Source organism: Protopterus annectens, chromosome 9.part0, assembly GCF_019279795.1.
Source record: "Protopterus annectens isolate FY-2018-M chromosome 9.part0, PAN1.0, whole genome shotgun sequence".
Lineage (NCBI taxonomy): Eukaryota > Metazoa > Chordata > Ceratodontiformes > Protopteridae > Protopterus > Protopterus annectens.
The window spans coordinates 996,383,723-996,455,811 of NC_056743.1; the positions used below are offsets into that span (position 1 = coordinate 996,383,723).

The 72,089-nt window shown below is 42.1% G+C and overlaps 1 protein-coding gene across 1 annotated transcript; it reads right to left on the reverse strand.

Moving 5' to 3' along the window:
• Nucleotides 1-9,431: 9,431 nt before the first annotated feature.
• LOC122811732 (tubulin alpha-1C chain) lies at nt 9,432-39,792 on the reverse strand. The gene is made up of 4 exons (XM_044083776.1): nt 39,653-39,792; nt 34,887-35,109; nt 34,660-34,808; nt 9,432-10,497 (listed from the first exon to the last, which is right to left on the reverse strand). Exons 1-4 carry the CDS (start codon nt 39,653-39,655, stop codon nt 9,523-9,525), a joined length of 1,350 nt encoding a protein of 449 aa, XP_043939711.1. The 5' UTR covers nt 39,656-39,792; the 3' UTR covers nt 9,432-9,522.
• Nucleotides 39,793-72,089: the final 32,297 nt, after the last annotated feature.

The window sequence follows — 72,089 nt, forward strand, 5'->3', positions numbered from 1 at the left end:
TCTCAGGCCAGACATAAGTGATGCTTGTTGGGTGCAGCAAAGAGCCAGTCGTCCAGGTATGGAAACATCTGAATACCCTGAAGCCTCAGGTGAGCCACTACAACTGCCATTACCTTAAACACCCTGGGGACTGTGGTGAGACCAGAGAGTAGGGCTCTGAACTGAATGACTGGCACCCAGTGCAGAAACCTCCTGGAGCTTCTGTATATTTTGACGTGGTAAGCAAGCATATTGGGAGGTCTAACGAGCACATCCAGTCACACTCTCGAAGATAAAGTAGAATGGACTGTAGGGCGACCATCCAGAATTGGTTTGGCTACAGACCGGTTTGTTGACAGGTCTAGAATGGGCCTGAGGTCCCCAGTCTTTGGCACCATAAAGAACCTTGCGTAGACACCTAATCCAGACTGATCGGGGGACCTATTTGATGGCGTTTGAGCAGCAGCTTTAAAACCTCTAGAGCTGCTGCCTCCCTGTGAGCAGGTGGAACATCCGGGAGGTGTTGTGTAATATTTGGAAGGGCAACAAATGGGACAGAGTAACCTCTTGATATCTGTAAAACCCAGTGATCTGTCAATGGACTTCCATGCCACTGGGAGTAAGGACAATCGTCCCAGACTGCCTCCAGAGTAGGGCAGTCAGGCAACCCCTCAAGGATGCTGACTGGGTCCATCAGAAAAGGGTTCCCTACACCCAAAATTCCTGGGACCCCCTCTACCTTTGGGGAATAGTTGTCCTGAGAATCCCAGGGGGAAAAAAAACACACATCTGCCCTCTGATTCCTAGAGGACAGCTGAGTCAAGAAACTGACTCCCAACGGCAGACAGTCTTCCAGTCCTTTTCGCTCTGCAAAAGTGTCACGTACTGTCTTCGCAAAAAAAGGGAAGACCTGTCATAGGGGGCATTAATAAACATCTTGAAAGGGTCTGCAAACTGACAACCTGAGCCAGGCATGATGCCTCATGGCTATGCCTGTCCCAGCTGCCCTACTACTTCCGTAGCATGGGAAAGGAGCCACATTGACATGTTTGACACTTGAGTACTCATTTTCACAGAGAACTCTGTCCTGCGGCGATAAAGACTCTGGGGGTGACTCAAATTCCGAAGCAAGGTCTCGCTGAAGCTCAAGTCTGCCAAAAAATTCAACGCAGGGATAGAAGTCACCGAGTAGACACTTGTCCCAAACCTATCCACTGACCTGGACTCCTTATCTGGAGGGTGGAACCATCGCCAGAAGGAGAGGTTAAGTCCTTCTGGGTGGGAGGTGGTACACTAGAGAAGCAAATTCCAGCAGGGAGAAGGCCTTTGGCAACTAGCTTGGCCTTGCAATCCCCAAGGGCTCTAGGGTTAAAGCCAGAGCAGACAGCACACTGAGTGGACAAGTGTGCCACTCCCAAACAAATTAGTGTGACCATCGGCTGGGGAGAGCTTATGGCCACTCAAAAAAGAAAATGTATAAAGACAGGCTTCGGCTGATCAGCCATAGTCCTGCACTCAAAAGTACAAACACTACCTCTCCAAAACCACACACACGAAGGGGAAGGGCAGGCCTAACTACTATGCACCAATATATATATATAATATATATATAAATATAAAACAGATGACCAAACAAGATACTATACAAAGGGAAAATTTTTTTTACTAAGCACACCTAATTAACAGAAAGACAACACTTACTATCCCTGAGCTTAGAGCAAGGGAGACCACCATGCATACTACTGGTGTGGCAAACGAGATCTGGGGAAGACTGATGGCAGGGCATGATGGGTAAGGGGAGGAGCTCAGAGAAGATGCTAGAAAGAAGTTGCCGGCTTGGATCCGTATACTCACAGGCTACAGATACAATGAAGTTAACTTCAGATTTTCTCTTCATTCTTCACTTGAGTCTCCAGCTACATTGACCACAGGTGGCATTCATGGAAGGATATACAGTATTACTGAACCAAAGAGGGTCTACTTCGACATATCCAATTTAACAAATTGAGACTTTGACCTTCTAGCTGTTGCACAAAGACATTGACCAAAAGGCAGAAGTAGCCATAGAGCTAACTGAATGATCTGACTTTGGTAGGGTCACACCTCAAGTGTAAATACAAGTCTAATCAATTTTTCTATGCCAACTTTAGAAACTAGCTGACTGGCAATTTTGGAATAAAAGGATATAAGCAGCTGGCCTGTCTTTCTAAATGTGCCCTGTGAAGAACAAAACATGTATGCTATCAAGCTGTAGCATGTATTCTCCTGTACTGGAAAGATTAAGAATACTGGTTTAGTGAATGGACTGCTTGACATTTTTAGAAGCCACTTTAGATATAAAAAGCTTGCCTGCAGGGAAACAATGCAAGGTTTGTTTTGCTGAAAGACCTTAGAGTTACAAACATTTTCAAAGTTAATATACCAAAGTCTTCAAAGACAAGTTTTAGATCAGATTTGTCCTGACAGTTCAAAGGTTTGTGTTAAGCCTCAAACCACCACAGTAAGATCCCTCCCTTACAAGGATCAGAACACCTTTCAAACAAGTGAAGGAAAGGCTTATTCTTGTGGAAATGTTGACATTTCTGCCAACTTGAGAAACTAGCTCCATCTTTTGAAAGACTTTAAAAAAAAACGACTAGTGCACAAAGGATTAGTCCTGCCTGATGCCAATACCCCCCCCCCCCCATTTACTTTGGTAGTATCCTTTTGAGGAGCCAAAATGTCTAACCATGGGAAGAGCTTGGACTGTGCCACTTACTGAAGTGGATAAACTATGCAGTCAACCCAAGGGACTAATCAGGGTGTAGAATCCCTGATGGGCAAGTTAAGGAGCAGGCTCCAGTATCTATATGCAGGATAAGATGAGACCAAAGGAGAACCAAGCTTGCCCAGGACAGACTGAGGCAGAGGATTAGAGCTCTGCAAAATTTTTTACAAAAAGCTGGAAGTGAATAATCAATGAGACCTTATGCCCACGTGTGAATAGCATATCCAACTCTTCCTGGGGGGGGGGGGGGGTGAGTGAAGTGGTTGCTGCAATTGAGGGGTTGCAAATGAGGCCAACCTCACTGCAACCCAACACCTAATCACTGACACTAAAACCATCAAAAGAGAGCTGCTTAATGTCCACAAGCATGTTGCCCTTACCAGGGAAGTCCCTCAAAAGCAGTCAGACAGCCCATGCCCCCCATAAAGTAGAGGGGTTTGAGACTCAAGTCAGAACTGTAGTGCAGAGTCTCAATACCTGCAAAGCCAAAAGGCCTGCTTTTTCTAGGACAGCAGTTTGGGGGACCACATGCCATGGACAGTTCCAAAAAATGTCTCCAACCCAGTTGACAAGTGTATGTTCCAATAAATCCAGTGGCTAGTGACCAAAGGGTTTTCCCAAATGTGTTGCTTGCAAATCAGGCACACTTACTTGAACAGGTTGATATTGAACCGCAGTACTAGTTAACTGGAGAACCCAATTGTAAGAATTATGGCAGCAGACACTGAACTAAGCACTTAAAGCACCACATTTGGAGGAGTTAAATGGGGAAGGATAGCTTGAACCCAGTTTGACAAATGTAGTGAGGAAGTAAATACTCCCATCTGTGTTTTATTCTAAATAGTCCTAATTCCAGGCTCTGAACTGGTGCAAGTTCAGATATGAGCAAGATTAATCTTGCTGCCTAAAGTGTTGCTAATCTGGAGCAAGTATCCCCTGCCATGCTGATGGCTTGGATATGGAAACTGCTGGACTACCTTCAGTCTCAAGGAGCTGTGACTGCCCTACATTCAGTAGCTACCCTGGGGGTAGTGGCAAGTCCAAAGGGTGAGCCCTTAAAGAATTATTGGCTCCCAGCTGAAAGTGGAGAGATCTACTGGACAGTCTTCCGACAAAACTTGAAACAGTAGAGAATAAGGAATGGTACTTTGAAAAAGGGACCACAGGTAGAAGCCACAAAAAGTAAGAGTAAATTATGGTATATTCCTACTGCTTCAGACTGAATACAGAAATTAATGCATACAATGATTAAAGTGCCAGTACATAAACCTACAACAATGTCAATGTTTCAAGGGTCTGGCTGTCAAAAAGATTGAGACCTCATTTAAACCAGGTGCTTTATCGGCATTTAGAATCCACTTCTGTTAAGCTGATTCAGTCTGGTTCCTAACGAGTCACCCACCCCAACACTCTGAAATTACCTCAAGCACTAAGAATCTAGATGTCCTGCATTCAGCACAAGTCTCCAATTTGAAACTCATACCAGGAAGTACATATTTTACAACCTGTATGAAAGAACTTGCATGTTGTACAATTTCTACACTTAGTCGCTTTCCTGATATATTCTCCTTAGAGGCATTATAGCACAAGTCTTTTCAATGACTTGTTAAAAAGATAGATCTAGACCATTTTATTTCTTCCATGGTGCCAAGTATAGCCCAATTCTCTTAATGTCAAGCACCCTGGACATCTGAAGAGTGAGGAAGTCTAATTGCCTCTTGTCCATCTTTAACCCCAGTGGCTCTGTAGTAGCTCACCTGCATAAGAGTCTACATTTACCTTCTCTTTAAAGGCTTCAATACACAGATTTGCTTCTTTATACCCTGTTAAACTCCATTTTTGGGGATTAATGCTGCTACCAGCCTCAGTTCTACATACTTGCCCCTTAGTGACAGGTCTCAGATGTTCTTCTATGCAGCAGGTTATTTTAACTAGATTACCTACAAATAGTTGACATTTCAAGAAATTCAATATCACATGAAAATTTATACATAAACCTTTTGGTTGTCCCTTTCCATATCAGAAAGTTCCCAAATCTAGAAATCATAAAAACAGAAGCGCCATCAGCTTTTAGTACATCCCTCTCCCACTATACTAGTACCAGGCTGGTGCAGCTGTTGGCACAAGATGTGCCCATAACCAAGTCAACCTTCTGTGCACAAATTGTTCAAATAGGAGCATCTGTTCTAATACAAGTTCCAATAGTACATGCAATTGGATTTTAGCAGTGGAAAAACAGCAATTTACACAAACTTCCTGATATGCCCCCATTGATCAATGTAGAGTGATTCTATGTCCAGTCACTGGGAGTGGCAGTATCCAGGTTTGAAGTAGCCACATACAACTTTTGCAAAAAGCTACTAGTGTCTCAAGACACTCAAGGGATGCAGGTTTTTTTTTTATTTGGGGGAAAAAAAAGTGGCCCCTCAGCCACAACCTTTCCCAGACACTATCCGGACACATGGGTGGGAGTTACTGCATCCTTGGGCAAGCCATAGATTAGTGTTTTAAGCAACACCTCCTAGCCAATGGGATTATAGGTGTAATTTGACTGGTGTGATCAAACTATGGGCTTGGTAATGCAAACATATGTAGTCTCATAATTTACCCATTTGTTCTACATACAAGTCCCTATCCAAGATCACTATTCCACCTTGGTCTGCTGGTCTAATCTGTAGAGATTATGTCTCAATTCAGTTAAGGCAATATGCTCTTTAGTAGTTATGAAACCTGCTTCAATTCTTACAAACTCCTCCCCAACTGCTTTTCATGCAACTCAAAACTATTCTTTCATTAGGTGGTGGAATAAATTTACTAGGTTTTAGACCTTTAAACACCAACATTGGTATATAGGTTTGTGTACTGGCACCAACCACTGTATGCTTAATTGGATGCACTGATTGGTGTTTAGTATTATGTCTGAAGCATAAGGAATACAAAGGGAAGCACTCAGTTTTGTGGATTTTACCTGCACCCCTGTTGGACTGGTACTTATTGCCTCTACATTTTCTACTGACATAGTACACACCCAATTGTTTTTGTGCAGAAGGCAGGATGGACTGAACTGTAACCCATTTGGAACCTGCTCTTTATATGCTAGTAAAGAATCTGCTTTGATTGAAAATGGGAGAGGCTCCCCATTTTCTTTGGAAATGGGCCAAAAGTTGGGTGGGATGTTCTGGATGACTTTTCTGGCAAGGGTTGCATCTTGTGCTGCAGCCTTCCTGACTGGGGGGGGGGGGGGGGGAAAGGCTGGGAAGTTTCTTCCTTTTTCAAGGAGAAAGGGAAAATGGTATGCAATAACCTCAGGACTAGCATCCCAAAATCTCATGTCCTGGTGTCAAGACAGCACTCTAGCAGCACAGATGGGGCTGGTTTGAAGGAACACACACAAGCCCTGGTACTGCAGGCCTCCTCTGCATCTTGGAACCATATTACCAACCTCTGGTTTCTAAAGAAACAGGCATAGAAAAAAAACTTGGCAGATGGGGGATTTCCTTGTTTGCTGTGGGTAAGCTTTACTGATGGCCCAAAGTGCCATCAAACGGGGCAAAGGAATGGACTCTACAAAGTTATAGCTGCATCCAGGTGCATCTCCATATGGCTGTGAACTGGCTGCATGAGGTCCCTTCAGCCATGTGGCCAGCTGAAAGGATTCCTTTTGAAATACTCAGCAGCCATGGACTATTTGGTAATTAGGCTAGAAAGAAATTTGACTGAAATGCACCAGATAGTGTCCTCAGGGAAAAAGGAGCAGAGATGAGCACTCCCCTTCCAAATCTGTCCAATGCTCTGGACCATCAGCTACATGGACAGAAGAGCTAAATGGTCACAGCCACCACCATAGCAGACTTCTGCTCTAGTGTGGTCTGCAGGTGGGGCCAAAAGTTAGTCAGGGTACTCAGGAATGAACTCAACAGTACCTGGCTCCCTCCCTGTCAGGCAAGAAACCCGATTAACTTGACCTGCCATGGCCCAAGACAGATTTACCAGAACTAAGACTCCAGATTCTTTGGAAGAGGGGTTTGAGACAACCCTTTTCCCTCAGACTGATTTCCCAATGACTGGTCATCCAGTGATGTGGGGGATCCCTGTCCATATACAGTCTTAATCCCTACACATCCTCTTCCATGGGATGTTCTGAAGTGTCAAAAGTTCCCTACTCCGAAAAAGGGGAGTAGGTTCTGCAACACAAGTTCTGAGAAACAGCCCTTTTCACCACCTCAAATGTAGAGGGACTGAGAAGCTCTGACCTGCTCCCTCAGAGCCAAAGCTTAAATGCTACATCAGCCCTGTAGCAGAGCCCAGAGGGGAGAATCAGATCAAACAGGATCTGCATTTGCTTCTGATCAACTTTCTGGAGGACCCAAAACACTGAAAGAGCCTGGAATGTTTCTTCGGAGTCAATTGTGCAGAGGACGGTGAAATAGATTTGACCATATAAATCTAGGTTACAGCTCTGAGGACTTAGGACCAAGTGTGGATGTCATTGAATGGGGAGATCAGTCTTCCGGCTTTTCCCCAGTTAGGGGTTGCCACAGCAGAACTCCAGTCCACTCATGATTGGCAGTTGATTGTTTTTACAATGCAGAGTTGCTAGCCCATCACCCAACCTTCAAGGAAGGCACTATTCACACACACCTACCTGCCTTTTTCATTGCTCAACCAAGGGGAGAGCATGCAGACTCCCCACAGGTGCTCCAGCTAAGAATCAAACTGGAGAACCTCTCGCTGTGAGGTGACAGCACTAACTGCTGCACCACCGCAGAACCTTTGATTAGGTGTTTGAGACAAGGGACTGATCTGCAGAGACCTACTCTTGTGCTCTAAAGAAACTGATTTACTAGTTTTTCTAAGGGTGTCGAACCTCAGAAAGTTAAGTAGCAGGAACCAAACCTTTCAGTATTAGTTGCCAGCCAAACTGTAGGAATGAGAGCATATTAAATACCATACTTAAGTGGTCAGGTCCAAGGAAACGTAAAGAAAAAAAGAAAGCAGCTGAACTAGAGTATACTTCATATTAGACAGTGTTACCAACTATGGCAATTACCCCACTTAAAAGGTGGAAGCTGCATTTGACAATTAGAAAGATCAGAGGCAATAGGATAGAGTAGGGCACTGTGGGTAGAGGGAGGAAACTGCATTGGAGACTGATCTGGAGCCCTTAAGTGAAGGATGCCAGATCATTCTGAAACTATTCTACAAGCAATCAAGACCAATCATACATGGTTCTACAATGTAGAAGGGCCAATTTACAACCTAGTGAGACTACTCATTTCACACTCATGTAGTCTTCTAGGGCTGAAGTTAATACTGCAGCTCAAAAATATATCAGAAGCAGCCTGGGCACAGCCATACCAAACTAACCCAGCACCCATTCTCAATGCAACATCTGCTTTGAACAATGGCAAAGCTACACCATGCAGAGATGTCCCAGTGCACTTGTCAGACTTGCATAGAAGACGGCATACTAGGTGCAAAAAAAAAAAAAAAAGCTACCACGCACCTAGAAGCAAACTCACATCAGGACTTGGCTAAGTCTCTATCAAGACTGGCAATGAAGCAGACCTTACTAGCACCTTAATATTCAGGCTGAAACAGGCTGTCTACAGTGCCATGGGCTATATACCAACCCTGATCAGCACTAAATGGCTGAATTAGTAAAGGCAGAGGACCCTAGTTGCCTAGACCAGCAAAGTTCCTATACTAGAGCAGAAAAGCCAAATCCTCAAAACTAGCATATGCTGGCATAACCACTAGACCTGAAGACACACAAGGCTTAAGAAAATAAGCCATCTAAATGACAGGGATACTCCTGGGTCAAAAAACACTGCTCAACTGCCATGTTTAAGAATGGAAGGTGGCACTGTCCCTGGCTGGGAAACAGGAAACTTGAGCTATACACCCTTGTCAGTTTCAGAAATCTGCCCCATTAGCAAGTATATAAAGCAGAAGCAGACATTAACTATCTTTCTTCAGGAATGTCCCCACCTGCAGAACAGCAACTTGTCTAGCAGGATCATTTTAGTCTAAAGTGATAACTCTATGCTATTCTTTAGGCAACGATCTAAGCTTATTCTTGTGAAATAAAACTGCTGTGTTGCCAGACAACCCATGCTAATCCTGCACGGGAGGAACATCTCTCAGGATTCACATTTTGAAACCAGTAATCTCATCCACTGCAGTTCAGTCAAGCCAAAGTCCATTCAAAAGACAAACCAAATGCAATAAATTTACCCCATAAGCTTGTCCAAGTGGAATCTTACCTGGCAAGTCCAGTTTAAGCACCACATGTATTCGCTGGAGAAAAATATTTTTCTCCCAGTCCTTAAGTTTTCATTCTGCTTGGCTTACATAATCCCAAAGACCTTTAAAACTTCAGGTGTACCACTAGGATAAACTGATCCTCAAAGAGCCAGTATTCCCTGTAAAATGTACCAAGACAAAGCAAATTCCTGTTCTGGATTCACATATTTCAATTCCTACAAGTGAAGCTTAGTGTTCTAAGCTAGTTAATGGGAATTTGTTAGGCATGCAGGGCAGCTAGTGTTAGACAATGGGGAAGATCAGCAAGTGTTTCTTGCATGTAAATCACTTCACTAATGAGAGTTGGTATTTCTAGGTTATGAGGGAATGAGACCAAGCTTGAAAGCATGTTATTAAACACGAGAGAATGAGACCAAGCTTGAAAGCATGTTTTTATTCACCACAACACTTACATGGACAGCAGTACAGTACAAACATAGAAAATTACACAAACAGGACAGCTGAACATATTAATATTCTTCACCCTCCTCCTCTCCTTCAACACTGTCTGCACCAACCTCTTCATAATCTTTCTCCAAAGCAGCCATATCTTCACGGGCCTCTGAGAATTCTCCCTCCTCCATACCTTCACCAACATACCAATGAACAAAGGCACGTTTAGCATACATCAAGTCAAACTTGTGGTCCAAGCGAGCCCAAGCTTCAGCAATTGCTGTTGTGTTGCTCAACATGCATACAGCACGCTGCACCTTAGCCAGGTCACCACCTGGTACCACAGTAGGAGGCTGGTAGTTTATTCCAACCTTAAAACCAGTTGGGCACCAGTCCACAAACTGGATAGTACGCTTAGTTTTGATGGTGGCAATAGCAGCATTTACATCTTTGGGTACCACATCACCACGGTACAACAGGCAACAAGCCATGTACTTTCCATGACGTGGGTCACATTTCACCATCTGGTTAGCTGGTTCAAAGCATGCATTAGTAATCTCTGCAACAGTCAGCTGCTCATGGTATGCTTTCTCAGCAGATATAACTGGAGCATAGGTAGCCAAAGGGAAGTGAATACGTGGGTAGGGCACCAAGTTGGTCTGGAACTCTGTCAAATCTACATTTAAGGCACCATCAAAACGAAGAGAGGCTGTAATGGAAGACACTATCTGACTAATTAGACGATTTAAGTTTGTGTAGGTTGGGCGCTCTATATCTAAATTTCTGCGGCAAATATCATAAATTGCTTCATTGTCTACCATGAATGCACAGTCTGAATGCTCCAATGTGGTATGAGTAGTCAAGATGGAATTGTATGGCTCTACCACAGCAGTAGAGACCTGAGGAGCTGGGTAAATTGAGAACTCCAATTTGGACTTCTTGCCATAATCAACAGAGAGTCGTTCCATTAGCAGGGAAGTAAAGCCAGAACCTGTACCACCACCAAAACTGTGGAAGACCAAGAATCCCTGTAGACCTGTGCACTGGTCAGCCTGAAAAGAAAAAGAAAAATGTTAGCACTACACAATCTCAAATCAAAATCTTTCCACTTAAGTAAACTGACGGACATGCAAAGATTCAAAAAATTGCATTTCTAGTTACAGTTGGCATTAAAATGGTAAAACTTGCACAGGGGCTGGAGGGAGTGACATCCCTATTCCCTTCCTACCCAAAGAAGCTACTTAAAACAAAACCAATTTATGCTCACCTGTACAAGGCAAGTCCTGCTGGAGACTGCTCCAAAAAGGTGGGAATGGCACTTGACAAAACCATACAAGCATTATCCCTTCAGACAGTAACCACCCACACACCGACTTAAGTGAAGACCATCCATAGAAAAAGGTTTTACTAAATTTTGCCAGTGGGATAGAGTAAGCCATAAGTATCCAAGTTTACAAAGTTACCCACTTTGTGTACAAATGATTAAAAACAAGCAGCTTTCAAGTTGGAATTTAGTCTCAAACTATACAGACCACCCTCAATTCTGCTCAAGGATTTCAGGACTGAAGGGAAAAATAAAGTTATGTACTCACCATAACATCGATGTTGGTAGTCCACCTCACCCTTCATTTTTTTACATATGGTTCTGAGCCAAACCTCTGCTCAGACTGCTGATTTACAAGCTGGAAGACTTCTGGTTAGCTCGTGGCCAAGCTGGAAGACCACGAGCCAACCAGAAGTCTTCCAGCTTGGCCACGAGCCAACCAGAAGTCTTCCAGCTTGGCCACGAGCCAACCACAAGTCTTCCAGCTTGGCCACGAGCTAACCAGAAGTCTTCCAGCTTGTAAATCAGCAGTCTGAGCAGAGGTTTGGCTCTGAACCATATGTAAAAAATGAAGGGTGAGGTGGACTACCGACATCGACATTATGGTGAGTACATAATGTTATTTTTCTCTTCAGTCCTGAAGCCAAGCTGGAAGACTTGTGGTTGGCTCGTGGCCAAGCAGGTATCCCATGGTGCACTAGTGCAATCCCCAGACCTTGTTTGCGGCGCGCTAGAAACAGAAAAAACCCTAACAAACCAATACCAAGGGTCACCAACTAAGACAATCCAATTACCTCCAGATCTTTCAGGATGGGGGCAGGAGGGCGGGTTGGTAAAAATAAAGGGCAAGATTTACCAACATGGAATATTATGCGAGTACATAACTATGTTAGGTGGTCCAATCCCACCTTCATTTTTACATATGGGACAGAGTCCCTAGTGCCTTATTCTTGGGTGGCTCATTGGAAAATACTCCAGAGCACTGTGGAGCTAAAGGATGCTCTACCCCTGGATGCAAAATCCAATTTGTGTAATACAGGTGAGTAGCAGCCCACGTAGCTGCTGCACAAATATGATAAAGTGGTACCCTGGCTTGAAAGGCTGCAGAGGTAGACAGACCTGGTAGAATGAGCCTTGATAGTGTGGTAAAGGTCTGCCCTCCCAATTGTAGATGAAGGCTATGCAACTAAAAATCCAGTTGACAAGGTCACCTTAAACTGGTAGTTAGACAAGGTCACAAACCGGTAAGCCCAAGCTGGAGTCTGAAATTAATAACTGGCCTGACTTCTGAAATTCTTTGGTCTGTTGCAAAATAAAAACAACCTTTGCCATTTACTGTCATACAGCCAGAGAAAGCGAATCATGAAGCCTGACTAGAGATGGAATGCAGCAGCCATGCAGTCAATTTGAGGGTGTGGACAGCAGGATGTAGCAAACCCATGTAGGACAATAGATCTGGAACTGGGTCCAGAATCCCAGTATTGTCCAAGAGAGGCTCAAGGAAGGGGAACCAGACCTGACTAGGCCAGAAAGGAGCAGTGAGGATCAACTTGCTTCCCAGCTGATTGGAGAAGAGGGAATGAAGGAAAGGCATACAGAAGTCCTGTGGGCCAATCATGGACCAGAGCGTTTCTGGGAGTTTCCCCTGGAGGGGGAAATAAAGGAAAACTAGCTGCTGCACTTGGCATTGACTGGGCTGGCAAAAAGGTCACAGCAAGGCTGTCCCATCTCCAGAAAATCTGTTACACTATTTCCCCAATTTCAAAGACCACTTGATGCAGTAAGTGCCTGGCTTAGCTTGTCCGCTATCACGCTGGCTGTCCCCAGAATGTGCATTGCTACCAGAAACAGCTGGGAAGAATCACCCATTCCCAAACTCGCATGGCCTCTCAGTGGGCAACATCTGGTATCGCAATAGTCTCTGGAGGAAGGTCCTGAAGTGCTTGCAATGTCAGATGCACTGCCCTCCTCTCCAGAACATTGATATGCAGATGAGCCTCGTGTTCTTGCCATATGCCGTGGACAGTCCTGCCAAGATACCCCCCACCTGATCTGGGAAGCAGCAGTGGTCAGTGGCAATGGGTTGGGCAGGAACAAAGGGAGCTCCTATGAAGTGGTTGGAGGCTTTTCCATCAGCAGGACAGGGTGACAGCAGTAGATATTGCATGACCACTGGGAAGACAGGAGCCATTGGAGGATTCTCATGTGTAACCTGGCTAAAGGTATTAACAGAATGGTTGAAGCCATTGTACAGAGAAGGTGAAGAACCCATTTTGCTTGGACTTTCCGAAGCAGAAGATGCTGAACTTGAGAAGGCTTTGTGCTCTTTCGGAAGGGAGATGAACTGTCATACCCCCTGCCGAAAAGAGACTGCGAGGGCAGTAATAGACGTTTCCCAGTTTGAGATCTAGTTCAAAGTTGAATGGTGGCATCCCTGTTTTGGATGAGTACATGCCTGGTGGTGGTCAGGAGCCAGTCCAAATATGGAAACACCTGGAATCCCTGACGTCTCAAGTGAGCAGTCACTACTGCCATGCATGTGAACACCCTGGGGGTCTGTGGTGAGACCTAAGGGCAGAGCACGAAACTGATTACAACTCGCAGCCGAAGTGCAGATCTCCTTCATGCCTTGTCCATTTTTATATGGTAGCAGGCATCTTTGAGATCCAGAGAGCACATCCAATAGTCTTTCCCCAACAATGGGAGTATAGACTGCAGTGTGACCATCCAAAACTTGTCCTTCAGATTTGTTTAATCTGCTGAGGTCCAAAATTGGCCTCCAGTCTCTGGTTTGTTTTGGGATCAAAGAAACTAGAGTAAGTTCTGGATCCTGTCTGGTCTGTTGGGATGGGCTGGATGACTAAGAGCAACCTGTCCCATCTCCACAGTTGCCGGATCCCTGTGATTGGGTGGAATGTGGGATCTTTTTGGGAACACTCTGGAAGGAAAGGGTATGATATAGCATCTGGTAACAACTTTGTACCCAGATATCTTGGGTGATATTTAGCCAGGCTTCCAAATACAAAGATGTGACCAACTGACCCCAGAGAAAGTCAGGCCCCACATCTTTAGATCTGATAAGGCTGCCCTTGAAGGAATCATGGCCTTGGTATTGTGGACCACCCCTGCCTTTAGGGCGACTACCATTTCCTCCTCCACAGCAGGAGGATTTAGTGTGTCCAGAAAGACCCTCTGGAACTTTTTGAACCACATTTTACCTCCTCTTTGAGATATGGCAGAGGGAGTGGTAAAAGAGTCACATGGCAGAGTTTCTTTCCTAGACATACGTTTTTCATCTTGGGACCAGAGGAACCATTAAATGGAGTTTGTGAAGGTGGATTCGGCTCGGCAAAATTACACAGGCTCATCCAGGAGTGGCACCCAAATGGCAACTACTGAACCCACTGCTCTGCTCACTCCCATCAGCTGCATGGGAGAGTCAACGGAACTTAGGGTGGACAAATGAGCAGAAATCCTATCAGGGACTACCTCAGGACAAGCACCCTGTATGGAATCCAACTCCTTTGAGGTCCCCCTGCAACCTCGTGAAGTGAGCAACTAAGTGTAAATGCCACTAAACTACACACACTTCCAAGTCCCCTTGTTTGGTGAATGAACAGAGGAAGTCTCCCAAATCTGCCCATCTGTTGAGACCCCTTGTTTGGTGGATGAACTGTGGCCACCACCATGGCATCTATGAACACCCTTGGACAACAACTTTTGGTCTCTGGGGGACTGGCTCCATGGCATTGGAGTATCCCACTCTAACCAGATCCATTAGTCGGTAGGTGGAGGCACCCAAGAGGCAAGAGCGTTGAGACCCGAAAGCCTTCAGGTGCAGACTTAGAAGGGTTGACAGTGGACCAGTCGCACCTCTGCTTAAGGAATGCCAGGATGTCCACAAGGGTGACATGATGACTTGGGGGACCCTTCAGACTCTAGGGATCATGTCTGACAAACTCCTGGGAGTCTATACGCTTCCTCTTGCATACCCTCTTCCAGGGGGCTTCTTGAAGGGAGGCCTTTGAAGAGTGGGGGCCACCAGCCAGTGGCCCCTGAGGCTGCAGGTCCATCTCTGGAGAGAGTAGGTGCAGAGACTGAAGTGCTTGTACCACTTGTACCACTAGCAGGGGCTGTAGTTTGAGACAGCATGCTCCTATCACCTTGAAAGGAGACTTCTGGCTCTGAAGAGAAAGAAAGGTTGGCACTGGAGCCACAGCCATCGGCTCAGATAGATACAGGGTCTGAGCTCACCCTGGTGGATGCACAGAGGAAGGCTTGGAACAGATTCCAACCCTCCCCATCGGCACTGACAGAAGAGCTTCGGTCCCTGGACACAGACGGAGCAGTGCGTCAGAGCTGAACTCTGCTCTGATGCAGCAGCAAGGGGAGGGGGAACAGAGTTCCTCTGCTGGTAAAGCACTGAAAAGGCCAACAAGGCTCAGAGAAGGAACAGACTAGGGCAAAACTGGATAGAGTGGCTCTGGGAACAGATTGGGGTCAGAGCCAACAAAAAATTAAGACGGAGCAGACTACTTCAGGAGTCTCAGTACTACCTTCTCCACATATTCCAGGAGCCTTTTGGAAGATGAAGTAGGGATCTCAACCTAGGAGGCACTGGAGACTTAGCAAGGAGACCAGTAGGGATTCTACAGACTGGCTCTGAGCAGTAGAGTCAGTCATTTCCAATGGTTCAAAAGTTTGCACCAAGCACCTGTGGCCAACTGATACAAAGATGCTCTCCTTCAGCTAAAGACAGAGGCAGATTTTGGTAATTTGGCAGGTGGCTCAGACACCATCCGGTGCCAGAGAAGACCTTTTTGAAGATTTTGATTTACTCTGATCTGATTTAGTGGACTTGGAAGCCCATGAACTAGATAAAGCTTCCTCAAAGGCTGGTTTCAAGAGACCCTCGAGTATCAGCTTGTTCTCCTGTAAAAGAACTCTAGGAGAGAAAGCATGACAGAACAAGCATGATTCTTAGGTTCATAGGTTCATACTAGGCTATCTGCCCAAGGGCATTTATAAGCCTAGCCCATAGTTATGTGGCTTTCGCCACCCCTTTAGTTTGAATAAAAACTATGCCTATCATTTTTCTGTGCCTCTGTCAAGCAGTGACACTGAAGTAATCCCTGGGGTATATCTGCAATCTCCCATCCATTGGTCAAGATTCCTCTTGAACAAGGCCAGTGAGGTGCTCTGCCTCACATGTACCGGGATTTTGTTCCACAGCATAGGGAGTCTCTGGGTGATGAATCTGTCCCTCCAGCACGTTCTATTTATAACAGTGTCAAGGTTTAAGTCTCCCGCCCTTGTGGTTCTGAGGGATCTAGATTTTTTGAGGTGAAGCATATTCATCAAATATGGGTTTGACGTGGCCTTATATGTCAGGCACAGGTCACCTCTGAGCAAGCAGTATGAGACTGAATAAAGCTGGAGTTCTTTCAGTCGGGCAGCATAAGACATATTTTTGAGACCCTTTATCCTTTTGGTGAGGAACTTTTGGGGCCTTTCAAGCTGCATCAGGTGTCTGGTCAGATACATTCCGAACGGGGCATTGTACTCAACCATAGGTCTAATGAGTGATGAGTACAGGGGGACGATGACCTCCCTTGATCTAGATGTGAATCCCTTCATGATCAGGTGGGAGATATAGAAGGTTTTCCTAACTACTTTAGCAACATGAGTGTCAAACGAAAGACTACTGTCAACTTGGGTCTTATGACTATGCATTTTTTGGCGTTTAACTTCAGGCCATGGCTCTGACACCAGTTATCCGTTTGTGAGGCCCTTCTGGAGGATATCAGTGTCAGATGTGTTTTCGACTATGGCGCCAGTTTGCAGTCATCTGCAAACTTTGTCAGCCATAACCCTCCTGTGTTTGCTTGTACTTCAGAAAAGTAGATGCCGAACAAGAGTGGACCCAGGACTGAGCCTGGTGGGACACCACTTGTGACAGGCTTTGAGTCTGACATGGCTCCAGCAACTCTGACCCTGTGGGTTCTGTCGCTTAGCCAGTTTGCAACCCATCTTGTGATGTATGGGTTTACATTCAAGCTGATGAGTTTTTCGATGATACCCGAGTGGGGTATTGTGTCGAAGGCCTTTGCCAGGTCGAGGTAGGCTGTATGGACTGCCTTTCCCTCATCAATGGCCTTGGTGACTGTCTCGAAAAAGTCAACCAAGTTTAAGAGGCAGGATCTGCCTTTGACAAAGCCAAACTGGGTTGGATCCAAAGTCTGCAAGTTCCCTATGTCTTTATTTATGAGTTCCATTATGATCCTCTCCATGGCTTTGCAGATAAGGCTCACAGCCAATGGGGCGGTAATTTCAGGGTCTGTGGAGGCCGCCCTTATGAAGTGGGACCACACGCACTCCTTGAGCGCCATCCTGAGGTGAGGCTAAGATTAGACAGCTCTCCTAACTGTGGAATTAGCTCCTCGTTGTGTTCATGAAGCACACAGCCGGGACACCATCTGGTCCCATGGATGTTGTGTTTTTTGCCTTAGTGAGGGCAGTTCTCACCTGGGCGTTGGAGATGTTTGGGGCTACAATCCTCTGGAATAGATATCTCTCCTTTTGGGGGGGAGAAGTTTGCACTGAACCTGTCAGCCAGTATGTTAGCAATATGTGTAGGTTCAGTAATTTTCACATCATTTTGAACTAATTCTGAGCATATCTGGGAGTTTCCTCCTAGGTTTCTAACATAGCTAAAGAAGGCCTTATGATTGTCTTTAGAGTCCTTGGCGATTTTTCTCTCAAAATTTGCCTTGGATGATTTTATGAGAGCTCTTAGTTTTTTACTTATAATGATCAAAGGTGTCTTACCTTTCAAGGATTTTGCTCTATATTGTAGTAGCTTCCTCCTTTTGTTGTAGAGCTTGTTTATGGCTGAAGTGAATGGCCCCCAAATAGCTACGGTGGCCATCAGTTATCTTCTGGGAGCATTTTGTGCAGAGGGTTTATGCTCCTTGCTATCCTTAGAACATTGACATGCAAAACCAGAGGGGAGAAAATAATAATTGACTAGGTCCTCAAACAGGCCTAGCCCTGCAGAAGTTACACAAGGACTAGGTCCTCCAAGTTACAGGCCTAGCCCAGTGTAACAAACTAGGTCCAACAGACCAAGTATTTAAACAGACAGGTTCAGTCACAGGAAAAAAATTGAGATGTCAAAAATACAAATTCTGTAACCTAAGGCAGAAACCAACAGCAATTCTATAAATATCACCTTAGCAGATACCCACCAGTCAAGATACCAAAATGGTCAAGAGCAGTACAAATAAGAGGAGCCCCTGTTAAGAGCAGAAGAAAATAGCCAAACTACCTAAAATTTGCAATGGCGCCCAACTGGGCACAGGATACCAATACTACTAGTCAAAAAGTTCACAAGGACAACTTGGACAAAAGCCTACAAGATGACACTTTTGGCTTTTCCTGGTTAGGGGTTGCCACAGCAGAACTCCAGTCCACTAATGATTGGCAGTAGATATTTTACATAGTTGCCAGCTCTGATGCACAGCCTTCAATGAAGGTATAGCCCATTCATGCATGTCTCCACATAGACACTTTAGCTGAGAAAGTAACAGGACAACATTGTACTGTGAGGCGACAATGCTACCGCAGCACCACCACTGCAGTATAGCCTATAAGATTACACTAAATATGCAATATCCACTATGAATGTAAAGAATGTGAAAAGGACTTTGCCAGAGCCAAGAGAAGCACATCCGAACTAGTCAACACGGCAAACTAGATTGGGGATCGCACTAGTGCACCATGAAATACCTGCTTAGCCACAAGTCAACCAGAAGTCTTCCAGCTTGTAAATCGGCCAAGTTGGGAGCAGATGTTTGGCTCCAAACCCACATGTAAAAATGAATATGTTAGGTAGTCCAAAGCACATTTCCTACAAATGGATGCCATAACACTGACTAGTACTAGTCGGTGACTAGTCAGGCTGCAAACCCTAGTCTGGCAGTCCTTGAGCTTGAAACTGGACAATGTAAACATGATCCAGAAGAGGAAAGTACCCAACCACAGCACCTTCAGAGCTACCACCACAAGCAAGTCTGCTATGAACATGAAGAAAGTTTCACATAGAAAAAGGTGAAACTGCTGTACCCTTAAAGCAAAGGTGAAACTGCTGTACCCTTAAAGCAAGGATTAAGTAAAGCCAATATTAACTTGGGAAAATCTTACATTTTCAGCAAGGTAGCTCCTAAAAAAAACCCCACATGTATTTCAACACAAATTAAATGCCTCAAGACACAAACCTTCACCTTGGTACACTGCTTCAGAGATAGCAAAAAGCAGTCTACTTAATGAAATTGACTGCAGCAACCACAAGAGTTGTGGCTTATGTCGCTTCCTTTAGAAACTACCAAAATTAACTATACCTACCTGGGCCAAGAGGACCCAAATTCGCTTTAGTTTCTGTGTGTGTGGTGTGTGTGTGTGTGTGTGGTGTGTGTGTGTGTGTGTGTGTGTGTGTGTGTGTGTGTGTGTGGTGTGTGTGTGGTGTGTGTGTGGGTGTAATATCTGCCTTCACTAGGCAGTGACCAGTCGTGAAACCACAATGTGCATTTCTGCACAAAGACTTAAAATATTCAGTTTTCAAATTTAAAAATTCAATTTCATACAACAAAAAAATACAAGATGCAAATTAACATGTACACGAGGATAAACTACAAAAAAAATATATGTACAAAGTGCTGCTTTGGGCTAAACCCGATATTTGAAAAGATTTTCTAGCTTTAGTGAATACAATTTCATAGTTTTAGATAAGCATTCTTCTGAGCCACACACAAAAAAGGGAGGGAAACAATTACCTAGAACACAATAGGAATGGTTCTTAGAAGCAACCACTGTACAGAAAAGAATTTTAAATCAGATAAGAGTATTCCAGAATAGGTGCATTTTTTGGGACAAAGTTTGTGAAGTTATGCATGTAACTGCCATGTTCCTGAAGCCACTCCATGACATTAGTACAGTCTACCTTAAGTTGAGTAATGTATAATTTGACTAGTTATTAGGATGTGAAATTTAAAGTGCAGTCTCCCATTTTATTCACATTGAAGGAGCACCAAATGGAGTGGGAGTATCTACAAAACCATAAAATATGCATGTCCGCTTGAATGTAGGAACAAGGGCATGCAGTTGAAATATTCGGGTTAAATGGACAGGTAAGACTGGTGATCATGAGTTGGGTGTACAAGTTTCGTGAAAGGGGAGAAAATAGATTTAGACAAGTTTGATCCTTGCTGGTTCCAATAGTCTGCAAATTGGAGTCTTGGTGGAGTGTTGCATAGCTGGGATAGCATGTTGACAAAGTTTCCATTAGTCTACTTAATTTATAATGTGAACATAAGGCACAGTTCCCTTAGTTGACGCAGAATTACACTTAAGACCACTTTAGGGTCTTTGTAATTGGGTGATAAATCCCTAAATTTAGATATCCCATTGGGTATAACCAAAGGGTAATTGGATAATTAATCCTATTTCTATTCAGAATGAGATTAGGGTTTAAATGAATAGGCTATAATAAGAGCCCTTTCCAATTAAATTAGTTCCTGAAAGGATTTTTTCCCCTTGTATCCCAAGAACTAATGGGTCTATAAAGGGAAGAGCTTTGGAGTTAAGGTGGTTTAAAATGTGGTTAAGCCACACCTTAACCCAGAGATGGTACCGCGATTGAGTGTCTTTAGGATTAGCAATTTTAGCCCATGTAAAATTCTGTAAATATGCAGGTCTGGCATACCAAGACCCCCTTTATTTTTTGGCAGTGCAAGTCTTTGGTAGGATGATTTTGGGTACCAATTATTTGAAAGCTTTTATTTAAGGATTTTGCTCTAATTGTAGTAGCTTCCTCCTTTGTTGTAGAGCTTGTTTATGGTTGAGTGAATGGCCCCAAAGCTGTGGCCATTGATATGTTTGACATTTTCATTAATGAAGAGTAGTGTAATACCTGCTATGTTGGGACATTACCTAGACCCAGGGGATTAGTAATGACTGGTCCTCAAACAGCCAGGCTGCAGAGTAACTGACTAGGCCTCCAATTACAGGCCAGAGTTACCTGGTCCAACAGAAAGTATTTAAACAGACAGGTTCAGTCACAGAAAACCTAGATGCAATCAAATCTAAACCTAAGCAGATCCAAGGAATTCTAATTACACCTTACAATCCAAGTAAATACCAAAATGTCAAGAGCAGGGTTCCAAAAAAGTGTTAAGAGCAGAAACAATAGCCAATCTATAAAATTTGCAATGGCACTTTCTGGAAGGATACCAAAAACTAACAGTCAAAAAAGTTTTACAAAGGAAACAATTGCAAAAGCCTACAAGATGGCTTTTCCTGGTTAGGGGTCGCCACAGCAGAACTCCAGTCCACTAATGATTGGCAGTAGATATTTTACATAGTTGCCAGCTCTGATGCACAGCCTTCAATGAAGGTATAGCCCATTCATGCATGTCTCCACATAGACACTTTAGCTGAGAAAGGGACATACTTATTGTACTGTGAGCTAAAAATGCTAGAGCACCACCACTGCAGTATAGCCTATAAGATTACACTAAATATGCAATATCCACTATGAATGTAAAGAATTTGAAAAGGACTCAGAGCCAAGAGAAGCACATCCGAACTAAACACGGCAAATGAGATTGGGGATCGCACTGGTGCATCATGAAATACCTGCTTAGCCACAAGTCAACCAGAAGTCTTCCAGCTTGTAAATCGGCCAAGTTGGGAGCAGATGTTTGGCTCCAAACCCACATGTAAAAATGAAGGCAAGATGAGAATAACCATATATGTTAGGTAGTCCAAAGCACGAGACATACCCATTTCCTACAAATGGATGCCATAACACTGACTAGTACTAGTCAGTGACTAGTCAGGCTGCAAACCCTACTCTGGCAGTCCTTGAGCTTGAAACTGGACAATGTAAACATGATCCAGAAGAGGAAAGTACCCAACCACAGCACCTTCAGAGCTACCACCACAAGCAAGTCTGCTATGAACATGAAGAAAGTTTCTTAGAAAAAGGTGAAACTGCTGTACCCTTACAGCAAAGGTGAAACTGCTGTACCCTTACAGCAAGGATTAAGTAAAGCCAATATTAACTTGGGAAAGTCTTACATTTTCAGCAAGGTAACCCCTAAAAAAAGCCACATGTATTTCAACACAAATTAAATGCCTCAAGACACAAACCTTCACCTTGGTACACTGCTTCAGAGGTAGCAAAAAGCAGTCTACTTAATGAAATTGACTGCAGCAACCACAAGAGTTGTGGCTTATGTCGCTTCCTTTAGAAACTACCAAAATTAACTATACCTGGGCCAAGAGGACCCAAATTCGCTTTAGTTTAAGTACTGTGTGTGTGTGTGTGTGTGTGTGTGTGTGTGTGTGTGTGTGTGTGTGTGTGTGTGTGTGTGTGTGTGTGTGTGTGTGTGTGGCAGTATCTGCCTTCACTAGGCAGAGACCAGTCGTGAAGCCACAATGTGCATTTCTGCACAGACTAAAATATTCAGTTTTCAAATTTAAAAATTCAATTTCATACAACAAAAAATACAAGATGCAGATTAACATGTACACGAGGATAAACTACAAAAAAATATATGTACAAAGTGCTGCTTTGGGCTAAACCCGATATTTGAATTTTCTAGCTTTAGTGAATACAATTTCATAGTTTTAGATTTCTGAGCCACACAAAAAAAGGGAGGGAAACACCTAGAACACAATAGGAATGGTTCTTAGAAGCAACCACTGTACAGAAAATTAAATCAGATAAGAGTATTCCAGAATAGGTGCATTTTTTGGGACAAAGTTTGTGAAGTTATGCATGTAACTGCCATGTTCCTGAAGCCACTCCATGACATTAGTACAGTCTACCTTAGGTTTAGTAATGTATAATTTGACTAGTTATTAGGATGTGAAATTTAAAGTGCAGTCTCCCATAAGAGAATTTATGGTCTCCCATTTTATTCACATTGAAGGAGCACCAAATGGAGTGGGAGTATCTACAAAACCATAAAATATGCATGTCTGCTTGAATGTAGGAACAAGGGCATGCAGTTGAAATATTCGGGTTAAATTTGTTTAAGTGGACAGGTAAGACTGGTGATCATGAATTGGGTGTAAAAGTTTCTTGAAAGGGGAGAAAATAGATTTAGACAAGTTTGATCCTTGCTGGTTCCAATAGTCTGCAAATTGGAGGGCATACAAAGACCCCCTTTATTTTTTGGCAGTGCAAGTCTTTGGTAGGATAGAGTGATTTTGGGTACCATATAAATTCTGCAAATGCCTTGTGTATTTAGAGAAAAGAATGGAGGAAAGATGCAACGAAGTATAGAATCTTTAGGATATTCGGCTTAATGGATTTTAGCTAGCATAGGGAGTTTCAGCTGTTGCCATCTTAGAATATGGTTTGACCATAATTTCATTAAATGAAGAGTGTAGTGCAGAATAACCTGCAGTGGTGGTGCTGTGGTAGTGTTGCCACCTCAGATGCTGTCCAGTTAGATTCTCAGCTAGAGCGTCTTCTACGTGGAGACATGCATGAATGGCCATACCTTTGAAGGCTGTGCATCAGGGCTGGTAACTCTGCATGTAAAAAATCAACTACCAATCACTAGCAGACCAGAGTTCCTGTGGTGACCCCTAACTAAAACCAGAGACAAGTCCGGGGCCAAAAAAGGGGTTACAGAATGTGGCATGGTCATAGCTAACCCCAGATAGCTATGTGAAAGTCTACAAAAACTATACTAAAGGATTCATTGGGAAGATGAAAGACTCGTCTTTAACCACCTTATAATCCAAAATAAGAAGTATTCAGGGGTTTCCAAAATATAGGTTAAAGTCACCCACAAATGCAGACTTATTTTGATATGTAACATTTTGGGTATTGAATGGTATGTTTTCTGTAGTAAGAGAAAATAACTGTTCAAGGGGACGACAGATATGTGCAAGTTTATTAAAAAATGTAAAGCTATATCAATGCACTACAACTGAATATAAATTCCCAGTTGACTTGTGCTTTGCAAGCATCCAAAATCATGGCACATCTTGGATTTTGTCTTTCTTGGTAATACCATGGTCTCCAAGGTTAATGTGTTATCCATTTATGTCTATCGAGCATGAAACCTGCTTGATTAGAACTGAGGGAGGGGATTACTTTAAAGCCTTTCAGCTAATACAGAAGATTGAGTCAGGGAAATCAGGGTCGGGGGGGGGGGGGGGGGGGGGGGGGGGGGGGGGGGGGGGGGGGGGCGGGGGCCTGGGGGGGGGGGCGGGGGGGGGGGGGGGGGGTGTGGGGGGGGCGGGGGGGGGGGGGGGGGGGGGGGGGGGGGGAGTGGGTGGGGGGGGGGGGGGGGGGGGGGGGGGGGGGGGGGGGGGGGGGGGGGGGGGGGGGGGGGGGGGGGGGGGGGGGGGGGGGGGGGGGGCGGGGGGGGGGGGGGGGGGTTTTTTTTTTTTTTTTTTTTTTTTTTTTTTTTTTTTTTTTTTTTTTTTTTTTTTTTTTTTTTTTTTTTTTTTTTTTTTTTTTTTTTTTTTTTTTTTTTTTTTTTTTTTTTTTTTTTTTTTTTTTTTTTTTTTTTTTTTTTTTTTTTTTTTTTTTTTTTTTTTTTTTTTTTTTTTTTTTTTTTTTTTTTTTTTTTTTTTTTTTTTTTTTTTTTTTTTTTTTTTTTTTTTTTTTTTTTTTTTTTTTTTTTTTTTTTTTTTTTTTTTTTTTTTTTTTTTTTTTTTTTTTTTTTTTTTTTTTTTTTTTTTTTTTTTTTTTTTTTTTTTTTTTTTTTTTTTTTTTTAGTCTGGGAGGTAAGGGTAGCTTATTCTGTTTGTAGATAAAGGTAATGGCTAAGCCAAACAGGTTTCCCCAATCTGGGTCCTGTAAAAGCCACAATTTATTTACTGAAAGATTTAATCCCATGCAAATAATGAAGTTGTGGGTGCACATTAAGGGTGTGCAAAAGGTACTCCCCTCTATTAGAATATTAATGGAAAAGCCAGAAATGATCTTTGGCAAAGAGGGATTAGTACAAAAGGAACACCCTGTCTGCGTGGAAGATGAGACTCTACACAAGGCCTGCAGCTTAGATACTCTTCTCGCAGAGTGTTATTAGAAGTACAGTTTTCCAAGACAAAAATTTTAAGTCACATGAATCAAAAGGCTCGAAGGGAAAGCCTGTAAGGGATTGAAGTACCATAGTAAAGTCTTGCATAGGCAGAATTTTCCAGACCATTATGAAAATTAGCGATACCGGTTAAATGTGCAGTGATTGTTGAAGCAGAGGCCCCTGCATGCAGGACAGTAGTCTGGTACTGCAGAATCTTTTGAATAGGCATAGAGAAAGTGTCTTAAGTTCTGATCTTTGGCCCAAATAGAAAACTTAGGCCATTTACTAGAATAAACCTTTAGTGGAAGGTTTGTAAGAGGCCACAATTTCATGAACAGGAGATGGGATGTCAGGTAGTCTGGCAATCATTGAAGTGGAGGAACCAGGCTGGGAGCTTGAGACTGCACAGGTTCAGGCAGATCAATCCTAGAGGATGGGATAACAGGTCCTGGATCCACAGGCTATGAATCAGATGAGGCCATAGAAAAGGGAACCAGACTTGACGTGGCCAGTAGGAAGCAATGAGGATCACTGCTTTTCAACCTCGAGCTTTCTGGAGAAAGCTTGGAATAAGGGGAACAGGGGAAAGGCATACAGAAGACCTAAGGGCCAAAAGTGTTACAGCATCCCTTGGCAATTCACCCTGAGGGGGAAATAAAGGCAAAAATGCTCCTGCATGTGTAATTCAGGGGGGAAGCAAACAGGTCACAGCAAAGAATGCTGAAGATCTGAGCTGTCATTACAGGATTGAGGGACCATTCATGAGGCATCAGGATGTTCCTGCTCAGATTGCCAAAGGTTGGAGCTCCCCCAGGAATGCGCGTTGCTATAAGGCGATTGGAAGCCTTCTCCCAGTGCCAAATCCACATGGCTTCCTGACAGAGGGTTAAGATCTGGTTCCACTTTTATATACCAGACAGATGTTGTCTAAACTGCAATGGTCCCCAAAGGCAGGGTTGCATGGAACACTTGCAACACCAACTGCCCTCAGTTCCAGGATGTGCAAGTTGGCCTTGAGGGGTCCAGGTGCCTTGGACAGTTTCCCTGGAAATGCCCCCCCACCCCAAAAGAGAAGTGTCACCATGGCCGTGGGTTGGAAGACAGAACTGTCTACAAAGATTGTGGCTCCATGCACCACAGCATTTCATCCTTGCAATGGCTTGTAAGGCGCATCATGTGGTTGAGTGGGTGGGGTAATGGACCATTGGGCAGAGAGGAGCCACTGCAAGTTTCTCATGCAGTCCCTCCAGTGGTACCATAGCAATGGTAGCTGCCATAAAGCCCAAGAGTTGCAGTACAAGATATGCTGGTACAAACGTGAGGCAGAAGGACTTTAATTTGGTGTCTTATTTTGAAAAGCCTGGGGGGGGGGGGGTTGGCAGGATGTTGTATTGAAGACCACTCCAATAAACTAGTCTGTTGATCCTGAGTGTAAGAAAAGCTGTGAACTAGGAGATTCCTGGTCAGAGCAGTAAGGAGCCAGTCATCTAGATAGGAAAACACCCGGAACCCTTGATCCTTGTAGTTGAAGATGAGCTACCACAACCGCCATACAGTTGAACACTCTGGGGGCTGTTGAGACCGAATGGCAGTGTACTGACCTGGTAGTGACTGGCTCCCAGCCAAAAGCAGAGAAGCCTCCGGTAGTGACGATCCATCTTAATATGGCAGTACATATTCTGTAGGTCAATAGAACAGAATTCTCTCCCTAGTAAGGGAAGAATGGACTATACTGGGACCATCTGGAATTTGATGTTTGATAAATTTGTTGAGTAGGCAGAGATCCAAGTCTGGTCTCCAGTCCAGTCTCTGGCACCAAGAACCTAGAGTAATATCTGTTCTGGTGGGACTGGTTGGATGACCCATTTTAGCAGTTTCTATTTCTAAGACTGCTAATCCCCTCTAATTGGGTGGTATCGTAGGGATTCATTTGACTGGTCTGGGAGTTGGCTGAAAGCTATTTGGTAGCCTCTGGACATTGTGCACCCAAACATTAGTAATAGGATGCCAGGCTAGTAGAGAAATTACCCCCAATGGGCAGCTGCTCAGGAATGCTGGTAGGGTCAAGTAGATGGCTGTGTACGGAAGATCTACTGAAACAGATTCCTCAGAAGGGTTAGAGGACTTCCAACCCCTTGCTGTTTGAGGATTTCAAGAAAGTCTCCAAATGAAGTGTATTCTGGGAGACGAGAGGACCATTCCTCTTAATCACAATCAGCGTCTTTATGAATTCCTCCGGGGAGGTCAAGGTGCTTCCTCTTGCAGTTTCTTCTGGGGTGGCTCTCCAGTGGGATCTTCTGAAGAGATTCCAGAAGGGGTTGTCTTCACAGGGGATTCTGATACTGGTGTCCTAAGATCTGGTTGTGAGCCTTTGAAGTGAAGGGCCTTATCCCATCACCTCTGCAAAGGGGCACCAGAGACCAATTCCATCTGAGGGGTGACAAGGGAAACTGTTGGAACAGTGTACAGACAGTGCCAATGAGAAAGTGCCAGATTAGGTACCAAGGTACAGATGGTCCAAGCACCGCTCTGAGAAAAACACTTGCTCCATCGTAGCAGATGCTACAAGGGTGATGGGTGCTGACAGGGAAGGCACTGCTGTCATAGCAGAGACAGTATGTACCAAAGTGGGAGCTGGGGGGGGTGAGCAGGGGAAGGGATGGAAGATTCCAAGCCACGGGGGACAGGAGGTCTAGCTGGAATGGGTAATCCCCTAGCTACCAGAAGCTGGTCCACAGCCCACATGGTCTAGTTCAGAAATACTCTAGTGCACCTAAAAGGCTGCAGAAGGGGAATCCGGTCTTTCCAAGGGACTAAAACATCCGCCCCAAGAAAGGATCGCAAGTAGGAGAATATCTAGTCCTTGGCATGAAATCTGGTTTTGGAGCCAATGGAGCTGAAGAAACTGTTGCACCGTGGCTGGGGATTGTGCCAACACATGTGCAGTCAGAGGCCCATGGAGCCAAAGAAGCTGTCACTGTGGACAGGGATGGTGCCAAAGTTATGTAGTCATCTGAGCCGGGGAGGCTGTTTGCTCAGTGGACCAGAATGTAGCAGACATGAACAGTGGACCAGAATGTAGCAGAGACATTAACAGTCAAAGCCAATGTAGGAACCAAACAGCACTGAAGTTAGTGGTGATGCATTTGGAACCAAGAGGAGTGATACCATGGTCAACACTGAGGGAAGAGGACAGATCCTGGTGCTGAGGTCTGCACAGAGGATGCTGGTGAAGCATGGAATGGACTATTCCCTAACTAATGGAGATGCAGGGACTCACTCATGTTTTTTTTTTTTTTTTTTTTTGCCCTTAAGGAGGTGAAACCTCAGACCCATATAGAGCCTCCCGAGAGGCATCTTGAGTAATGGTGTCAAATCCAGTACAAGTGTCACAATCTGCTTTCAAATGACACGCCCAGACAGACATGTTTATCTGAGAAGCAACTTACATCCACACTTAGTTTTTTTAAGACCCAATTTAACTTTGTCTGACATGGTAAGAGTCAATACTATCCTGTAGAAAGGTAGGTAATAGGCCTAGGTTATATGAGACAGTGGAAAAAAGGCTCAAGTTACTAAACTTACAAGTCTGACCAGGAACGTGGCAAACTAGATAGAGCCACATAGGTTCATAGCAGTTTTGGCTTGCATGAGCTGGGAAATGGCTGGTTCTGAGGACAGAACAGAGGTCTTCTGTAAAGTACGAATAAAGATTTACAAGATATGGTTATAAGATGAAGGGGAAAGTTGTGGCTCACAGTTCTGATTTTGCAGTGGACAGTTAATCCACTCAGTCAATGATCTTTCCCTAGAGGGTAGCAATGTAAACTTGGAACCCAGCCTGCCCACCTTTCCAAGTGTCAAGTAAAAATGTGAGTATTTGGCAAGTGCTTGCATTAAGTACTCCAAGTATGCTTGTTTAGTGAAAACCTGCTATTCTTAACTCCACAACAACTCAACAGTAGGTTCCCCTTCACAAAACAGTATGGGTGACCCTATTCCACCCCCCCCACTTGGGTTATACCACCAATAGTCACCATCAAGCTTAAAGCTGTAAGTGCAGCAGATTCTAAATTCCACCACCGAAGAACCCTTTCCAAACAACCAACTGAATGCCCAAGAGTGGGCACCCACACTTCAAAGTTTATAATTTCTCCTCCCCACTGGCAGGGATAACCTGGAAAACTGACCCAAACTGCAGCTGGTGAATGACAAGCTGAGAAAGTTGCAAATATGCAGCTCTGCAATGTTCAGTTACAGGACTGGTGTACAACACTCCTGCTCTACAGGAGCCACAGGAATGACCAAGAACCAGAACACCTTTGGCTCCATGCAACCACTGACTGTGCTTGACCATAGTGCCAGGATCATAAATATTCATCCACACAAAGTGAACTTTGCAGACAGCACCAAAGCAACTAAAGATGCTAAGCTGAGACCAGTGACAAATGCTACAGTAGGAACTGGGAAGAGTGCCTTACTGGTCAACTAGTGCTTAGTATGCATCAGCTCTCGAGAGCTTTCTTTAGGCAGGGGAGAGGCAGCTCTAGAGCAGGCATATTAGAAAGGTTGACTTATTGCTGGGCTCAGTCAAATCTAAACACCTTTTCTGCAGCGCCCATAAAGGTAATGAATGGCTGTCCAAGTTAATCTTTGGAAATGCTACTGATTCCACTTGAGAAATATTAAACAGAAGCTTAATGCCAACTGATGTATTCCAATACTACAAAGTTCCACAACATGGTCTTGTGATAGTATCCAAAACCTGGCAGTTTATAATTATAGGGACTGTATTCCAACCTTGAACAGTAAACCATAGCAGCATTAAGTGGTATTGAGGCCTCATCTTACAACACTTCTAGCCTGCATCAGACAAGGGAAGACACCTGTTACAAGGTTAGACAATACTGCAACTTCTGGTTTTCAGAATCAGAGGGCCACTATGGTCAGCATTCTTCAATGTCCTACCCCCTGTGGTACTACCCGAAATACACAGTAGTGCCAGCATACCATTTTAGGTGTGCAAGAGCAGCCACCAACAGTAGGAAGATTAACCAAAGGAGTTACAGCTATAGCAACTCACTTTCCCCAAGTCCCCTTTGTGCCATCATGGGAAGGATAGCCAGTCATGCTCTAGCTTTCACTCTTGGAGCACCCCCCCCACATCCTTGGGGGGGGGGGTGCTGTGTGTACAGCTCACACAAGAACAGACTGCCAAGTCATCACTGGCTACCAGACCAAGTACCCTTACAGTCAGGAGCATGCTTAACCACAAGTCAAATTTGTTACCTACAATATGGTTCCAGTATCATTTAGGTACCAGAAACATGCTTGCACTTTAAGTGCTTTCCTTCCCTTTAGATCAGAGACCCACTTTAAGCTCAAGTTCAATTTGCAGGGTGTCAGTACCTGCATGACAAGACAATTTCATATTTGTGAGGTCTGCTGATGTCAGGAACTTAGCAGTTGCTGTAAAGCCAGGGGTGTGAAACAGTTACAGTCTTAACTGCAGACGGTTTCATAACTGCAGTCAATGTAGCCATGGCTTGGGCAATTAAAGAGTTAAAATGGCTATACTTCTGAACTTAATACTTGTTTTCATGTTGAGCAGTACAAAAACTGTGAAAGCCAAGCCAGAAAGTTAGTGAAGGGGAGGGGACTGAATTAATCTTCTACCAAAGGATACCTTGAACAAAGGTCTGCAAATTTAGCTATTTTAGTTGCATCTGTACAACTCCTCAGTGTCCTGTAAAAACAAACTCTTGACAAATGGCGATCAAGAAATAAAAGCAGTCTCATTAAAGGTATGCAAGAGGGACAATCTAGATAGGGACTAGTCCACTACTCCAGTGTCAAGCATGGCTGACATAGCACGACTCTAAGACTTAGTGATGTCAAGCCCCACTGGCACCCATGTTGTAAACATTAAAAATGACAGTCAGTGCTGAAGTGACAGCTCAGAACTGCTTTAGAACTAGTGTGGAGTTTCTTCAATCTTCCCGGCAAGGATGTCTCGAACTCAGGACTGCTAGTGACCAATAGGAGCTGGACATTTGCTTCCTAAAGATCATATCTTTCGAGACCATGGGAACACAGTTTGTGCATCCAATACATGTGCCCACAAGATGTGCCAAGTCTAACAGTAGGTTAGAAAGCAAAGAATTCTCCAATGCACCACTTCCCTAACTTGCCTCAGATCTTGTTCGGCACCCCCACACACACAACTTTAGTTCTATTTAGGCAAGGTCAGACTAACATGTTCTAGTTAGAGGGAGGGTTTGTAGATGTACATGAGGTGCAAGTCTACCCAAACCAACAACCAGGACAGAATCCTAAGCTCAGACGCATCCCGGTGGCCTCAGGATAGGAGATAGCAAAAAAAAATCTCATTGTACTACCATATAGAGTAGAGATGCACGCCAAATGATGCTTGAAGGCACACAATAGCACTCCTGTCCACTGAAGACTCAAACCTTTGACAAGTCTTAATTCTGTGAAGGTACAACAAATGCCTATGCACATCCAATGTACTCTGCTCAGCATAACTTGGGAGATTAGCAACTGAATGGGCCAAGAAACAATTCAGAAGCCATCTTAGGAGGACTTAGAATTGAACCGTCCAGGCCAGAAAAATACTTGCAATTCACCACTTCAGCAGATCAGAAATTGAAGTGCAAAGGAAGGTGCTGTGACTTACTGCAGGAGTGCACCAGGAACTGAATATTCTGCCATCTCTAGGTTGAGGGACCATTCATTTATTTTTCTTTATTTCCAGTTTAACTGGGGGATGTCCACTAGGCCAGAAGGCCTGTTTTCAGTGGAGGCCCAGGGAGAAAAGCTCCCTGTAACAAACACTTTGCACTTTTAAAGCTGCATATTCCTTAATATTGCACATTAAACAATTAAAGTGAAATATACACACACACACAATAAGTAGCAGGAAAAGGCATATAAAGCAGAGGGGAAGTGAGGATTTAAAGGGCATCTGCAGCAAGATTAATATAGGGGGAAAAAAGGGAGCAGAAGAAAGATGAGGGGGAAGTAGAAACTAGGAAATAGGACCTAGGTGGGAAGTATACAATTACACTTCCTGTTTTGGAGGAAGAATGTAGTAGAGATTTGAATTGTTCAGGACTTTATTCATGAAGCATGAAATCTCTGCTGATTGTCCAGTTACAGAAGTACCCCAGAATGTGTTGATGAAAGTTGTGCAAGGTGCTAACTATCCCCCTTAAAGCCAGATGCGACAGACCCACCATCTGCATTTTCAAACTTATGAATCCTTCTGAAATCAGATGCACACTACTTCCAAGGTAGTCCTGGAAGATAGTGGCAACAGAATCATGAGGTGCATGCAAGTTGGAATGCACGTCCATTTCTCAACCACAAGACTGCTGGATACACTGCATTCCCCTTTGATGTTGATCCAAATGCTCAAGCTTCAAAGATGTTTAAGGTTAAGTTAAAAGCTATACAACCAGTTTGGCACCTAACTGAGCATTCCCTTGAGACCCAGTACTTAAAATGCCTTATGATTTACTTTGTAAATACCATCCTTGGCCAAGGATGAGATGATTTCTTAATTTGCTTTAAGACCTTACAAGATTTGATTTTCCCCGTCTAGGAGGAAACTCCCTCTGCAGAGGGACATCCCATCTTGCTTCCTCATTACATAACCTGTTTAAACTTCAAAGTCAGGTACAGCAGAGTTTATGTAGCCACTTAAGCCTTTGTACAGGAGTGTGTTGTGCAAAGGAGACTTGAGGGGATGAAGGGTAAAGCTGAGATGCTGCAGAGCTAAGAATCAGACAAATGGCAAGGACCCACAACATACCAAGACCATACGATGAAGCCACTGATCACTCATTTAAAAGCTTGGGCATGCCAAAGTCAGAGGTAGAAAGCTTAAGGTGCAACTACTAAAAGCTTACAGAAGCTTTCCAAAGGCTGAAGTGCTTCCAGACTGACCTGACAAAAAGTTGCACAACCTCAGACCGATGTTTGAATGCTCAAAGTGAAAACATGTATATGGAATGCTGGCAGCCTGAAGTTTACCAGGATAGATGCATGTCCATTTTCAGCGGAGGCCCATGGAGAAAAGCTCCGAGGGTAAGCAGATACAGCATTACATATTACAAGCTGACTATTTACAGAGATTACATAAGTAAGCAAGTTAAACAAGTTCCACAGGTTACAGTTAATCCTGAGCACAAGCCAGGATTTAATTACGCAGTAAACTGGTTAATAGATTTTCACATTCGAGAGTTAGCCAGGCTTGATACATTGACATAGCCAGTTAAGTGACGAATGTTTGAGTCTAGTTTTTGCAAAGAGAATCACCGGCTGTGTTATTAATTTTGGTAGTCTGAATTAGTATTGAGAATCAAAGCCATCTAGGATTGTTATAGGGGTGATATTTAAGTGCAGGAGTATTGTCTGGATTAGAGGATTTTATAGGCCATAATCAGTTGGTTATACTTGATTAGGCTGGGTAGTTCAAGCCACCCAAGCTGATTTAGATTGATGCAATGTCAAAAAGCAGCCCAGTGGCAAACGTGGTTGTAGCAAATTGAGAGTTTAAGGACAGTCTACTTGAATTTAAACAAGAGGGGATGCATACAGAAGGAGAGAGTGAGCTATGGCAATTTTAGCTGGAGGGGTTAGGAAGGCTTTTATTCTGTAAAGTGACCCTAGTTTTTTTATTGATTGTTCTGATAGTTTGGTTATCATGTAGGTCAAACTTTAGATCTATGATTACACCTAATAGTTTTGTAGATGGGTCAGGGGAGATTATTGTGCAATCATTTTATTTTATGGTAAAGGTGAAAGTGGTAGACCTAAGTGTTGGTGTAACAGCTTTAGTTTATTTTGGGATTTAGGATCAGACGATGTTCAGAAAGCCAGTTTTCTATTGCATTAAAGGTTGCCTGGGCAGCTGACCATAACTCTACTGGAGATGTGGCTGAGCAAATCAGAGTAGTCATCCGCAAATTGGATAGAACTGACTTTTGGGATGACAGTATAAAGGTAGTTAACGATTGAGAACAGCAAGGACCCTAGTATAGAGCCTTGTGGTACTCCCAAGGGTGTTTGGCAGAACAAACTTTCTACCAGAGGACAGCCTGCTGTTGACCATTCAGGTAGGATTGAAACCATTGGAGGGCTCCAGTATCTAGACTGGATGTTTGCAGGGTGTGGATTAAAAGTTGGTGATCAACCATACTGAATGCCTTGGAAAGATCCAAAAAGAGGGCTGAGGATATACAATTATTGTTGCGATTATGGTTTATGGTGTTAGTAAAGGCTAGGAGGGCTGTAGTGCTGTGATGACGGAAGCCATGCCGAGTGTCTGCCATAAAGCGACTTTGGATTAGGTGGTGCATGAGTTGTCTATGAATAGATTTTTCCATAATCTTTACAAGTGGAGTATAGCTATTGGCCTAGAATTGGAGAATTCAGTAGAGCAGTCTCCTTTGTGAAATGGGATTACATAGGATATTTTCCAGATGGTGGGAATTTTAGCTTCATTTAAATGGTTTAACTAGCCAAATGCTTACAGCATAGTGACCAACTATGAAAAGTGTTGGTTATTGACCAGCTTACAACCAAATATTTCATCTGACCATCTTGCAACCAGCTCAAACTTCACTGTAGATACTGTAAATACACAGATGGACAAAGCTCAGTCCAGAAGTATGACTGTCCTTACACTACACTCCCCCAGGTTGTGATGGAAGATTGAGACCAGCCCACCAAGTAACCTAGAAAATAAATCCACTCACCAGCTTGCGAACACGGTCCAAGACCAAGTCAATGATTTCCTTGCCAATGGTGTAGTGGCCACGAGCATAGTTGTTAGCAGCATCTTCTTTACCAGTAATTAGCTGCTCAGGGTGGAAAAGCTGGCGGTAAGTACCAGTACGGACTTCATCTGAAGGAGAAGAGAAAAATTTTAAGTTTCAAACACAAAATAACACAAAACTCTGAGCCTGTAATTAAGCATGCTTACCTATAACAGTTGGTTCCAAATCCACAAAAACTGCTCTAGGAACATGCTTTCCAGCTCCAGTCTCACTGAAAAAGGTGTTGAATGAATCATCCCCTCCACCAATTGTCTTATCACTTGGCATCTGCCCATCAGGCTGGATTCCATGCTCTAGACAGTACAGCTCCCAGCAGGCATTGCCAATCTGCACACCAGCCTGGCCAACATGGATAGAAATGCACTCACGCTGCAGAAAGAAAGACACTGAAGTTAGCAGTCAAGCAATGGTAATGATCAAACTTTACATAAAGATACCAGAAATACTGATTTCATAAATTAAACCAGACTTAGGAATAGGGTGAATTCCTGTCAGTTAAAAACCCAGAAGACTTTGAAAAATTAGACAACCTTCTGGTAACAACTGACATGGTGCCCCCCCCCCCCAACACACATTTCTCCTGCACAAGATCATACAAGACAACTCCTCAGTCTTATTGGGAAACAAAAGGAACACCCAAGCCTTCACCATAAAAAAAGCCACCACTACCTTAACTGCTTGCAAAGGGAATGTGCCACTTTACAAAGGGCACCCCAAAAGTAGTACCAATGGCCACCCTACATAACATTGTACCCCAGTATGTCAAAATGTCAACCTGTTTAACATTTGCTAACTTAGTCCCAACTGAGTTTGGGAAACAAACCCATTTTCAGTTGATACCCAAGGGGAAAGAGCCCCAGCAAACATAAGAAACATAGAAAAAATACTAACCGTGCAAGTATGAAATTAAAGTAAATTATTAACATTAAGGGCTGCACCCATAGCAGTAGTCTAAAATTTACTAAGAGTAAAAACAAAGAATAGTTGTTCAAAAGGACAATGTATTGACATTAATAGGTCCTCCCATTAGATTCTCAGCTGGAGCGCCTTCTGGGAGTCTCCCATGTCCTCCCCCACAGTAGAGTGGTGTTTGTAAGATATGCATAGAATAAGCGTGCCTTTGAAGGTTGGGTGTTGAGCTGGCACCTCAGCAATGTAAAAACCTGCCAATCATTAGCAGACCTGAGTTGCACTGTGGCAACCCCCTAACCAGGAGAAGCCAAAAGAACTTTAAAACAGGAAAAGGAAAGGTTGGACCCAATATGGAGAATGAGTTTGTATAAACACTACAACATTGGGAACAAAGTAGTCTGCCAATACTCCTTTTGGGTTTATAAAAATAGACAGAAGATGCTAATCAGCACTCGAGAGTGGGGGGATGGATTAACACAGGAGGGAAGAGCAGGGCAGGCACAGGGGCTGAGTATGGAAAAGGTAGTGTGGAGTTGCGACTGTAGAAGGTGCAGCAATTCCAGCCACTGAAGGAGAGGCAGTGATGTGCAGAGTGGTTGGTTTAGAATAAGCCTGGCAAGTTTGTTGTACATTTGTTCCAGTTTCTGCACGGAGGTAGTTTGGATATCGGTAAGGATGGGGGAAGCATATAGAAGACTAGGTAAGAGAAATGCCTGCACAAGAGTGTGTTTAGTGGCAGTAGTGAGGAACATTTTGTTCCTATAAAGTAGTCCAAGTTTTTGGTGGGGTTTTTTTTAAGGCCTGTTATGTGCAAGGAACAAAATTTGTTCTGTGGTTGCTAAGCTTTCCTCCACACGTTTTAAGTTTAACTTCAAATCAGTGAATGTTATTTTAGACCAGTAATCTCAGTTCTGCGCAGCTTTGGGTGAGCATCAGTGACTGACACGCCAAATGGGTGGGGATACCAATGAAGGCAGACAGGCATGTTATTTACATGTCACATCATGTAAATTCTGAAATATTCATGGACAAACTCCATCTTTGTAGAAATTACTCTTTCAAGGGGGCTAAGGCCAGCTGACCAGTTCAGCACTGTAGTACTGTGCAACAGTGCTGCTGCTACCCTCTTCAGGAAATAGTCTTGTTAGTTTTTTTGTAGCAAATGGTTGATGAATTCAAGTGTTCTGTAGATTCTGCAAGTCTAAAATAAGCATAGCCTGCGTTTCAACAGGTACTCAATATTAATGACATGCCCTTTTGGCTTTTCCCCAGTTAGGGGTCGCCACAGCAGATCTGTCCGCTCATGATTGGCAGTGGAGTTTTACTGTGTCGAGTTGCCAGCCTTGCACCCAACCTTCCACAGAAGGCGCACACACACACCTAGGGCCAATTTAGAGTGTCCAATCCACCCACTGCATGTCTTGGGGATGTGGGAGGAAACTCACGACCACAGGAATGACATTCCCTACCGTCTGGCAACTGACTATTCATGCAGCTGCTGCCTAGTCCAGCCTGGAGGTGTTCGGGGTGGGATTTGCTACTGCCCATCCTGCGAGGGGCTACACTGGTAGATTACCACTAGACCCATCTGCAGTTACAATTAGGTAAGAACACACTTCCCCAGATATTAGCATGATGAAAGTGTGCTACTCTGCATAGAAGCCAGTGTAACACTACAACTTACACAAGAGCCTAATGGAAAAGCCTGCATGCAACTTCCTTATCTACAGTTTTAAAGGGTAGCAGTACAGTGCCATGAAATAGTGGCAGGGGCACTACCCACATACGCTTCCAATTACTAGCACCCATGTCCAATCGATGCACTAACAGGAATAAATGTTAGCAACACAGTAAATATGCTAATTTCACTTGTTTTGCAGCATGCCTACTACTGATCCAATAAACTTTTCGCCCCTATTCTAACAGTTTCCCAGCAACTGTGCCACCCAAAGCTCGCCTTCCTACATGCTTATCAGCATGAGAATAACTTCCCTATTAAGACTGCATACACGGTACCCCAATTACTTTACTATAAATTGTTTGCTCCGGTGTTCTGGCTGTGTCACTAGATCTGCACACCCATCTAGTCAAAAAAGTGATTGCATAGTTTAAAACGCGTGTGGTTACTGGCGAAATTCAATTTCGCAACAAGTTACTTTGTTGAATTCCACACATCATACTGCAACCTGTGGGTCAGGGCACTATAGAAGTAGAAATACCAAAGCAATTCCATATTAGCTAATCGGAGCGTTTACACAGCAGCATTTACCCCAATCCCCGCCAGAGCGGGAAACCACTTTTAGGTAGCTTCTAAAGTTTGCCTAATCTCAAGTTTAGAGACTCACCTCAACACCAACCCATTAGCCGTAACACCCAAGGCTCCAGACTCATTTATCATGCGTAAGAGGGGGTTGTGAATTGAGCACCTTTTCTACAAAAACGCATCTAAAGAACTCCGCCAGCTACACATTTAGCGGTCCGTGTGATTAACGGTTTATCTACCAACAGCTTTGTTGAGCTGTTATAGCTAGCAGACCGTACTCCACTAACGCCAAATACTACTTCACCAGAAGCTCTCCATTGGAAAGAGAACGGCATCACCGTTAAGACAATTTTACTACAATAACGACATGAAAACTAGTTGTAATAGCACTGAATTACAAACCAAATTTATCTTCTGCCCAGTACAGCCTAGCAATAGGATTACACAAGTTACAAGCTTGCAATTAGAGTTAAGTGGACGTTTCTGGTAAAGCCTTCCGATACAGAAATATAATCTACTCCAGGTAAGACCTCATACCTCTAAGTGTACCTCATTACGAGGAACGTATCTCATTTGGGGTCTTAAAGGTTCATGTTCCTCGAAGCTCCCCAAAGTTCCACGTTGAAATTGTCCGTCACATTCAGTGTTAGGAATTTAAATGAAATCCACAGTAAATAAAATCATTAAAGGACCTTTACAAGTAAAGCCAGCATATCTTAACCAGAAACTATGCATTCCACATTTTACCCATTTGTTCCACATTATGGAGAGTGTTCCTCATTTTGGAGATGGAAGGTTGAGGGGCAAGGGGCGCCTTTCAGACTCAGAGGAAAACACTGAGGTAAAGCAGTACATACAAACTGAGCGGTTTCTGTTATACTCTATCCCCCAAAACACTTAACATTGTATCCGTTTCCTACAACTTCTAACGAGATTGTGCGCTCTTTACTCAAGTAACCTTTTTTGGTAATGTGTCATGCTGTCATTCTTAAAACCATGCCCACTATTCCAAAGTGGACTCAAAGTTCTACATATTTTACTTGAATTAATTCAGCGCAATATGGAATGCAACGCGCCAAAGCAGCCTACAAAAAGTGGTCTAACAAGCCTCTTATCCACAAACTAAATATAAAATATATATATATATATATATATATATATATATATATCCCCAATACAGATAACCCTCCAATCAACTTAGGCAAAAATTATATTTTAGATAAAAGAATTCGGGAGAGTACGCCACATTTTTCTTACACAAAGCACAGCAAAATCCATAACAAAACACGTAGACTAATAAAGCCAAAACCATACAACGAATACGGAAAGACGATTTCAAAAGTTACACCATTAACACTCCCACTAGGAAGCTTATAGCGGATGGATGGTAAAATACAGCAGCTTTATAAACAATTACTCGGGGTTGCGCTCGTTATATTAATGCATCAGCTTTTCTAAAATCATTCCCTTTCGTGGGATTTTTTTTAAGTCACGTGATATTACCGGCAAAACATTTCTCAACGTAAATAAAACATTAGCAGTCCTTTCGTTCCCACTAGAGGAAGTTCATCTTTTGGACAACTATCAAGGCCATTCCCCCACCGTGGCAAGCCACTCAGATACGCGCCAACTACTGCATTCTATAACGCAGTTCACGGCCTTATTTTACCGCGCGCAACTTTCCGCCTTTGAAACAGCACTTAGACTACTTTGATATTTTTCACACATCAGACTTACCATTGTACGATAAGTTATTGCAAAGAAGAAACAAGAAAAAAAAATATCCGCTTAAACAGTGTATCTCACACGATGACACTTAGGAGTCTGAGTGAGAACTTTGTCAGGAAGCGCGCAGATATGACTTATATCTACCCACTGCTTGACGTCATCACGTTCGATAGTATAGGTCGCTGAAAACCTTGAACCTGGATAGGGAGGATTGGTTTGAATTATTAGTTGCTGGTTGGCTTAGCTGAAAATTCAAAACATAACTTTTACAAATATTTGTTCTACGGCTGAGTGATGTAGTTACAAAGAGTTTATCAGCTCGATTTTTTGGGACACCGTGAAGCTTATACATTTTAGATGTGTAGTGAAGTACATTCTGCTTAGTAAGCAAAGTTGTACTGGTTTCTGTATTGTAACGTTAGTGTTATCCTTGTTTTTTTTCTTTATGAACAAATTATAGCTTAGAAAGGGTCCTTTAATATCGTGTATGTATATATAGTTGGTGTCCACTTTCTTAACTGGTATCAAAGAAAGCTACAATAGAACGAACAAAGGTAACTGCACTATAAAGAGCCAGTCGTAGCTGTGTTTAAAGAATGATAAATGTTGAATGAGGAAGCATGCATTTTGGCAACGGACGTTAACACCTCCTCCCCAGGAAAACACAAACACGCTGAACAGCGCCCCCCCCCCCCAAAAAAAAAAAAAAAAAAAAAAACATTCTACACTTGACATACTGGCAGGTGAGACGATTGGTCAAGTTAATGCACATCTGTATGGCAATGGCTTGTGCTACTGCGTGAGCTCCGAGCTGTGCAGGCGTAAGAGGTAGGCGTACCTATAACATGAATGTGAAAACATGTCAGAAACCTTGGTTTTTGTATAGTATTTTGTCACCCCACCCACCCACACACACACCTCTTAACCGTCCAGATTGTTGTTTCCTATTTTTGGTTTGTTTACCATAAAATGTGTGGTTTTCTGGTAAATCACTGGGGATTGAAGTCGTTAACTAGTGACATGCATTTCAGTTTTACAGACTTTACGTCTTTCAGAAAATACATGCTAGCACAAATCTTCTTGTTCTAAGTTTATAAGTGCAATAATTACAATCTGTTCCTGTGTGTGGATCTTTGTCCTCACATTATTTTAGGTTTTGTCCAGATCTCTTGCACTAAGAGATTGATAGGTATGCAGACCCCTTCCACCGTTTAAATGCACATCTGTTTCTGATGCAATACACTCCTTTTCCTGTTACACAGTAGGGGTGCAGTAATGTCTGCAAACGAATATTAAATATTAATTCAGGGGAGGCAACCTAGTTAATCAGGTAATCCAAGTCTCATAAGAGCTGCATAAAACATTTTGTATCTGAAACTATTTAGTATTGCATTAACTATAAACAACTCAAATTCTACTCAATGTGATTATTAGGATTTGTACCTTATATTATTTTGGGAAAGAAATGTGTAATCCAGTCCTTTGCGCTTGTGGGGATGGACTGTCCTGACAAATCTTACATATCAATATAAATAGTCCCACTTTCAGCAACTGAAAAAGGTGGCAACTTTGTGTAGAATTAATCACACAGGTTCAGCCATTTACATATGGGAATGTGCAGTTTGCTGGCAAAATTCCTGGAGATATGTGTTGCGAAGGCAGGAGTTTTCCACTGGCAATTGCCATGACAGACTATCATATCTCCAAAACAATTCAGGTGTGGGCTATTGAGGGATATATTGCATCATTCTGCCAATCAGAATTAATCCTGAGGACTCCCATAGCAGGGGTACTGCCTTTATATAGGGTTCAGAGGGTTGTAGCCTTACTTTATGGAGATGTCAGCACTGTTGAGTACACCACATTACTGCTACCCTCAAGCAAGCATACCCCTTTAAATGGAATCCGCATAATGTACTGTGGCAAAATGCTACTTGAGTGGCCATACATACAATTGATGCGGTCGTAAGCATTTGGGGGTGACACAATAGATAGTCCCATTCATGAATAGGTTCAGAACCAGTGCTTCTTCTTTTTTAGGTTAGACACTAAGTTAGGGTTTCTAACTCTCTGTGATATTCCTAGTTCTGGTACTTTTTTCATAGCACATTAGATCCAATATTGCCCATTACATTCACTTATGGAGAATCAACCAGAGAACAAGATAGGATTGTAAACTGACTCATTCTCTACATTTAGGGTATCACTACACTGCCCAGTGCTTCAGTACTTAGATCCACTGCTTCAGGCGTGTCATTCCTAATCATTGCAAGTTGTCTAAACTCGTCAAAATGTCTCCTGAAAAAATCTTTGAATAACTTCCTTGAATTCTGTATAAAAACGGGCCCATCTTGTTCACAATTCTTAATGGAATATTTTGTTGATATTCCAGAGATGAGCTAAATCTTTTAGTTACCTGTAAGCTGCACACTTGTCAAGTTGGAACTGTAACAAATACTGTTGCTTTTGAACAGTGCCATGCAGACTTATTTTCAAAGTGCAATCTAATTCTCATATGCTTAATCAGGGGCACTTCTGCAAGTGTCAGTCCTGTAGTGTAGCTCTGTTGTTTGTTCTTCTTTCGGCTTTTCCCGGTTAGAGGTCGCCATAGAGGAACTCCGGTCCGTTAATGATTGGCAGTAGATTTTTATGGTGCCGAGGTGCCAGCCCGATGCCCAACCTTCAACGAAGGAATGCCCATTCACGCATGTCTTTCGAATGCCACTTGACCGCAGGGAGGACATGCAGACAACACACAGAAAGCGTTCCAGCCGAGAATCAAATGGGAGAACCTCTTGCTGTGAGGTGACAACGCTACCACTGCGTAGTGTAGCTCTGTACTGTAGCAAAAAACTGAAATTTAATCCAATCTCCAAAGTGGTATTACACAATTTGTCATACCTGGCCTAGTGCTACCCCTTGTGGCTTGTTTTAAGTGGGTTCCTGAAGCATAATCCAAATAACTTTTTTTAGGTATTGGACTTTGAATGCTGGAAGTAAAGAGATTCTTATAGATAATATATCAAAATTTCTCCACCCCAGGAATTCCATATTTATTTATTTGTTTGTTTATTCATTTATTTGAATTTGAACTGATTATAAAACACCTGTTTCATTCTCAGCCAGGAGAAAAGTAAATATGAAAAGCAAAGAAACAGCATGTATATACATTACAGTTGTTGTTGTGTCTTTCGGCTTTTCCAGGCTAGGGGTCGCCACAGCGGAACTCCGGTCCACTAATGATTGTCAGTAGATTTTTACATGCCAAGTTGCCAGCCCTGAAGCACAACCTTCAACGAAGGTATGCCCATTCACGCATGTCTCCACACAGAAGACGCTCTAGCTGAGAATCGAACAGGACGTCTTACTGTGAGGCGACAACGCTACCGCAGCACCACCACCGCAGTCCATGTATATACATTACAGTATGGTAAGGTAATTATTAGTATACAATATAGACAGATGCAATCACTATATATAGTATGGACAGGAGCAGTCATGCAAGTGCTAGAATATACAAAACTATTTTGTGTGGGTGTGTGTATATATATATATATATATATATATATATATATATATATATATATATATATATACACACACACACACACACACACACACACACACACACACATACACACACACAGTTATGTACAAAGCAGTCAAAGTGACTCCTGACTTAGTGGTATTTGTAAGTGATAACATGTAAACTAGTTAGGAGGCAGACAGATGGAGGAGAGCAAGATTCTATTAGGTACTGTGTCCAGAGTGGTGGCATTTGTATGTAACAGCATTGTGAATGTAATATTTTAGTTGTTTGTGAAATTTTTGGAAAAAAAGACAGCAAGGATACATTTCCTTACTTTTAGGCCTAGTTAGGAGAAGCAATGATCTGTACATTGTAGATGAGTTTTAGGAGCCTATAGGTTAGGATCTGGGTGGCTTTGATGTCTGAGGTTGTAGAAAGAGGGTTCCCTTATTAGTCTGGCTGCCAGAGAGGAAATTGTTGGCTATATAGGAGTTTGAAAATGTAAAAGTGTAAGAGCCGGTCAGATCTTTGTTTGACGGAGCCATTTTTCATTTTGAGGCATATGCTATTAGTGGGAGTCCATATTCTACCTGGAGTAGAGTGTCTTTGCTTGTTGCTATTCTGGAGTATAAAGAAAGGGGAATATTTTGTTGGCCCAGAATAGTAGTGGGTTAATCTTTTTCCTAGTGGTTTATATTGGTAGGTTGAAATTAAGGGGTGGGTCTAACCAAATTTCTATGTATTTAAATGAATAGCAATTTTTTAATGCAATATTATTGTGATCAAATATTAGTGATGGTGTGTGTGAGGATGTTGTTTAGCTTGGGCTTGGATCCAAAGAACATTGTTTTTGTTTTGGAAGAGTTGAGAAGAAGCTTTTTGTTGCTTATCCAAGTGTTGGGAGGAAGTCGGTCTGTAGTTCATTCTGAATGATGTTTAAGGATTTGTTAAATTGAAATAGGATCATGCCATCAGCGTAAAGAAGTAGGAGAAGGTGGAGTAGGCCCAAGGGTAGTTTATTTATGTACATGGAGAAGAGGAGGGGTAATAAGGGTTGGTCTTTGTGATACTCATTGATTTTGGTTAGTGGTGAGAAAGATGAGTTGATTTTGACACAGAAGTAGTGATGAGAAAGACAGTTGTGGATCCAGGTTAGTGCATCTGCCTGTGTCGAGTAAGCAGTTTAGTAGTAACTCATAATATACTAGATCAAAATCTTTGATCAAGTTGATAAATATAGCAACTGTAATTCCTGTTAGTCCATTTCTGAAATAATTTTGTATATGGGAGTCCCAATGGCTGTCAGTGTGCTGTGACCCAACCAGAATTTATACAGTTTGGATGAGATGAGGTTGTACTTACAGAGGTAGGATGTAATTTGGAAGTAGATTAGTTTTCCTTAGATTTTAGCTAGTGCAGAAAGGATGAATATTGGATAGTAATGAGAGAATATGGAGTAATTGTTTTGGGAAGGGGTTAGGGTTTTGTGTTAGGCACAGGGTTGGTATGGTATAATAATGTATTCTTTGCAATGATAGATAAACAAAGGACAGATACCATCTTTTTCAAGGGTACTGTGATTTTTTTAGTTGTTCAAGCAAGCAGAGGCTGTAATTCATTGTTTTTAATGTGTATGAAATAACATATAGGGATGCAAGGTGGAGGAATCAGGAGTTTAGGTAGAATGAGTAGTTATAAAGTGGGTAAAGTTTCTAAATTATGGGGAAATCAAATGGAGAGTAAGTGCTTAAAGTATTATGATTGGATGGAGAATTGTTTCTTCCTGTTAGTTTGACTTCTTTCCAGAAATGTTTAGGGGTATAATTGATGAGTTTTGTTGTGTTTTCATCAAATTTGTTTATGCTTATCTCTGAGTTTGAGTAGTGAGTTTAGCTCAGAGGTGAACCAGTCATTTGACTTTGACTTGTAAAGTCTAGTCAGTAATTGGAAGCATGAGTCTTGTAGATTTTTGAGGCTATTAATGAAGGCTTCTGCTGCAAGGTTTGCTTTTGTAATGGTTAGAATACTTGATCAGACTGACTATAAGGACTGATTTCAGATTTTATCTGAAAGAGGTAAGATGAGGAGGGGTTCTTTGGGCTGAGAAATGCAGTTGAAAGCTTGTTGGGCTGTAGTCACTTTGTAATGGGTGGAGGTGAATTGTGATATCTGAAGCTAGTGAAGAGTTGCTGGTTATGAGTAGATCTATTAATTAGTTTAAGACTTGGGTGACTAGGATGTTGCACTAATTGTTTTAGATTGTAGTTTGTTAGGAGCTCCATGACATCATTATGCATGGCTTTGAAAAAGCTGAGGTTAAAGTCATCAAGTAGTAAGAGATGGTTAATATGACTATTTGTGGTGGTGATGTGCAAAAGAGTTTTGAAGTTTCTGAAAGTGCCAGGAGTGGAGGGAATGCCACTGTGAAGTTGACAGCTTTGTTATTTTTGCTGAGTATTTTGACAAGCAGACAGGAAGACAGTCATATCAACTGAAGCTATGCATTGAACATTTAGGTGAGCTTTATAAAGTAGAAGGTTCCTCTGCCCTTGGCTCTGGGTCTAGCATCTAAGTAGTAGTTATATAGGGTGAAATTGTGAATATGGGGATTGCCTTTTTTAATCCAGGATTCTGTAATGGCTAACAGGTCAGGATTATGCTGTGTGTTGAGGACATTGGATCTTTATATTTTGTTTTGTGGGTTTTGTGCATTTATTAGGAAGAAGGTTAGAAGAATGGGACCATGGATGAATTCAAAGGTACCTCACAGAAGTGGTATTAGAAAGATGGAGATAAACTTGCATAGCTTTTCCTGGTAACTTTAGTGATGCTTATAGACAGGATATGATTGTATGTGTGTTATGTGAGGACAGAGGTGATACTTTGTTGGAGAGTTGTTGGGGGTGTAGTTTGATAGAGGATTTGGTAGAAATTGTGGAATGGTAGAGGAAGTAGATATTTGTTGGAAGGAGGATAGAGAGGGAGTTAGGAAGTTGCAAGAGTGCTAGAGACTGTTTATAAATATTGTTAAAATGGTCATTGGGAAGCAGAAGAAAGAGGAATAGTGTAGTTAATTTATGAGGATAGTGTGGCAAAGTCATGGTGGGGTGTAGGTAACGTAAGTATTTTAGGTGATGAGGGTAGAGTTAAAGCTGTATAGAGGGAAAGGTCATGTGCAGAATGAGGTGCTGTTATAATTTTGGTGGTGAGCATAGTCTCCAGAGTTACCATTCTGAATGATTTTTCATTTATGAATTTGATGATACCTGATAGAGCTCGTCTTGAGATTTGGTCCTTTTCTGGAATTAGAAACAGGGTGGGATAAAAAAATCTTGCCCATTCTGTAGTTTAGAATGATGAAACTCTGACTTTGACTGACATATCGTGGACTCATTTCAGTTAAAAGACTAGGTCCCATGGAGGAGTTAGTTGGGAAGAGAGAAGCATGATGAGCCAAAGCCTACTCACCACTCTCAGGCATGATGAACTCACCTCTCTCTCTAGGGGGAAGGGCTGGAACCACATGTCTGGGATACGGATTGCCGTCTGAATATCTAATGGCAACCAAGGACCTATGGGGATGCCCATTTTCAAGGACACAGGGCCCACTGAGGCAAAATCACTCACAAAAGCAGGAGATTTACCCTCCCTACCTACCTCACAAGGCACTTTATGCTAACATCCTTAAGCCTAAAGAAGGGCCACACAGAGGGAACACACCATGGCTAAGTGAAAAAACCTCCAGGCTCCAAGGATGATAGTGCCACTCCTAGGGTAATGAATGGGCACTAGGGTTCTTATCTCCCAGGGAATACACAGACAAGCATGGCAGACAGAAGGGAAGTTTGACAGTTACAGGGAATTAGGTGAAAAAAGTTGATAAAAAATATTCTAACCTCTTCAAGGTACCTTTTTAAACTACTTTAGCAGCAGCTGGCCCATCCACTATAGGGCTGTGGCACTCAATTGAGTATGTATGTGGAGGGACAGTTGATCGTCAGGCTTCTGGGCTGATCCTGTTCCACAGACTTGTTGATTTCTTGGCAAAACTCCTTAATCTGTGATTACTTTGTTTCCAAGCAGAAAGGTAACTTTGAAACTTCACCTCCTAGGAGAAGTAGGGAGGGACAAGGGAAAGAGGGCTACATCCATTCTGAATATCTCTGATTGTATCTCCTTTCCTGTTGAATTTGAATTGTTGTTAACCTGCTCTTACAGATGAAATTGTTAAGAAACCATTTTAAAGGAAAATAATGTATTTTTGTGTGTAATCAATGTTTTTTAATACTGAAAAACAGTAGGCATATACATTTATGTAAATGAACATTCTGTTTTATTTTTTTCTAACTTAAAAATACCAAAATACCACCTGCTGATTAATCAAACACATTCTTATGTTGCTGCGTTAAATAAATTAGATCTAATACCATCATTATAAAACTGTTTTGTAAACCAAACCAAGGCTGGCCTTACACATAGGCAAGCTAGGCAATAGACTAGGATTCCTTGATTGTAGGGACGCTCTTTCCCTATTTATTTATCTGTTTTTTTTAGAGTGATATTTTTTTGCTCTAAAAATAAATAAATTGAAAAAGAGCTCTTATGAAAAGAAAATGCCACAAAACATCGGATGATGGGGGGGGGTGCTCTGCTTCACTTGACGTTCAAGTCACGTTACTTTAGCTTAAACGTTTGAATGTCATGAAGTTCAAATGTAGGCACAAAGCCACCTGAAGGAGTGTTTTTTTTTTTTTTTTATATACAGTTGTGGATGTAGTGCTTGCTGTCACAGAGGTCAAAATCTGGGACATTCTGCTGAATTCTGGACAAAGGAGTGACAGTGGTGTTGGTGAGATGACTATGATACTATGTTTAATGATGTTGCTTGGTGGCAGCAAGCAACCCGATAGCTGCGGCAGTTTTTCTGGCTTTCTGATTTGTGAGGGAGTTGGGATGAAGTGAATGGTACAGAAAGGCAAGTGTTACGACTGATTTTACAATACTGTCAGTAGTGATCAACCAGACAGTTTTGGCATTTTTCTGACTTTGTGATTTTTGTGGAGAGTGTGGATGAGGGGAATGGCGCTGTGAGAAATATTAGAAGTGTTTAATGCTGGCAGTGATCAACCATATATTTTCGGCAGCATTTCTGGTATTGTGATTTGTGGGGGAAGTTTGGGTGAGGGGAATGGGACTGTAAGAAATGTTATTACTGTTTTTACCATAATGCTAACTGCGATCAACCTGATATTTTGGGCAACATCTCTGGCTTTGAGATTTGTGTGGGCAGTAGGGATGAGCGGGAATGCTGTTGTGAGATTTGTTACTACTGTTTTTTGCAGTAATGCTGCAAGTGATCACCTGATACTTTGGGCAACTTGTTGGCTTTGTGATTTGTTTGGCCAGTATGGATGAAGAGAACGGCATGTTACTGGTTTCTTACAATAATGCTGTCAGTGATCAGCCAGATATTTTTAGCAGTATTTTTCTGGCATTTTGATTTGTGTGGTGCAATTTGAATTGGAATACTTTAATTTGTGGCAACTTTTTTGTGTAGACTGTGGAAGTGAAATAATATTAGATAGCCATCAGCTGTTGTGGCTATACCTGTTGGGTGGGGGTTTGGGATGGCTGGGTGAAAGTAATTGACCCCCCTAGTCTTTGCTTAGTTTAAACAGTTATTATCTGGCTTTGAAGGATTAGTGTGCTTTTGTGAGAAGTAAGATGGTCTACTTTACTGGACACCTGATATGCACAGAGAGAGTAGGTATAATTGCTGTGCCTGCCTTCTGTGGAAGAAAACTGCAAGTTGCCTACTGCTGTTTGCTTATTATTTTGGCTTTGCAGGACTAATGTGAGTATGAGAAGCAATGTGCAATATTTCAATGTGCATCAAGTGTTTGTGGCAAAGGTGAAATACATTACTAAGTCATCCTCTTTTATCACAACCAGAGGTTTGAGTAGAAGTGGCTATAACTGCTTGGCAAGGATTGTCTGAACGAAAGTATCTGACCTTGCTGTCATTTGCTCAGTTTGTCAGTCATCTCTAGAAAAATAAATGATAAATGCATCAGAGAATACCCAGAGCTTCAGAACTTCTGGAGGTTGGTGGCCCCCATGCACCAAGGCTATATAAGTGGATTTTGACATGGACTTAGTAATCACCTCTGCCCTGAACCCCACCTAGTCTAGAACAATCCCTGCTCATAAGTGTATATAGAAGATAGCTGTACTTGTGTGGGGGGATGGAGACATTGTCATTATTTCTTTAACATTCCTTTCAAACCTCAGACGTCACTATATCTTGTGTTGGTCTGGGTACAGTGTGGTCATTATTTCTTTTACTTTCCTTACAAAATGCAGAAGGGTGCACAAAGAGTCACTGTAGCATGTGTAGGAACACTGTACTATATAAAAGTAACAGGTTGGAAACATTATTGTAATCATATTTTTTTTTTCAGTTTCCTCACAATCAAACATCTGATGCACATTCGAGTGGCTGTCTTTGGGAAGAGTAAACAAGCATGCTGTTAATATACGTCTAACAGCAGATATATTCTATTCTGTTTGTTTTTCAGTTTTATCCCAGTCTGGCATTAGAAAGGCACACACAAGGTGTCTCTCCTTTGGGGGTAGGGGATGAGAAGGCATACTGTATATAATTATGACAACAGCATTAAATATGACTGTAGGCATCCGTACCATAATTTTAATCCCAATGTAGCACAAGAGGAAGTGACCACCTATTTTGAGGTGAGGGTGGGGGGCCAGATACTATACCTAAATATGACATATGTATCCTCACAAGCATTTGTTGAGAACTGGTGTTTGGTCAGCTTTGAGCATTAAAACTTGGATACAACTTATTTCTTCCTTTAAATAAAAAAAAAAATAAGATTGAATTTATTTTCTGTATGCATAATTTTTGTTCAGGGCATCTTTGAACCATAGGTTGGAAAACAAGCTCTAAAATGCACCTTCAAACATGTATATCACCATGGCTTCTGGGTGCCTAGCAGCACCCAGCTTAATTTAGTTATAACAGAGTAGATTTGGCCAGTTAGGATGTACTGCAAAGATGTAGGAAAAGGCAAAGTTGAAGGGTAAGACTACATTTCTTTCCCTAGTCATGGTTTTCATTCATGTCATCATTGGATGAAAAGTCTGTTTAAAAATCCCAAAATGCATCTCAGAGCATCTTGAAACCTCATGGCTTCTGGGGGCCTAGTGGCCTCCAACTAAATACACTTTTTTTCCATTGCAGTTATTAGAGTGTAGTCTTGGTGAGTTACGATGTGCTGAAAGCATACAGGAAAAAAAGTTGAAAAGAAATAATACATTTCTTGTGTTGATCATGTTTTATGTTCAAACAGTCATTAGACAAAAAAAGGTTGTTTAAAATACTCCTAAAATGCATCTTGGAGTGTCTAGAAGCATTGTGGCTTCAGTCCCCACACAACTGGCTTAATACAGCTATTACAATGTAGTCTTTGTCAGTTACCCTGTGCTGAAAGGAAGAAGAAGAAATGAAATTGAAGAGTAAGACTGAATGTCTTTCCTTAATAATGTTTTTTTGTACAGGCCATCACCGGATAATAAGCTTGGATATAACATGTTGTATGAATAAATGAATAACCGCAGAACAAAACTGAAGAGCAAGAAACTGTGAGAAGAAGGAAGAAAAATTGAAAAGTAATTTGGATAGTGTGAGTAGGCCATGACATACCTCTCGGCTGTACAGATTTTCGCAGAATGTCCAGATTTTTGCCTCATATTTTTGGTCTGTTCCTCATACAATTTAAGATTTTCTGAATTTTTGTAGCAAATCAATGAGGAATGAATACACTAAATAATGATAGTCATTTGAGTTTCAGACTTCATATCCTTCAGAAAATGCATGGTAACACAAGACCCTTCATTCTAGCAAATTTATAAGTTTATAAAGGCAATATTTAAAATGTGTCCCTATTTTTGAGGCTTTGTCCCCCCATTATGTTTGCCTTTCTCCAGATTTTCTGTGCTAAGAGGTTGAAAGCTATGGGCCTGGATGGGACAGGTGGGGGGGCATAGACCCTTGTCGCCTAGGGCACCAGTTTACCTCCCTGACACAGTAATCCTTGTTGAAACATGTATTTATTAGTATATGCACTCCTAATATGTATGCTTGATGTTCCTATAAAGGAAGAATCCATCTTTTATTTTTAGATTATTTATTTGACATTTGATTACTGAGAAAGTTTGATTGGGCATAAATCCCATTTCAGCAGATGTCCAGGGAGATAAACTTCATGAGAAGCAATGCAAATTGTATAATTTTAGAAACATACAAGTATTACAAGATGTTACAGTAAATTATACAAACAAGATAAACAGAAAGAAAAAAAAGCACAATTGCATTAGAGACTGGCAAAACATACATATGCATGTATATTTAAATATATTTGAATATTACTGAGAAAGAAGCAATAAGGTACAGCAGGTGCAGAAACAAAAATTTGATAGAAGAATATTACAGGCTAAGAAAGATCAAAGGAATATGTAGAAGAAGAGGGATATCTGAAAGCTGAGTGGCCGGACCACTGAAGGTACCAATGTCTGGCCCTGCTTTTACAATATGACTTCTTGAACAATAGTGAAGTACTCCTCTATAAAGTTTTTAAATATTCAAAAAGGCAGGGCCGAACTAGAGATGTTCTGATAGGCCGAGCTTAATGAAACAGTACTGAAGTGTTGCTCATTGACTGCTGAAGCTCTCAGATCTGGTACAGTCACAGAAGAAATCGGTGTAGTAACAATGACATGCATACCTCTCAACCTGCAGACAGTGAAATAGGTGCAAAGGCTCTCGAAAAGTAGGTACATCAGGAAAAAAATAATCTAAATAAACAAAAACGAAGGGCACCACACTTAAAATTGACTCCTTTAATATATAAGTAAACTGTATTAACGCCAGAACTAATACAGACAAGTGTTTTCATCCAAGTAACCCTCAGACTTCTTCAGATATAACAAATAAATGAAAACAAATTCTTCCTTTTATACTAATATTAAAAAACAATTAAGGCTGCTTTACCAATTAAGAATTATACATTTTTTTAAAGAAACAACCATCCCAAATAATGCTAAATTATACTGTTGTAAAGAAACACAAATAAATACAATAAATTAGATTAAGAACCTTATAAGGTTACAAAATTTGTAAACAATTATGTGTTATACATGTAAAATCTTCATAAAAAAATTGTAAATACATATGATGTCTTGAATACATTTGATACTTAAAGCTTGGTGGACCTGAGTTTTAGTAAAGGAAGCAAAGAGATGCTGTCATTAAACCCCAGAGCCTTGTTGACCTCAAGAACTACCTGTGAAAAAGTCTCTCTATATTCTAACTTAGCTTCCCAGGGACCACCTCTTACATCCCTGGGAACTGTTTCAATGACAAATAGGGGGTATTCTAGGGAACTTATCTCCACTGTCAGAATGGAGGTTTTGCAGGACAGGAAAGGAGTCAGGGTAATTTTTCCAGCAACAACAATAAACAAATATCATCTGGTTCAAGTTTCAATAGAGTATTTGTTCCTAATGTTAGTGCAGACGCTTATCAGATCAAGAATGTTGTAGAGAGTGAATGGAATACATTTTCAGAACTCACTGACTTGTCCATTTTGAAAAACAAACCCATGAGGGTGGTTTTTAGAAAGGGACACAATATTAAAAACTTACTGGAACATGCAAATAATTCTAATGTTTTGTCACATAAAAGAAGAGGTACTTATAAATGAGGGGCATGTTCCCAGTGTGTCTATATTTTACAAAGGAAGGAGGTTTAGATCACAGCCAGGCAAAAATGGTTGACTGCCAAAACGTATTCTAACTGTAATTCACAAGGTTTCGTTTATTTAGTTACCTGTGGTGCCTGTGAAGGATTTTATGTAGGAAAAAACGAAAGCCATTTGAAACGCAGGATTTATGAACATATCAAAGATGTTAAGAAAAAGAACAGCAGTAATACTTTATACAGACACACCTTGGTTTGTGCCAATGCTACCGTATTTCCCCAAAAATAAGACCGGGTCTTACATTCTTTCCCCCACCGAAATACGCATTAGGGCTTATTATCATGGGATGCCTTATTTACCCACCGTACAACAATCTACCTTTATTCATTTATTCATGTACAAAAATCGACATTCATTCATGTACAAAATTTGACATTTATTCATGTACACAAATTGACATTTATTTAGTACTTTTCTGTTACTGGACAACAGTTCTAATAACGGGTTGACAGTTTTGTAAGAATTCTAAATAAACAGTGCAATAAACATTTCAGCTTCAGAATATCTGCACCTTGGCTTTCATAGTTATTCAAGTACAGTCATGTCATCTTCTTCTGGAACATTGTCATAAGTGTCCAACCCCCGAATTTCGGCCTGAATTTCTTGCAACTCCATTTCCTGTAGAACCATTGGCCCCAATCTGTCATGCCTAGCATTATAGTTCTCCTTAAATGAGTACTGCTTATCCAAGTAGCCTGCTCATAGTGCATTGGCAACACAGCTGTCAGTGATTTTATCCCATGAATTTTTCACCCAAGTCACAACCTCTTGCAGGCTAGGCTTCACAAAGTTTCCATGCTGATTTCTCTCCATTTTATTTTCAATGTAGTCATTGAGTTCCATGGGCAAATGGTCCTTGAATGGCTTGTTTATTGCAATATCAAGAGTCTGGAGATAGGCAGTCATTCCTGCGGGAATCATTATTTGATCTATTCTTCTCCGTGCAAGGAATTTTTTCATTTCTTGAGTGGGGAGTGCTGGCTGAATCCCAGACTAGCAGACCTCTTTCACCGCCTCACAAAACAAGTGGCAGCATTACATCGACCCATTTCCCTATAACCAGGCTTTTTTGGTTTCATGAATGTAAATGCCTGAAACACGTTCAATCTTATCTTTCTTACCCTTACTAATGATTAGAGGTGGGGTTTTCTTTCCATCTAGATGAATTGCCAAAATACAGGTAACACGTGCACTCTCATATCCAGTGGAGGGAATGCAGATTGACAAGTCACCCCTCTGATCAATTGTTGTTTGAGATCCTTGGCCCATAAACACTGCAGTTTCATCCACAGCAATCATGTCGATCTTCTGGGGCTCGCGATTTCCGTGTCGATGTTCCGGTGTGTCGTTTAAGTGAGGTACCTCACTTAAACGACACGCCGGAACATCGACATGGAAATCGCGAGCCCCAGAAGATTGACAGTGCAGAAGACCGACCCGACGGATGAAAGCACCGACGCCGAGGATGCCGACATGGGAAAAGGCTGTGTAAGTATGCGGTAGTGACGGACGTTAGGGTGCGAGTAAGGTAAGTGTGGATATTCACGGTCTGTGGGGAAGGGGTGGGTTAAGTGAGTTAGGGTTAGGGAGCGGGTCAGGTAAGTGTGCGGTAGTGATTGTGTTTGGGTTAGGGGCGGGATAAGTGAGTTAGGGTTAAGGAGCGGGCCAGATAAGTGTGCGGTAGTGACGGACCTTAGGGTTAGGGTTTGGGTTAGGGTTAGGGTTGTAGGTAGTTGTGTATGTGAGGTTTAGTGTGGGTTTGTAGGGATTTTGGTGTGCTTGTGTTGTGTATGTGGTTTTTGGATGGGGAATGTGTTTTGTTTGTTGATTGTGGTGTGTGAAGTGTATGAGGTTTCGTGTTTGTGTACCGTCAGTTATTTCGTTGTCGAGCATGTGAGATTTCGTGTTTTTGTACTGTCGGTTATGTGGTTTTGGTGATTGCGTTGTCGGTGTTTTGGTGTTTCGTTTATGTGAGGTAGAACCATATATATATATATATATATATATATATATATATATATATATATTTATATATTTTTCATATAAAATAGTTCTTTCACCTAATGTTTCAGACTTGATCTAGTATATGTTAATAGTGTTGGAGGAAGCATTTTACATCCAAAATATGTTTGTTTGTGTCTTTCGGCACAGCGGAACTCCGGTCCGCTAATAATTGGCAGTTGATTTTTACGTACCGGCTTGCCAGGCCTGACGCACGACCTTCAATGAAGGTACACCCATTCACACATGTCTCCACGCAGAAGACGCTCTAGCTGAGAATCGAACCGGACAGCGTCTTACTGTGAGGCGACAACACTACCGCAGCACCACCACCGCGGTATTTTACATCCAAAATATAACACTTAAAAATATCCAGATATTTACTTTATTTTTTGGGCCCTTACTCCTAAAATGTTAGGTTTGTTGCTAGTTATTGGAGATTGAAGTTACTAAGTAATGGCATATATTTGAGTTTTAGGCTTTTATTTCCTTCAGAAAATTCAAGCTAACACAAATGCTTTTATCTAAGAAAGTTTGTAATTTTATAAGAGCAATAATTAAAATTTGTTCTATTTTTGAGCCTTTGTTCCCCCTTTATGTTAAGCTTTATCCAGATTTCTTCAGCTGAAAGATCCAAAGCTATGGACATTTTTTTACTGCTGCTACCGCCAGTGGTCAGCCTCACTCACTTACACACACACACACACACACACACACACACACACACACACACACACACACACACACATACACCTCTACTTCAGAAAATGCATGCTAACTCTAATCCTAATATTCGAGTAACTTTGTGATTTTGTAACAGCATTGTTTAAAATATATTAATATTTTGATCCATTGTCCCCTGTTTATTTTAGGCTTATCCAGACATCTTGAGGTAAGAGGTCGAGAGGTATGCAAACCTCTTAACAGCTTCTGCTGCTGCCAGTGATAGCTGTCTCTCTTCACACACACTCTCTGTCTCTGTCTCTCTCTCACTTACACACACACACACACACACACACACACACACACACACACACACACACACACACTCTCTCTCTCTCTTCTTTTATGCACGCATTCACACACACACACACACACACACACACACACACACACACACACACACACACACACACACTTTTTCTGTTTCATTTATTTTTTTACACTGGCTAAACAGCAAAAGCACTGCTTAGCGAGTGTAAAATAATAGCTCAATCAATCTCTCTCACTCATACATGCATACACTCTCACGCAGTCATAAACACAGACACGCTTTTTATTTAAATTTTTTTTCTTTTACACTCATTAAACACCAAAAGTGCTGCTTAGTGAACATAAAATACTGGTAACCTTTAGTTTTTTCAGTTCAAGCTCCATGGCAGATTACTTTGCTGCTGTGAAGCAGCAGACTCATTTTTAAGTGGGCATTACCTGTAGATTAACACCCTTCTGGAGAATGTTCGTTTTCCAATCAAGGTGCAATCTACAGCTCACCCATTCTCTAAATAGTACATAACTCATCCCGTTTCCAGTAGGAGTGTGGGACACTACTCAGAAATGCATGTTTAAAGTAACAGACAGTGACAAAAAATATGGAAAAATACAAGTATATTATCAAAGAGATAGTGTAGACATTAATGAACTGTTGTGCAAAATACTACAACATAGGTTATTCATTTTTTGTTTCTGAAAAGGGGAGAGATGTAAGATGTGTCCTTTTTCTTTAAATAGTTGTGGCACTAGTATGTGGATCGGGCAGTGTGTTTTTCTGTCTAGAAGACAGCTTCAAAAATCGCATGTGATGAGGAAGATTCAGAAAACTGTGTGAAGGGGTAAATCAAGACTGAAAATGGGGACATGCATTCAAAATAGGTATATTATTGGCAGGGATAAATCCGGTCTGAAAATAGGGTACTTTCTAGCAAAACAGGGAGAGTTGAGAGGTCTGAACACTGCTGGTAAGATAATTTCTTTTGGCAGCACAGAGATTAGTAAGGAAAATTTTGCTGCTTGGAAATATGACTTCATATCCCTGTTTTTGGAAGTCATTTAATAATGTTGCAGTTTGGCTGATTTCTTTTGGTAGCAGAGTTGAACACATTGGAAAATAGCCATAATTTATTTGTTTCCTGTAAGACGTTTAAACATTGTTGCTAAATGAAATAATACACTGAGAGCATAGGATCTCACGGTCTGTTGCCCATTAATATAATCTAGAATTTATGGTTTGTGTAGACATAACAAATATTCACTTTATTGTAGAGGCATCTAAGCAGGGCTTCACGTAGTTGGAAAACTGCTTTGGCATACATCTTGTTCAAGGCAAAGTCGGTCTGAGATTCTGTAGCTGTACAGGAATTTGGGAACCAGTCACAGTATATAAGGCATCCTCAGCATCAAGGTAACTTGGATGCTGGGAAGCCTGACACCCAACTTAGTATTCTGTGCAATAACAGATGAACCTTGGTGTCTTCTAAGAATAAGTGTAGGATGTCATCCTTCAGTGCAGTAGTCTGGCCATGTGGTCAAACCATTGCTTTCTCTTTCCTAAGAAATTAATTCATGGCTTCCCTTGTTTTAGCATCTGCAGAAACTGCAGCATCAGTGGTTCAAGAGATGGCACACCTTCCTTTGATGCTAGAAAGATACATGGGCTGTGAGTTCTTTCCCTAAATTATATTCCAGTACTGAGATGGCAGTGCAATATAAAGGTGTTTATGCACTCTTTCGGATGAGACATTAAAACAGAGGTTGCATCTGCTTGGTTTGGTGACAGCGCAGGTGGATATAGAAGATCACATGACATTTAATTGAAAAGAATAGGAACAGTTTTATTAAAATCTTCAAAAATGACTAATATATGTACAACAGAAAAATAAATCTACTTACTACAATTGTGTCGCTTACTTAAATATTTCTTACACATCTCATTCATTTTTATTCTCCTGATAGTCTTACAGTTTTATACCATTCCATACTATGTTTCAAATCCCTCACAATATTATATCACTTCCAGTGTTTTGCTGTTTAACAGTAGAAACAAATCTTTCTGCCCATAACTTTCAAACGATATATTAGATTCTGGAGTGTGAAAGTAACTATATTTTAAACTGATAAATGCACAAAAAAAAGGTCCAGCTGTTAGTAGGCTTGTAAATTAATATTTTTATCTCTTAAAGCCTTACACCAAATGACATTTCACTCTCTTAAACACTATGTTCACGAGAAAGGGCTTGGGAGAACATGTGGCTGTTTTTCAACATGGTATGAACAGCGTTTACCCTCTGAATAGCTGAGAGAGGGTTGTGTGGTTCAGACCAAGTCACTGATTAGTATGTCAAAAAAAAAAAGCTTCCTAGATTAACTAATCGTTCAAAAACAGTCTGTAATATCTGACAATGCAATTCATAAAACTTTAAAACTCTTTAATATTTGAGGTAAGAGGTATTTAACCATAATAGCAAACTGCAAAACTACATGTCTATGCTTTCCAGGTTAACACTGAAAAGTACATGCTGAGCTATTTGCCAGCTCATTCAGTGCCATTAGGTTTTACATTTTCTCATACAAGATTAACTCTCTGAATCTTTAACCTTATGGTAACTGCTGCCTGCATTTCTGTGCACCTATTTAAAGGGAGTTTTTGCATCACTTACTGAACAAACTCATGGTGATAAGTCAGCAAGAGGTACACAGAAAAGGTAATTCCACACTTGATGTTTTCTTCATGCAGTGCAATCCGATTCTGGATGTCACTAAAGTGTTACATGTAAGAAGATAATGTCAGGAAAAGACTTTCTTAAATCTAGCAGGCATTCTCTGTTGTTACAGCCTTTGATAGCATCCATATTGATTGCCTGAACATGAATATCTGAACTATCTTGATTTTAAGCACTTGTTTCTTCCTCATATTGTTGTTAGAGAGTCTATAGTAAGAGAAGGCTGAGCCTTTCACTTGGTGATTCTCATTATTACTGAGAAACGTCCTGAGATACTGGTAGGCAAGCTGAACATGCCACTTACGCATTTTAATTAGACTTTACTGTCTCTTTAATTGGCTTGTCTTTCTTTCTTATCCATCATGGTAGGGACCCCCTTGTGAACATCTGTTGCTCTTCTCCAGTTTCACAACCTTTTCTGCAAAGTCTAAAGCTTGTAATGCTTTGGATTTGATGTTGTTCATTTCAGTATGCATCCCAAATGGGTCTACGGATCTGTCTTCAGATCCGACTTGGCCAATTCTTGCAGCTGCATAGGATCCAAGCCTCAAACTCCTCCCACTCCCACAATGCCTTGCTCCTTTTCAAACCCTCAGATCTCGTTTGCCACCTTCCAACACAGAAGGAATTTCCGAGCCTCTTTCAGATAAGTGGTATTTTCTTGTTTTCTCTGTAAATTTCATTCTTCTAGTAGTTTTCTAGCTCTTTGATAGTCCTTTTTGTACTTCTGCTATTAGCCTCCCCTCCCGTTTTAGGCTTTTTCTGTTGATAATTGCCGCCGGCATTAGGGTTTCTTCCTGCCTTCCGTCTAACCCTTCCTTCTTTGTTAATCTTTCTCGATCTTCTTTCCTATTTCTAATAAAAAAAAAAATAGTTAATTTAGAGTAGTAGCACTTGCCTGTAGAGTGAGTGTGTGTGTGCGCGAGCTTGTGTGTGTGTGTGTGTGTGTGTGTGTGTGTGTGTGTGTGTGTGTGTGTGTGTGTGCGAGCTTGTGTGTGTGTGTGTGTGTGTGTGTGTGTGTGTGTGTGTGTGTGTGTGTGTGTGTGTGCGTGCATGCGTGCGTGGTTTGTGAGTGCTAGCCTACATGTCTAACAAGCCAAAAAAGCCCTCTGGTTTTAAGAGGTGTGCCTCTTGTGGGAAAAAGATCCCCTATTCTGATGCCCACAAGAGGGGTGTATATTGCTTGGGTCCAGGGCACTTGGACATTCCATGTGACATCTGTTTGGCCTTCAACCCCCAGGCCCTCACAGACCGGTGAAATAAACTTATCCTACAAGGTCTTCTCCTGGCTTCTGGAGCCCAGAGCCCCGTACCTAAGAAGCGTGCCCCTTCTGTTTCTCCAGGGACCACATCTTCTCCCAAGAAGAGAAGGAGACTCTTGGATCCATCTTCCTCGGATCCGTCGGGTTCTCATTTCTCTACAGATCTGAGGGGGCACCATCTCTGCCGGATCCTCAGACCTCGGGTCTGAGCACCCTATCAGAGCTGGTGGAACCTATTTGGATCCACAGCTCCTCCTCTCTGAAGTGGATGCCTTGTCAGGTTCACCAGGATCAGAGATCTCAGAACCATACTCTGGGATGCAGTAAATCCACCTCCCTTATCCAGATTGTCTGGCCCACTGTGTCGCTGGCTAGGTCCACACACTCGTCTGTGTCCTCTGGATCTTCTTGGCTGTCCCACTTCGATATGGATCGGATGATAAGAAGCTTCTTCAAAGCTCAGATCCAGTTGGGGATCTTGCCTTCTCTGACCCGTGCTGGATCTGCAAGAGCTCCAACCCCCATACTGCAGCCTCCTCCTCCAATCCAATCTTCAGTTTTGCTGCCACAGGGCCTGGCTCTCCCAATTGGACCAGCATCAGAGCGGGGAATAGCTTTTTCCTCAATCTTGACAGTGTCCCAGACCAGCTCAGCTCCACTCCTTTAGAAGCCAAGTGGGTCCCAGACCCAAGAGGACTGCACAGAGCTCTTGGGGCCATTGATTGCTCCAACCTTTTCAAAGCTGTCCATCCTCCTGGGGGCCTCGGCCTTTGACAGCTCAGGGCTGGAGCCTCCAGGAGGTGTCAGATTTGGTTTGAACTCATCCTTCTTTCCCTTGGTGGTCTCAGCCACTGGGGTGGAGAGACAGGTCTTTTTGGCATCATCGGCTTTCCAGGTAGCAGAGAGGGCATTCTCTGCTTTTAGAGACCCAGTCCCTCCTTCACCAGGCCCTACCCAGTCCTCAGTGGATCAGGACTTTGCTTCCATTCATCTGATCCATGGTCAGCTTCTCCTGGAAAGTATTCAGCCTGTTCCTCAGCAAGAGCTCCCCCCGTCTTCCAAGTCCTCCCCTGAATACCCAGCAGAGGAGGCTCCGCTGAAGCATCAGTGCAAGAGGAAGCACGTAGACTCCCCCTTGGAGTCATTGACAGAGGGCACTGATTTCCACTAAGGGAAAGGCTCCCCTGATCTCCACCCAATGATATTTCCTTCAGGGATATCCTAGAAATTCTGAAGCAAAAGGGTGGATGGTCTTCTCAACCCCTTTCCTCATAGAAGTCAGTGTTTCTGAAAGCATTTGGGATGGGCCCATCGACATCTTGGGTGACCCCACTCGTGGACAAACTCATTGATCTCATTACCTGTCAAGCTTGGAAGGAGCCTGACATGATGGAATCAATTCCCAAATGTGCAGATAAGTATCTTAACCCACACATTGACCACCCCTTTTGGAATAAAGGTGTCCCAGCTGATGCCATTGTGGTGTCGGCAGCCACCAAAAAGGAGCTAGTGGAACAGAGCTCCACTGTTCATCCCCTAAACAAGGAGACTCAGGCTCTGGACAGGCACAGGAAGTGCATGTATGCCTTGACCACTTTCTCACTGAGAGTATTGAATTACTTGGCACATTTCATCACCTTCAGAGAGATATGATTAAGGAAACTGCTGCACAAGGATGACTGGATGTGCTCTGTAGATCTCCAGGACATGTACTATCATATCAAAATAGACAGGCGCTCCAGGGCATATCTGTGTTTCCGGCTGGGGGCCAATCATTATCCATTCAGGGCACTGCCCTTTGACCTTATCACTGTCCCCCGGGTGTTCACCAAATGAATGGCTGTGGTTGCAGCTCATCTTCATCTCCAAGGATTCCAAGTGTTTTCTTACCTGGGTGATTGGCTCCTGAAAGCATTCACAAGGCATCAACTCCAAGCTATCCAGTTCACATTACGTCTGTTTCACCACCTGAGGATCACAGTAAATATGATGAAATCCCAGCTGACTCTGGTACAGGAAATAGAGTTCATAGGGACTCAGCTAAACAGAGTAACTCAAGTAGCAGTCTTCCCCTCTCAAAGAATCTTATCCCTGAGACAGCAGGTTAAACTCTTATTAGACACTCCAAATCTACCAGCTTGACTGGTCTTCATGGTCCTGGGATCCATGTCAGCTGACATTCTTTTGGTACCCCTGGCCAGGTTCTTCATGTGAATACTTCAGTGGACCCTAGTGGTACAGTGGTCTATTTGGTGTCATCCTCTTTCAGCTCCAGTCAGACTCACTCTGATTTGCAGGCAGCATCTCCAGTGGTGGATATTAATGGATGACCTCCATCTAGCAAGGCAATTCATTCTTCCTACACCTTCAGCCACTGTGACCTGGGTGCATCCCTGTAAGGGGTGGGCATTTCCAGGGAAGATTGATTTTGCATCCACATGAGTGGTCTCTAAATCAGTCAGTAACTGAGCAGATATTCAGCCATTGGGGCCAGCCTTGCTGCAGTGTCTTTGCCTCTCCCCTAAACAACAAGTGCAGCAGGTACTTCACTCTGATCCCTCCTTTGAGGGAGTCACCCAGGGATGCTCTTGTCCATGATTGGCCCTTGGGTCTCCTGTATGCTTACACACCTATTCCCCTGATACCCAAAGTTCTTCAGAAAGCCCACACGTTGAAGAGCAATCTAATCTTCATTGTCCCTTATTGGCCTCGCCAGGTATGGTTCCCTTTCCTTTGGTCTCATTGTAAGTATCCTCCATGGGTACTGGATCCCAAACAGGATATGATATCTCACCTGTCAGAATGCCAGATCCCCAATCTAGGGTCCCTCAAACTAACCGCTTGGTTTCTCCACTTCCAGTGATCTTACAAAAGTCCAGGCTAGCTTCCCCAGTCCGCAAAATCATTCTTGCTTCTCAGACGTTCTCTACCAAGAAAGTATATTGTACCAAATGGAAGAGGTTTTCTAGTTGGGCCTCACAGAGAAATATTGACCCTTTTTCTGCTTCTGTCCCTGGCATTTTGATGTTTCTTGCTTCACTATTTCAGCTTGGAGCTAGTTTTTCTGCCATCAAGTTGAAACTTGCTGTTATCTCCAACTTCCATGTGGGGAAGGGCACTGATTTTCCAGCCTCTCTTTCCACATCTAAGTTATGTTGGGCCTTTATGAAGGGTATTTTTCACCTTAGGCCCCCGATTAAGGATCCTTCTCCCCCTTGGGATCTCACTTTAGTGCTTCAAGGACTAACCCAGAAACCTTTCAAACCTGCTGGCTCATGTGACTTAAAAATCTTTGACATGGAAGACTGCCTTTCTGGAGGCCATTACTTTGGCCAGAAGGGTGTAAGAATTGTATGCTCTGTATTCTCAACCTCTGTATATCTCATTCTTCAGAGATAGTCTGTCTTAGAATGAACCCCTCTTTCATCCTGAAAGTAGCTACCAAGTCAAATATTAATCAAACTATCCACCTATCCATATTCTTTCCTAGTCGCTCCAGTAAGGGAAAGCATATGTTGCATACTTTGGATGTGAACAGACAGCTGCGTTTTTATCTACACAGAACAAGAGATCACAGGAAGTCATACCAATTGTCCATTGCCTTTTCTCCAAACAGGTTAGGTCAGGCAGTTTCTAAAGTTACCTTAGTGAAACGGATCATGAATTGTATTGCTACAGCTTGCGCCCAGCAGGGAAAACAAATCCTCCACCTAGTGACAGCCCATTCCAGCAGGTCCATGTTGACTTCATCTGCCTTTTCTTCAAGAACCTCAATTGATGAAATTTGCTTTGCATCTACTTGGTCCACAGCTCACACTTTTGTATCTCACTACAAGCTGGACATTGTTTCTAGGAACAGAGCATCCTTTGATCCTGCGGTGCTCAGGCATAAACTTCCATAGGGTCTTCCCGGGGTTTTATGTTGCTGGGCACTCTGACCCATTTGTGATGCATAGTGAAATGGACAGCATAAGATTAGAAGTTACTTACCAAAACTTGCCATCTGTATTGTCCTATTTCACTATGCATCACATCCCACCCTCTTCCCCCTTCCCTTTACAGCTGAGAGCTATATGGAGGCTGTGAGAACCCACTGCCTCCTAGTTGGGCTCCTGTTGGCTGTTTTCTGTGCGCTTTATCTCTTTTGGATAATCTTCAGGAAGAGGCAGTAAATGCGATCTGAGGGTTTGAAAAGGAGTGGGGCATTATGGAAGTGAGAGAAGTGTGAGGCTCAGATTGTATGTAGCTGGAAGAATTGTCTGAGTCGGATCCAAGGATGGATCTGAAGACCCATTCATGATGCACAGTGAAATAGGAGAATACAGATGCCAAGTTATGGTAAGTACATAACTTCTATTTAATGCAGTCATTACATAAGGAATCTAAGTGGTAGATTAATTATGTAAGAAATCTAAGTGATATATTTTCTAATAATCCCATTGATCAATATTAGTAATATAAAAGGGTATTGCAATAAATACTTATCAGCTGAAGAACTATGGAGAGAAATGACTAGCATTATCAACCACTATGCTGTGCAGTACCACTGGTGTCAAAAGGTAAGAACTGAGGTGAGCATTTGCCAGGGGTTATACTGAGGATTTATGTAAATTAACCTTAATGTATTCAAGTACAGGGGGCCTGTTGTGGCTTACGAGGGGATTATACTGTTATTGAAAAATGGGCAGAGTAACATTATGTGTTGATAAAAAGCCAATATGTTAGTGATAACTATGCAAATGATTCTCACAGTTAATTGCAACACAAAGGTAGGCTTTAAAGAGTAGAATGAGACAAATTATCTTAAGAGATGATGAGATCACCTGGGAGCTTTAGTATTTTTTATGGATCCAGAGGTTGCTTTTTTGCCAGTAAAACGGGCCCTTTTAATTTATCAAGGTATAGCTGTCTAGGGGAGGGTCTACTGGCCTTTTTTAGCATATTCCTCATTTTGAAATTAAAAGTTGCATATCCTCCAAGTATGCAAGATGAAAAATATGAGGCCCAGGTATAAAACTAATCTATGCTGTTGACAGATTAATGCTCTGCAAAGAGGTGGTGCTATAGGGGAAGAATATGATACTCAAAGAATATAATTGAACCATAGCCATCTTAAACACTTGGGTGCCTGTGAGATATTATTGTCAGTTTTGTTAAATCCTTTTCATCCCTGGATTCTAGAGAATGGTGGAAATGCTGAGAATCTGGACCACAACAGCAGCAAAGATAATGAGAACCAAATGCAAGTGCCCGAGGATTAGCATCTGTAGCAAGCAGGTCAGCTGTGGGGTTCCTCAGAAGATGTTATACATAGAAAATCAGTGAGGGTCAAGGAGCTGATCAATAAATCTGCCAGTATGTCCTACAGGGCTATGAAGGGAACAGCTTAAGGAACGATTTTGTGATTCATTGCTCATCTCTAAATGTTCTTAGGTTCATAGGTGTATAATAGGCTAACAACCACTAAGGCCTTTATAAGATTAGCCAAGCATCCCAGTTGTATCCTGCAAGTTGCTGTGCCTTAGAGATTATTTTAAGGGGTACATGTAAAAGCTAGGGCAAGATTTATAGACTGCCTCTGCCCATTAGAGACATAGGTGCTAGACCTGCAATGTATTTCTGGTTTCCCTTGAATAGATTTAGGGAAGAGCTCTGCTTCATGTAGATGGGATGCCTGGTCAGGAGAAGGGGAATTCTCTGAAACACATACCTGTCCCTTTAACATTCCTATTTATTTCACAAACAAAGTTTCAGTCCATAGATCGAGCAATTCTGATGCTATTCATTTTGTGCATATGCAAAAAGTCCACCAAAGTGGGATCCAAGGATGCCTTGTATGCCAGGCATAGATCACCTCTCAACACTCTGTAGAAAAAAAGAGTATAAAGATAGGGCTTTGAAGTGATTTGCCAAGGACATGCCACTTACGCCCAGTAATCTTTTTGTGAGGAACATCTGTGGACGTTTCAGCTGTTACATGTGCCAAGTCAAGTACATACTAAGGGGGAGTGTTGTACTCAGTGATGGACCTGATGAGGACCAAATACAACACAACAATGATTTCCTTAAACCTAGATGCCATGCCCTTATTTTTAAACTGAGCAACATAGAATTATTTCCTTACTGTCTTAAATGCATGTTGGTTAAAAGCCAGGTTACTATCAACATTTGTACCCAGTTCCCTGACTACCTGTTCTACTCTTATGGGTGTGCTATCAATGAGATAATTTCCTAGGGTGGCTGACTTTCCAAAGGGTACTATTATACATTTCTTGGCAATGAGTTTTAAGTTATAGCTAAGGGACCAGTCACTTGTCTGTGTTAGTCCTTCTTGTAGGATGTTAGTACCTTGAGAGGATTCTATGACTGTTCCTAGTCTGCAATCATCCACAAACTTGGTCAGCCAGAGGCCATTGACATTAGCCTTGACTAGAAGTTGATGCCAAAAAGGAGCGGACCCAGTACAGAGCCCTGAGGGACTTCCCTAGTGATCAGCCTCTTTGTGGAGGTGGTCTCCCTTACCCTAACTTCTTATAGGTGTTTAGTAGGCTAACAACCACAAGGGCGTTTTTAAGCTGATCCATGCATCCCAAATCTCTGATAAGTTCTAGTACCCTTGATAAGTGTAAGCAGGGGCTTGGGAGATGAAACATTTACATGCAAGCCCTTGGGAGATGAATCATTTACAGGCTGTCTCTGTCCATTAGAGACACAGGTGCCAAATAGGGATGAATTTCCTGTTCCCCATCCATCCAATTGTTCAAGTTACACTTGAATTGGATTAGGGAGGAACTCTGCTTCACATGCATGGGGAGGCTGTTCCAGAGAAGGGGTAGTCCCTTAGCTTTCCTTCCCAGTGAAAAAGTATATGTTCCACTCATCTTGCTTGCCAGTGTACCATAAAACCATTGTGCTGTCTATGTTTATCTGAAAAGCATCTGGATATAGATTTGTCTGAAATGTACTTACTGCCAGAGTCACAACTGTATTCTCTCTTTAGGTTAATAGGTTTAGCTGTCAAGCTTGCAACAGACTGGCATTTGAAAAGCTTGACGGTCATCACCCTATGTCGATGCTATTACTCATGTATATTCATTCATATGTTCACAGGTGTATACTAGGCTAATGACCACTTGGGCCTTTATAAACCTAGCCGTGCAACCTAAATGTATTGCATGAGGTTAAACTGCTACAATTCAGTACAGGCATCATTTTCAAATCTAGGTGCTTAGTATTTCCCTCTCTCTTCCCCCCTTGGCTGACCTGGTGCGGCTTAGTGTAAGTTTCTTCATTGTATGGATCTTTTACTGTTTTTTGTGTAACTGAATGACCTACTGCTAAATTCTGATTCTGCACAGACTGCTCTATTTTTTTTTTTTTTTTGCAGAGGCTCTATAAGTATCTAGTGACTTTACTGAATTTCTGTGATAATATTTGTGTTTAAACTGAACCTGTACCTAGAGAAAGTGTATAATCAGAGCTCCTACTTGCTGCATGTGTTTATAATGTTTAAATTGCATACACACATTGAAGAAGTGCTTTTATGACCTGAATAACTTGGGCTAGCTATACCTGAAGTGCTTTTACTGGCAATTTTCCAGTTGTACAATTGTGAACAATTAATTTAGTTTTTCTGGTATATCTTTAAAATCTGTCAAGTGTTTATTTACTGCATTGCTCTCTTGCTTAGGTTTCTTAGCTATAAATCTTAGTTCATTCTGAAATGTGCTACTTTACCCCCCACCCCCACCCTCAAACCTTTCTGAATGTATTATTATAAAATAACTGCCTGTTGTTGCCTTCATGCTTACCCTAGAATCTCTGCTTTTCTCTTTTCCTAGTTGAACTCTACATTTACCTACAAAACGGAGTCTAGAGGACTGCAATTGGTTGCCTTAACAAAATCAGTTTATCTCAGCATTTAAGCAGAGTAGGTTGCACACAAAAAGCATTTGTTAAGCTTTCACTTACAGTGCTGTGTAATTAAGCAGGTCACCATTTTGGTCAGCCATAGGGCTCTTTTTTTCTACTTGAGTGTTTGCCTCCTTCCCCTGTAACTTAAGTAAACTGACTCTTACATTAAGAACTATAATACTTACCTTATAGCTTTAGGACACCTTAGGAAACCTTGTAAACTGCAATAGCCCTGCAACGTTCGCCCTCGCTATGCTCGGGCTCTCTTCTCTCCCCTCCCTGCCCCCAATTCCCTCCCACCCCAGTACCTCTAAATTTAAAGTACTATAAACACTCCCCCACTTTATAGATCCTATCTGCTTTCATCTGGGATAATTCCTCCCACCCCCATTCTTCTACCTACATTTTAATAGCACCTATTAGCTTTCATCTGGCATTCTCCCATTCCCCTTCCAGTACCTTTACCTCACCACTCTATCTTCTGGTGTTGCATCACCAGGTAAAACAGTTCCTTAACTCACTAGCTGAATCACAAATAATGATATACTCCTCTTTACTACCCCTCTTGTTCACACCATACCTCCTTACTTTGTATGAAAACCAGTTTCTCACGGGATTTCAGGTCCCGAAAGGCCATACTTTCACCCCAGCTGTAAATCCTCCCACCTTCAACCAAACTTACAGTACCAGGTCCTATCCAACATCTTGTTCAGTCTATCAACATCTCAACCCCAGGCACATTAGCTATAGATCCAAACACTACCACAAACTAATAAACAAATTCCTGAAGTTCATCACCAAGTATAGACTTAAACTAATACTTGGTGGTGATATTCACCCCAACCCTGGCCCACCCACTTCAGATACACATACCCCCTCTACTTGCAATCTAAGCTACAAACCTACAATTAATAGGCCAACTAACTCTCTCCTAGTCTGTCATCTCAATATTAGAAGCATTAATAACAAGGTACATGAATTGCATGCACTTCTGGATGTCCACTCCCCTGAAATTCTCTTTTTATCTGAAACCTGGTTAAAACCTAACACTACAGAGAATGAAGTGTTACCACCTGGGTACAACATACATAGGCTGGATCGTGCTTCCAGGAAGGGGAGGTGGGGTAGCTGTACTCTATAAATCTGAGTTGAATGTCACCATAGATGTAATACAACCACCTCAGATTAACAACTCAGAGATTCTTGCCACCAAATTGCAACTTAATAAAAATAAATGCATTAATATCATCTGTATGTACATTCCCCCAGGTAACAATATATCTACACTTGAAGATATCCTGCACTGGCTATCATGTCACTACCCCCAAGAAACCCTACTGCTTGGAGACTTTAACATAGACTGGGGCACCTGTTCCTCAGAATCCCCAACCACCCATATTAACCTGCATGCATTTACACAAATCATATCCACCCCTACCAGGATAGATAAACCCAACCAAGAAGAAAGCATACTTGACTGGGTACTCATAAGTAGTCATCCCCAACTGTACACCTCTGGTACCCTCTCTGATGGCTTAAGCGATCACCTTCTCACATATGTAATTAAGCACAAAGCCATTAATTCCCAACAACCCTTACTCAGAAAGGTTAGAAACAATAAAAACTTTGACCCTGCCAAATTCCAACAAGAACTAAACTCATGTAATTGGTCTATTCTAAAACACCTCCTCTTAGAGGAAGCAGTAGCATACTTTAACAACAAATTCCTTGAGATCCTTGATTTGCATGCACTTGTTCGTTCAAAGAGAACAAAGGCAAAAACTGTTCCATGGCTTTCTAAAGAGTCTAAACTCAAAATTACCCTTAGAAACAAAGCATGGGCTTTATGGCGTTCTTCTAAAGACCCCCAAGATCACATTAAATACAGGCAATCCAGGAACAAAACTAAAAAATCCATTTTACAAGACAAAAAACAATACTACTGTAATTTACAGACAGTAAATCAAAATAACCCTCAGAAGTTTTGGGCAGGTTTAAATAATCTACTACATCCTGGACAAACTTCAACCCCAATCTCTGCTGCTACTATTGATAAAACCCCTGAAGATGTTTCTGACAGTTTTAACTGATTCTTTACTGAGACAATTCAAGCCCTAGCTAGCCAACTACCTCCTAGCTCCTCTGGTCCTGAAAGTACCACCCCTAGAAACCTACTCGTGTTCAGCTTCCAACCAGTCTCCACTTCATTTATCTAAAAATTAAAACCCACTACACTTTCTGCTGATCAACTCCCTGCCAAGTACCTACAAAAATCAGCTGATGCTATTGCTTACCCCGTCTCAATACTAATCAATCGAACCATAGTAGAAGCTAAAATTCCCACCATCTGGAAAATATCCTATGTAATCCCACTTCACAAAGGAGGCAGCTCTACTGAATTCTCCAATTATAGGCCAATAGCTATACTCTCCACTTGCAAAGATTATGGAAAAATGTATTCATAGACAACTAATGCACCATCTAATCCAGAATCACCTTATGGCAGACACTCAGCATGGCTTCAGTCCTCATCACAGCACTACTTCAGCCCTTCTAGCCTTTTCCAACACCATAAACCATAATCGCAACAATAATTATATATCCTCAGCCCTCTTCTTGGATCTTTCCAAGGCATTCAATATGGTTGATCACCAACTTTTAATCCACACCCTGCAAACATTCTATCTAGATACTAGAGCCCTTCAATGGTTTCAATCATACCTGAATGGTCGACAGCAGGCTGTCCTCTGGCAGAACAAACTCTCTAATCTTCTACCTAACACCCTTTGAGTACCACAAGGCTCTATACTAGGGCCCTTGCTTGCTGTTCTCCATCTTCATTAACAACCTTTATACTGCCATCCCAAAAGTCAGCTGTATCCAATATGCTGATGACTCTACTCTGATTTGCTCGGCCACATCTCCAATAGAGTTATGGTCAGCTACCCAGACCACCTTTAATACAATAGAAAACTGGCTTTCTGAACGTCGTCTGATCCTAAATACCAAAAAAAACTAAAATGCTGTTATTTTCATCAACACATAGGTCTATCGCTTTCACCTTTACCATAAATTCAAATGATGGCACAATAATCTCCCCTGACCCCTCTACAAAACTATTAGGTGTCATCATAGATAATAATCTAAAATTCGACCTACATGTTAACCAAACTATCAAAACCATCAATAAAAAACTTGGGTCACTTTACAGAATAAAAGCCTTCCTAACCCCTCCAGCTAAAATTGCCATAGCTCACTCTCACCTTCTTTCAACACTTCTGTATGCATCCCCTCTACTCTCGAATTTAAACAAGACTGTCCTTAACAAACTCTCAATTTGCTACAACCACATTGCCAGGTTTGCCACTGGGCTGCCTTTTAGGACACATCATTACATCAATCTAAATCAGCTTGGGTGGCTTGAACTACCCAGCCTAATCCAGTATAACCAACTGATTATGGCCTATAAAATCCTCTATAATCCGGACAATACTCCTGCACTTAAAAATATTATCACCCCCTATAACAATCCTAGACCGCTTAGATCCTCTAACAAACTACTAATTCAGACTAGCAAAATTAATAACACAGCCGGTGACTCTCTCTTTGCAAACTCTGTAAGTAGACCCTGGAACTCTCTTCCAGCTGATATTACCTTACTTTCTACCTTAGGTCAATTTAAAACTAGACTCAAACAACATTTGGCACTTAACTAGCTATGTCAATGTATCAAGCCTGGCTAACTCTCTCTAGAATGTGTAAAAATCTGTTAACCAGCTTACTGTGTAATTTCATTTAATCCTGACTTACGCTCAGGATTAACTCTAACCTGTGGAACTTGTTTAACTTACTTACTTATGTAATCACTGTAAACAGGCTGTTTGTAATATGTAATGCTGGTATTATGTAATGCTGTATCTGCTTACCCTTGGAGCTTTTCTCCCCGGGCCTCCGCTGAAAATGGACATGCATCCAGTCGGACTATCCCGGTCAACAAATGTAAAATAAAATAAATAAATAAAAATTAGTTGTTGTGCCTTAGAGGTTGTTTCAAAGGGTATTTATTATTTAGGGCATGATTTAATGACTGCCTCTGAAAATCAAAGACATAAGTTTCAGACCAGGGTGAATTTCTGATTTCCATCCATTGGTACAGGTTGCGCTTTGACAGAGTTAGGG

Coding starts and splice junctions, on each gene's coding strand:
- LOC122811732 (XM_044083776.1), bottom strand. Junction 34,809..34,886: donor TTTGGAACCAACTGTTATAG/GTAAGCATGCTT, acceptor CTTCTCCTTCAG/ATGAAGTCCGTACTGGTACT. Junction 10,498..34,659: donor TGGACCGTGTTCGCAAGCTG/GTGAGTGGATTT, acceptor TTTTCTTTTCAG/GCTGACCAGTGCACAGGTCT.